General features: G+C 38.8%; 1 protein-coding gene across 2 annotated transcripts; it reads right to left on the bottom strand.

The window, feature by feature from the left end:
• Positions 1 to 6994: 6994 nt before the first annotated feature.
• TMEM33 (transmembrane protein 33) lies at positions 6995 to 30703 on the bottom strand. 2 transcript variants are annotated; one of them, XM_082838730.1, is made up of 8 exons: positions 30589 to 30703; positions 30349 to 30420; positions 27117 to 27211; positions 26404 to 26591; positions 22835 to 22902; positions 21754 to 21887; positions 16848 to 16931; positions 6995 to 12700 (listed from the first exon to the last, which is right to left on the bottom strand). In XM_082838730.1, the coding sequence occupies exons 2-8, from the start codon at positions 30391 to 30393 to the stop codon at positions 12571 to 12573; spliced, it is 744 nt and encodes a 247-aa protein (XP_082694856.1). In that variant the 5' UTR covers positions 30394 to 30420; positions 30589 to 30703; the 3' UTR covers positions 6995 to 12570. The 2 variants fall into 2 exon arrangements, with proteins under 2 accessions (XP_082694856.1, XP_082694855.1); XM_082838729.1 differs by having other exon boundaries at positions 30349 to 30703.
• Positions 30704 to 60948: the final 30245 nt, after the last annotated feature.

Genomic DNA, 60948 nt, shown 5'->3' with positions numbered 1-60948 from the left:
TAAAATACACAAGGCAAAAATTGAGAGGATTACCACGAGAAATTGACAAATCTGTTAACACAGTGAGAGACTCTGACATACCTTTTCGAATAATAGTAAAAGCAGATGAGAAATAAGAAAGAATATACGAGATTGAACAACACTAATAAAAAGTGTAAAGGAAAAATACTGTGCTGTGAAAGAGAAGCTGGGGAGGTATTAGGTATTATCTTAGATTAGAGGTTGAGGTTTTGCCAGGTGGATACAGCAGGACCATGGGGCAAGTGTTGAGGACACTGCCAAAAGAAAGGTTCAAATGATGTCAACGTGCTTGGAGAAAAAGGAAATAAAGACAAGGATAAGGTGAGGAAGAGGGAAAAAGTAGGACTGCCTGTGGAATGATGTTTCGCCCATTGGCCTCCAAGTGTGCTGGTGGGCTTTTCACCTAAGCTGAGCTCTAGGCTTAGAGAGAAGTTCTTTCTTCCTGATTTGTCTTTCTGTACCTCAGAGTATAAAAGGGAAAGGTGTCATGGAGTCACTCAACTAAGCCTTAGGCCACAGGGGCCTGAGGATCTCTCCTTACTTAAGAGGTGCCTACTCTCCTTTCCCTTCCCCTCCTCTCTCTGGTCAAAATTGAGAATTATTGGCAAGACAGTATGAAGAAGATTGAAGCATTATAGAGTTCAAACCTAGGTATTTTCTCTCACAAAAGGCATCTGAGTCGGGACAAGGCCTGTGACAAGGATGGAGCACAAAGGAAAGAGATAGAGAAGATCTTTAAGCCTGTTTTCATCAGCAAAAGGAATGAGTTCTTGGGGTTAACGTAATCCAGCCCAACTCACCAGGACCGGAAGTCAAAAGGGTCTAGTACAGAACCCATTACTATTAACAGTGTGAACTGGCCCAGGAAGAGACCACAAGCTGGTGGCCCATAGCTAAATTGGGTCCACAGTGTGAGACTGGCAGTGTTTAGAACGTTTTCTTAACTTGAATTTGAATGTCGTTACGGGTACTTTCTGTCTCAGTTCAGTCTTCCCACTGCTCCTGACATTCCTGTCACTGGCCAATTCACCTATTCTTGTTAGGAAACTTAAATACATTGGTGTTTGTGGCATTATCCCTTCCGTTTATTTTCCTTGGGTAACAGTAAATACTGAGTTGAAAACCTGGGATCCTGGCCATCTGTTTCTTTTTAAAAGCCTTGATCAACATCAGTAGCAACAATAAAAACCAAACAAAAAATCCTCAAAAGATTCTATGTGACTTTGCATTGGGATTTACAATCAGATTTACTAAGTGGTTAATTACAACCCAAATTAATTTTGCATTTTTCAAAGGGCTTTTTTATATTCCATTGAATGGTAAGAATAAACAATGAAAATATAGGAGATGGGCTACACAGTCTTAACTAAAAGATTATATGGAAATGACACTGAAATAACTAACCAGTGTTAAGTTCTACTGATGTCTGTGAGTGATAATGTATTATTTCAAGGTTAAAAAAATGGGTATTTGGTGTAATTAATATGCAATACTTTTTTCCTGGCATGGTAGTTAGGAGATCCATCTATAAGAGAATCCTATGACAACCAAAAACAGTTCGCTTATAGAAGAAGAGCATCTACCTCCTCTTATCCTTGCTCAAAACTTTGAAGACACGTAAGAGTGTCCAAGATGACCTCCTTAAGGTTGGACAAACAGCCCATGTATGGAGGCATCTCCTAAGTATCGAATCATTTATTCTATAAATTTTTGTTTTATTTAAAGATATATATTTATTTACTTTGGCTGTGCTGGGTTTAGTTGCGGCATGCAGGATCTTTAGTTGCGGCATGCTGACTTCTTAATTGTGGCATGTGGGCTCTTTTTAGTTGTGGCATGCATGCGGGATCTAGTTCCTTGACCAGGGATCGAACCTGGGCCCCCTGCATTGGGAGCGCAGAATCTTACCCACTGGACCACCATGGAAGTCCCTATTCTACAAAATTTTAAAAAAGAAAGAACTAATCTTATGATACCCAAATTATGATGGTATCCCAAAGAACATCCATAAGCTGTCACAAGACTGTTACTTAGACTATAAAAATGCGCACTCACTCAGTGAACGTGGGCTGAATGAGGGCTCTAATGATTTCCTTCACAAATTATCAGTCAGGAATTCCCACTGACCTGTCTGTGGAAATTCGGTTTCTCAGCCATAAAACAGAGATAAAAAGTCTACTTGTTTCATAAATATAATGGAAAAATTCATTAGCTCACTTAGGTACCTTGGAAACTAATAGTGATTATTAACCAATGAAAATGGTCTAAAAACTTTTTTTAACATTAAAAGGTAGAAATCATTAGTAAGAAGGCCTTTATATCCTTGATTGGGTGTTTAATGTAAAAACCACTGGAAATAAAATCAAGAGTCAAGCAATGTTTCTCTCCCTCCACCCCTTGCCCATGGCTTTTTATTACAGGCAAAATGAGAGCCAATAGAATTATTTCTCCAAAAACTTGCCACCAAGGGGCACTTTGCTTGTAGTGTAATTAAAATAAGATTCTAAAGTTTTAAATTTTGAGAATCTGATAACTACCAGTATATAGAAAATAGAGTAGGAATGATTTTATAAACTAACTTCAAAGTTGCTTGTGCATCTTATTATAGAAAGGTTAAAAGATATGGATGTTATCAAAAGCATTTCAGGGACTTCCCTGGTGGTCCAGTGGTTAAGCTTCCGTGCTCCCAACGCAGGGGGCCAGGGTTCGATCCCTGGTCAGGGAACTAGATCCCGCATACCGCAGCTAACAGCCTTTATGCGGCAGCAAAGATCTTGCATGCTGCAACAAAGATCTCGCATGCTGCAACTAAGACCCAGTGCAGCCAAATAAATAAATAAATATTTTTAAAAGCTTATCAGTACTATATAAATATGTATAGTTAATTATAGCTGCACAAAACCACTTTAGAGCAAGTATAATGAACATAAAAGCTCAAATGGAGTTGTAATAAACCTTACAGATTCTTTGATTTTTACCACAGTAAGTTAATATCCTTTCTGTTAAGAAAAAAAAAGAAAGAAAAAAGCCCTCTGGTAGGTTCTAATTATAAGGGTAAACGTTTAATTACTCACTTTGACAGAATATTTTATTCCCAGCAATATATCCATATAACTAAAAATATCAGAGCCCAAATTAAAATATTTTTCTAAAAACTGTTCCAATATTTTTGTAAGAAATGTTCTGCTTTTATTCTGAAATTGAGGATCATCCTCAGGAAAGGAAAATATAAAGTTCATATTAAAAACTTCAGTTCAAACTAAGTCTAATAATACAGTAAGCCCTAAAGGGAAGTTTAGCCTTTCAGACAAAGGTAATTTGTAAATACCTCAAAAGATGAACTATATACTTTGTATATTACTAAATGGAACTGTAAAACATGAACCTGATAATTCACAGTGTCAAGGACCATTATTTCAGATCAGAGAAACCTGCATATACAACTGTATTTTTTATGAGTTAATGACAAAAAAACGATACCCATTTTATTCTGGATCACTGCAAGTTTCATTTCTTTGTCTTGAGGGTTTGTAGTTTGTTACTTAAATGAAATGGCCTATTACTCTTGGAAGTCTAGGAATAAATAATTGTAGAGCTCCAAATTTAAATAATTTAAATGAAAAAAATACTATAAACTACTGTTTTCTTTTTAAAGGCTATCATTTTTTAAAAATTGGGAATAAATTGACCTGAATTCCACTATTTAATTATTTGGAAATATCTATAGTTTTAAAGGTAATTTAATAAGAACAATGGTTCTAATGTTATTTATCTCCATCTTTGGTTAACAGCACTCCCTTCCTTTGAAGCAATGACCTAACCCCTCTCTGTTTCCAGTAAGACTGCCGAAGTCCCACACTCACCATGTTTTCAAGGAAAAAAATCCTTGGACGCACTACCTCCTTTTGGAGGGAGAAAGTGAAGTGGGAAGGCAACATCTTCCCTACCTCTTTCCCTAAAGGGTGGTGGTTTCTGTGTCTTTCTCTGAGGGCAGCAACACAGGGGAAAAAGTCTTCCTTTTACTGAAAAACACTAGAATTTTCCCTTTCCCTTATGTTATGCTTATTGTTATAAAATTGTGTTAAGCCTTTTTCACGTCAGAGCGTTGCTGTTAGTCAATCACTTCTAGACACCCAATCTAAAAGACCTATGTTACTGTTAATTTTTTAATACTGATCTTCAAAAGGATCCTTATCTTTTATTTTTTAAAAATAAATTTATTTATTTTTGGCTGTGTTGGGTCTTCGTTGCTGCGCACAGGCTTTCTCTAGTTGCAGCGAGCGGGGGCTACTCTTCCTTGCAGTGCGCGGGCTTCTCATTGCGGTGGCTTCTCTTGTTGTAAAGCACAGGCTCTAGGCTCGTGGGCTTCAGTAGTTGTGGCACATGGGCTCAGGAGTTGTGGCTCACGGGCTCCAAAGCACAGGCTCAGTAGTTGTGGCACACAGGCTCAGTTGCTCCGTGGCATGTGGGATCTTTCCCGGACCAGGGCTCGAACCCGTGTCCCCTGCATTGGCAGGCAGATTCCCAACCACTGTGCCACCAGGGAAGTCCCAGGATCCTTATCTTTTAGAAACACAATGTAATTTTTACTTAGTGGTATAGAATACTGTGAATTATTTAAACTAGAAGAAAAAGTAAATAGAGGTGAAAGTAAAGTGGGGTAGCCATGGTGGAGGATTTAATGAGGGCTGGGTGATAATAATATGGAACTTCATTATACTATTCTATTTTTATGTATGTTCAAAACTCACCATAAGAAGTTTAAAAAAAACCAAACCTTTGTTGACAAATTGCCTGTTTAGACTGATAACTCTCGGGGATCTTGGCTGACAACTTTTTTTTTTAATGTTTATATTATTTTTATTAAATTTTATTTGCCTATAATGTATACATCAGTAGTATAATGCATGATGGAAAATTCATGATTTATAAAATAGTAATGAAATTACCCTCACCTTAGTCCCCAGGGTAGGCAACAAATCTATACACAGACATACAACTATACATCTGCTTCTCTCTTAATCTTATATCTTAAAGATTTTTCCACATCAGTACATCACAGAGCCGCCTCATTCTTTCGTATTGTACTCTGGATATGTTATTTACCTATGCCATTACTTAACTGTGTCCACTGAAAGGAAAACAAACACTACTTCTTCCTTTACTCACACTCATAATACTTAAGATGCCAGATGTGTGGGGTTTCCTACACCAAGCAATGCTGCGATATTCTGCAGACACCAACTGGGTGTCCTACAGTTCAGTCTGACACCATCCATCTGATCCCACAAGTTACGGGCTCAGGCTCATGGTGCTGTCCCCACTTCAGACGCCAATTGCAAGTCCCAGGTTGTCACCTACTCTTCTGACTGGCTGACTATAATTCAGCATTCCCACAATCACCACCTCAGGTTTGATACTTTGCTAGAACAGCTCACAGAACTCAGGGAAATGTGTTTACGTTTATCATATAATAAAGGATATGGATGAACAGCTAGATGAAGAGACATCATGGAAGTCCAGAAGGGTTCCAAGTGTAGGAGGTTCTGTCCCCATGGATTTGGGTTGCGCCACCCTTCCAGCACGGGTATGTTCACCAGTCTGGCAGCTCTCCAAAGCCCACAGTTCAGGGATTTTCATGGAGGCTTCATTATATAGGCATGATCAATTATTAACTCAATCTCCAGCTTCTTCTCCCAGGAGGAAGGTGGTGTTGTTACCGCACTCAGGTTCTGCTGCTCGCTGCTGGAATGCCAATACTCAAGAGATGAGAGTGCTGGTTGGAAAGGAAAAGTTGCTTTATTCAGGAAGCAATCTGGGGAGAAGACGGACTGGTATCCAGAAATCAACTTTGAAGATTCTGCTTGACTATGAAAGTTTTTTAAGGGAGAATCATTTGGGGAAGAGGGATCTGACTTCCCGTGTGCACTTTCTTCTGATTGGTCTATGGTGAGGTAACAGAGCCGTGTTCAAGGAATCTTGTGCTCGGCCTTAAGTTACCATTCTCCATCCAAGTGGGGGCCATGGTTCCTACAGAACTCAAAGATATTGTTATATTCCTTAAGGAGGAACCAGGACCCTGCCCCACAGCTGCACTATTGTTTCTTGACTGCTCCTCCTTTTTTCTGCTTTCGAAACTCTCCTTCCCCGATAAGCAATGGCTGACCACTTCCTTGAGGAGTCACTCCATTCAACCAGGCTTAGGGAATGACATGACCTTTCCCTCCCCAAAGCTCAGAATTATTTCCTAAACAGCTTCAAATATCCCCATATGCTCAGGGAACGAGCATTATGAATTAACAATATATGTTCCTAAGAGCCTATACCACTGAATCTTTAGGAAATCAATTCTCCTAACACTCAGTTTATTGAGCTATCAAACATTTTTCCCCTTACACGGACAACTCATTTACGAATGCAATATTTATTCACCTCTCAAAATTGCCTTTATACAACTGATTTCCATAATGCCTCTTAGACTACAATCTCTAAGTGGACAAGGATTTAACTCGCTTCTTCAGTGTTTTGCTTAGTACCAGTTATTAAAATTGCCACACAAAATATCTGCCAACTCTAAACATCTGGAAGGGAAATATATTCCTCTATGCTATCCTGTGTTGATTTATGACTCTGAATATACTGTGTATTGTGAATCATTTTAGGGTTACAAATAACTCATCCACTAGGCTGTAAATTTCACTAGACAAACAAGTACAGGAGAGCAAGCAAGTGAACAGCTGAGAGATGCACTACAATTTTTCTTTTCTTTCCAGTTTCACCTTAGCCCACATTTTTTTTTCGTTTCATACCAGATCACAAAATTACACCAGTTCTATTGTTTGCGATGAGCTGAAGACAAAAAAAGAAGTTCAAATTCACCTTATTCTAACAATAAGGCAAGGAAGAGCAATGGAAAGCTAAATTCTAAATGTTTTTTTGCAACATAACATTTTCAAATCAGCTTAAATCCAGAGAAAATTTTTTTTATTATGCAATTTGATTTTTACATCAATAAAATCTTAGATATAACAATACAGATGAGGGAACAACAATTTAATTTGTATTGAAATAAATATTAGATATACAAAGCAAATACAGTGAAAAAGGGTCACAATAAATTACAAGTGGAGACATTATTTTGCTCAATCACCAAAGAAAGCCCTTGACACTTCCAATTTCACACCATCAAATTTATCATTCTTGCTGATTTAAGCAGAACACAAAACAAATATGGATCCCAGGGCTTACTTTCACAGGTACCAGCACAGATAATTTAGTATGGTGATTCAATTTGAGAATCAGTAGGGACCAGTAAATCACTGCATAAAAGAAAGAGTGAATGAGGTCCTTTTTCCTTAGTGTCAGCAGGCTAGGATTATTATGTTTATTAGATTTTCTTGAAAGGAGTTCACATTTTCTCAAATATTCAGGAGCAATATTATGTCCCCTCTGAGCCCTACATTAGCATTTATGTGCTTTGATCTTGAATACAGGGGAATGATGAATTTTTCAATTTATTTTATAAATTTATAGTCTGGATAGTATTGGCCTGAAGAGTATGTAACTCCCCAACCTGTATAATATTAGATATTAAAAATGGATTCAAAAGAAGTTACTAAGAAATGCTGACATACTGTGTATACAGATTTTTTAGTTCAATATATCCCATTACATAGAGCACCAGAAGTAATGCATTTATATATCAAGCAGTTTTTTATGACTCTCTTTCTAATCCTTGTGACCCTTTTACATTTGTTTCAATATATACATATCACAAATGTTATCTGCCCAAGACTTTGCCTATTTGGTCTCAACTTACAGATACACACGCAAGCAAAAATTCATATCAAAAGCATTTGTCTTATTTTAAAGTTACAAAAGAAAATAGTCTAGGTTGGAACTAAACTGTCATGAACCAAGAAAAAAAAATGGTTAGTTTAAAAGTACTGAGCATATCAAAAAAGTAGCTCGGGAAAACTATGATGGAAAAAGTGAAATGATTCTTGGGCCTTTCCTTCCTCTGGAATGTGAGCTAATTTTTAGGTTCCAGCAAAGATACCCAATAATAACTTTTCTCTATCATTTTCTAAGAAAAAGAATCTGTTTTAGACTAAAAAAATACTGTACTTTATCTCTTGTCACATCAACTCAAATTCAGTGCAGGTCAGTTTTCCTATTTGTGCTGCACAACAGGAGAGAGACTACTCTATAGTTAATCCCTCACACAGGGATGTGTTCCTTTCTAAGAACCCTCCCAAATACCACCTCTGAAGATAAACATGTCATAGAGTAATTACTACCAGGAAACCTCCCAAACTTTTAGCAGCTCCTTTCTTATCCTTAGTATCAGATCCAGTCACAACTTTCCACCCAGAATATTACAACAGGCCTGCTCATTACAACAATCTCTGGAAATAACTCCTGGATTTATAAAACGTATATGCCTTTGGTATATTATCTGTTGAGCTACACTATCATATAACCTATGTAGAATTCTCTTAACTCTAGAGAAATTCCAACGAGATGATAAGTGAAACTATCAATAGTTGTCTCTGCAACTCAAACTGAATTTACAAATCTAGGTACCCTTCCTAATATCCAAAAATTTCAATATGCTTTTGTATTATTGTGAAAAGTATAAATTTTAAGAGATGGAACTAGTTACACCTTGTACACCTACAAAATGACCATGAACAAATTTTAAGTACCATTTTTCTACATACCTGAAATGAAGGAGAAAGAGCAATTTTATAATTGATGTGTTTAGGTAATTTAGGCACTTATGAAAACAAAAAAATGCAGAGAGACCATGATCTGAATAACACCAATAATTGTGGCCTATTCTACTATTTACCTAGGAAGCAGATATTAACAGGGTACTTCTTCCAGCTTTTGAACATTTCAATATTTTTAAAATGTACTCATAGTAAATGCTTACTAAATATTTACTGAATATTGAATAATTACATATTAAAGAGTCATGGAATTCAGGTCCTTAGTTTTATGCTGACTCAGGATTTAGTGGCATTTAACCTTCCAACATGGCCCATAAAACAGCTGAGGACTACTTGAGGAAAGAGTGCCACCTACTGCTCATAAACATAACTGTGGTTACTTTCTCCCTTGAGGTTTTCATTACAGAATAAAAATCAGTCTCAGTATGGGTGACAGCATTGAGGGTAGCAGATCAAAAGGGGATTTGGGTAGATGGGTGGATGGGAGCTTCAGAACTATATTAATTAAAACAGATTCCTTAGCATTAGATAAGGATCTTTACCACAATCCCTCAAAATTAATTTTATTCTTATCTCAAACTTAAAAAGAACAAAAACTCTCAGTTCTGCTCGTAGCATTATATACACACTTATTTTCCTTTTTCGGATGAATAATATTCATGTCCTAAACTCACAAACCTAAACTGATTTTTGATCCTGATTTTTGGGAGGAAAAGAAGTATTTTGATAGCTTTACAATTCTTAGTTATACAACAGACCATAAATCCTTCACAACTTCTGGTTTAATGTTAAGCATGCCTTGATTTTCCCCGTAAGGGAGGTTCCTAAATAACTAAATTCATTTTTTTTTAAAAAAAAGGTTAGCTTTTGGGCTTCCCTGGTGATGCAGTGGTTGAGAGGCCGCCTGCCGATGCAGGGAATGTGGGTTCGTGCCCCGGTCCAGGAGGATCCCACATGCCGCGGAGCGGCTGGGTCCAGTGAGCCGTGGCCGCCGGGCCTGCGCATCCGGAGCCTGTGCTCCGCAACGGGAGAGGCCGCAGCAGTGAGGGGCTGGCGTTCCGGGGGAAAAAAAAAGGTTAGCTTTTTTTCTTGCTTACTTCTTCTAGGAGCATCTACCTTCGTGAATTTTACGCCAAGATAATTTAAATACTAATTGTTATTTATGAAATTTCTCTTTAGACTGATGTTAAATAGTTAAAATTCATGAGGAATCAAGTATACAAATGGAATATAGAATCTTTGTTAGAAATAAAGTAGATTTTGTTCCACCTGTCCAAGAAGGTTTAATATCTAAAAGTACTAGAAGAACAGCAGCATTATACCACTTCCTAAAGAATTAGATATTCTGGATGTTAAATCAACTTTTTTTAAAACCTGTAAGTAAAAATAAATTCAGCTATGCAGCTATAACTTCTCCTAGTACATTCATTCTATATACTCTATTTCCTTAATTTTAATTTGATAGATATGCAAGTTACCCTATAATTTCAGATGTCAAATTAGCTAGTTGTATGTATTCATACTGCAAAATTCCTAACTACATGTTCATGCTAACTAAACATCTAGTAATGCTCAAATTGTAAGATTTATTTTTTCATGAGTTTAGTAGTATTTTGTTTATAAATCAAGCCTTCCTTTAAAGAACATGAGCATATCAGAAATATAACTCCATTATGTGATAAAAGCATTGACTTTTGAAGCACAGAGCGTTTTAAATTGTAATAGTATTAATGTTATATTCTTTTTGTTAAACATGAATTATTTCCTTTAGGAAAATCCTTTTGACCAATAGTAATTTTCAACATAAAGAGGAAAAACTAAAAACAGAGGCATACTTATAGATCATTCAAAGAAACATCATGGTAGAAACAGAGCACACAAAAAGAAAATTAATAAATGGAAAAACTGGTGAAATGTGACTAAGTTCTGTACCTTAATAGTTAATAGCATTGCTCCAGGGTTAATTTCTTAGTTTTAATAAATGTTGTATAGTCATGGAAGCTGTTAACACAAGGAGAAGATGAGTAAAGGGTATACAGGAACTCTCTTTACTATTTTTTACAACTCTTCTACAAATCTAAAATTATCTCAAGATTAAAAAAAATTGCAAAAGCAAACAAAAACACCTAGTAACTTAAAAGTATGCCTTCAGCAGCCAAAATTTCTTGATACAATTCAAATTTTTAAAAACGTCATTAGAAATCAATAATGTATTGTTTACTTAACCTTATAATTACTTTATTGCTCTAGAAAGTTTAGTTTTTAAAACCATCAGATAGTGATACATAGTGATAGTGAGACTGCCCCACCCCTACAATCAGCTGTATACTACGAGGCTTCTCTAACTTAGTAGATAAATATTACAAAATTACAAAAATAGCTGGTGACAGTTGAGCTATCAGGTAGGTATCACATTTCTATAGATCAAAAAGTTGAAAAAGAAAACTGATGTTACTGATAAGTCAGAGTATACTGGAGAAATCCAAGTTACATGCACATAGAAGAAAACTGGTCACAAAAAACCGTTACATTACTCTGTATTTACATTTTGCAAGGTTTTAAACATTTCCAATCATGCAACAATAAAGATCAGAATGAATTTTAAAAAGGAGTTAATGGAAGCTCAACGAACACATTTAACATATTATACAACTCAAATCACAGTTGCATAATACATCCAACCCCCCAAATACAGCTGTGCGTTACACCACCGAAACGTGTACTATTTCCCCCACAACTCCTCCCCTGGCTCCATTCCCAGGCAATAACCTTTCCTATAAACCTTTCCATTTAACCTTTTAAGTCAGATTTGATGGGTAAGTATGTATAATCTTCGTTATTATTTCAGAACAGATACAAAGTTTAATCATGCGCTCAATCTTCAGTTACATTCCTTTCAAAAGGCATCTGAATTGCTGCAACTGTCTATGAAAATCAAGCCTAAGAAACCGAGAAAACTCACAGTCAAGAATCTGATCTAAGTAATTGTATAAACTACAGTAATACTAAAACCTATGTATCCACATTTCTAAAAGAAGGATTTCCTATTTGAGAAATGTTACTCAATGGGTCTGTGAAAGGAAAACTGTCCAACTACTGTATTGCTCTCTGATGTAAAACGCTTAGGTGACCACAAATATTTACCCAATTGGTTAACAAGCTTTCAGTTGGGCCTTTTTAAAAAAAAATATTCAAAGCCACAGAAGTAATTATGAAAATAAAATTTTGGAAGGTCATAGTATAAGATACATATAGAATTCCTATTATAATGGTACATCTAAAATAAATCTGTCCTAACAAAGCAGCACAAAATCAATTTAAAAGCAATTTGAAATTAAATATAGTGGGAAGTGTTTTTGTTCAAATCATCAACCAAAATTACTGAATGGCAAAAGAATACTGTCTCAAAATATACTGAATTTACATGTTAATGTTACTATAATGAACTCATGCCAGATATAAATTCAGGTTACCAATTAGATGAAAACACATTTTAGAGCTATTTTTACCAGAGAAATAAATGTACTTCATGATAAAGGCACAGCAGCATCTAAAGAATTTTTGATACATTTATCACAAGATTCAAACTTCCCTAACTATTAACAATACATTACAATAAAGTTGCTCAGAAAGTGTTTAAAAGGCTTGATTTAACATGCCAGGAAAATGATCATTTTTCTTTCGAGATGCATTTATGTAAATTATGTAAATTGCATTGAGGTCAGTTTTACACCTGGAATTAACCATCCATAGCAGAAGTACCAGCAGCTAACAATGCATATTTATATTATATATAACTTAGCTGGATGTTAAACTATGCAACTGTTGGTGCCAGTCTGCTTATAAAGGCAATGCTCTGGAGACAAAGTCTTCTCACAAACAGTGGGCAAGCAGGTTTCATTATTAGATGTTCAACAACAATCCTCAGTTCATTAAACAAGGTCCTGCAACATAAAACAGTTTTCTTTCAGGAACCCAATGAAAAAGCAACGTAATGCAAGAGCAAATGCTAATGAGGGACTTTCCCACAGCCATTAAAGAACGTGAAGTAAAAGTAACCAGGATGCACTGTAGGGAACATACAAAATAAAATTCCCCAAATCACCTGTTTCCTTTTTCGGGGAAAAAAATCATTTAACAAAAGCATTTAATAAATGGCTCTCTCTGAGGGCTGAGATTAGGGATGATCTGTATCTTCTTTACAGTTGAGTCACATAATTTTCATATTTGACTTAGGCAAATTCAACTAGTTCTAAAAAAGAGACCAAGAAAGTGAAAATTATATAATATGAGCAATCCCACCTACTATTTCCTTAAAAGAACATACTGCCTCTTAGAGCTTTCCTCATCTGAAAAATGGGGCTATGTACTTATTGGAGTCACAGTGAAGTTTAAATGAGACAACACGGAAGATGCTCAATAAATGTTACCTCCCAACTGGATCATTCCATTGATCAAATAAGCTCTCGTTTGCCTTCAGACTAAATCCCACCTCCTCAACATCCCGTGCCTTCTGCAATCTTGTCTCAGTTGAATTTTCCTGCTTCATCTCCTACCACTCTCTGCCACGATGCCCATGTTACGCTGCCTGTTTTGAGCCTAGGCTGGCTGTGGATCACGACTTTGCCTTAACTGTGCCACTTGCCTACGAAGTACTCTTTATTACATACTGTAATCACACACACATCACACATATTGTACAGGTTAGCAGACACAAAATCATGTATACTGTACTGTAATTTATAAGTGCTTCAAAGAATCATCAAGGATAATTTTGGCTGTTCATATTTTTATGTGCTGACTCATCCTACATAAAGACACAACTTCTACCTTTTTGTATGCTCTGTGTTATTTTTATGGTTAGGAGAAGGCAATAAACTGTTTTTTAAAAGGATGTAATACACTCTCACACAAAAACAGGAAGGAAATTTGGAAAGATGCACATTTATCTAAAAACCTGACCTTCTTTTTGTATCTCCTACCTTTGTGACAGCCGCATTACTCATGACTCTCCAAGGTTCCCAGGCCAGAAACCTGGAGGTCTTCTTTATATTATTCTTCTTCCCTAAGCCCCAAGTTCCAACTCTCCTAAATAGCTTTCAAATTTATCCCTTTTTTACCACTGAATTAGTTCAGGCTCTGGACTTCTCTAACAGTTTCCAAATTGGTCTTTTTGTCCTTTTGGTGAGCCTGAAATCCATCTTCTGGAATAGTATTTCTAAATCAGACCTTATCGTGTTCTCAACCCCTCCACATTACAAACTTCAAATGCTCTTCCTACCTTAGAATAAAGTCCAAACCCTTCCACATGATCTAGTTCCTGTCTCCCTTTCTGGGCACAGATCTTCACTACTTCCCTATATACCTCCTCAACTCAAGTGACAACTACTGGCATGCCAAGCGCATTCAGGCACCCACATGCCAGAACTCAGACTTCAAAAGGCTTGGCCTTCTATTACCACCTCCTCCGTGAATTCTCATCTGTCTCCCTCTGTACTGTGTGCCTTCACAGCACCTTCATCATCATACTGACTTATGTAGCTATCTAATTCACTCAGCTCTAAGTCCCTAGAAAGCAGGTATTTCAATCCCACATTAAACTTGTTATCGTCAACACACAATCACTGTCTTCAGAATAAATGAGGCTAATGAATCAAGTTAGAGGGCATCCTGAAAACACTCTAGTTAAACCCCTTCAGGTTACCGATGAGGCATGCCTCGTTCTCGTATCCATGGTTCTATCCCTGGCATAAACAACAGCACTTTCAGTGGTGATGAAAATGTCTGTTTGTCCAATGCAGCGGCCATCAGCCACGCATGGCTTCTGAGCACTTAACAATATGGTTAGTGTTGACTCAGGAACTGAGTTTTAAATTTTATGAATTTTAATTAATTTAAATTTTAATGGTCAAATGTGGCTAGTGGCTGTTCTATTAGCACGGCTCTGCACAATCTACACTAGACATGAACAAAGGACTCATACGACTAACTTGAGAATAAATATCGTGATAAGTGAACATGGTACAAACTGGCTATATAGACTGTCTCATAACCCTTAACAAAAAAAAAGTATAGTGTAGAAAATGTAGTTTTATAGCCTGCTTATCAATATTTATAAGCCCAAATATTTTTCATTACCTTTCCACTGTTTTGATTAAAATGTGTACTAATGCGAGATGTTTATTAGCACATATTTGTGTTATCTTATAGCACTGCTATCCTTTCTTTTCTATTCCACTGAATACTTCTACATTTTTATAGGTAATGATATGATTTAAGGATATGTGGAGAAAACAGGAGTAGAGAAGAAGAGGATATAAAGAAGCAGAGAAAAACAAATCTACTGATGAAAACTGGATGCCAGGGTAGGGAACCAGAATATGACGTCTAAAATGAATACAAGAACCAGAAAGAAAAAGGGAAAAACTCATGGAATCAAGTAAAATTAAAGGTTTATTTTTGACTAGGAACTCATTAAGAACCTATGTCTAAAGAAAATAAGCTCTATTTTAGGAAGTACTGTGAAAAAGACATTGTCTGTGAGAACATAAAAACCCCTTCAAAGGAGAATAAGAAGCATAAAAAAAGGAAAATAAACTATTAAGAACCTAATAGAATCTAAGCACTTTTAAAAACACTACTTCATTTCACCTCCAGAAGGAGGTTTTTCTGTCAGTGAAGAAATTAAAATTTAAGTAACTCGCCTGAAGTCATAATGATGGATCTGGCAAATGATGGACCAGCATTCAAATTCAGTTTTTACTTTGCTTGTGAAAATATAATAGAGATCATGCTAACACACTCACTGGATTTCTGGCTGAATTCTACTACATGATGAATTTATTTTAAATGTGAAAACAAAAACTATGTTAACATTAGTATCTGAGTAACATATTTAAGAAGCTATTAAAAACAGCTATTCAGGGACTTCCCTGGTGGCACAGTGGTTAAAGAATCCGCCTGCCAATGCAGGGGACATGGATTTGAGCCCTGGTTCGGGAAGATCCCACATGCTGCAGAGCAACTAAGCCCGTGCGCCACAACTACTGAGCACGCACTCTAGAGCCTGTGAGCCCACGTGCCTAGAGCCCGTGCTCTGCAAGAGAAGCCACCATGATGAAAAGCCCACCAAAATAAATAAATAAATATATTTTTTAAAAAAGAAAAGCTATTCATTTTTGTTTTCTTCTAATTTTTGAGATCAGAAGGCACAATTTATTGTACATTAATTTAAGCCTCCGTTCCTCAATATTATGATAATTTACTAAAATATTTCTCTGCTTCATTTTTCCACTCCAAACAATTCTGCACAGGCTATCAGAAAACTATTGTGATCATGTCAAAACCATCATTCCTATACATCCAAAAAGTAAGTTCCAAACTTCTTACCCTGAAACTCAAGAAGTTTTATGATATGGCTCCAATATACCTTTTAAATCTTTGCTCCAAGCACTCACCATTCAGAATTTCCCTTATAGTCAAATAGGTCTACTCAATGCCCCTTAACCTCTGCTTTTGTCTTCTTGCCTCTGAACTTGTTCTGTTTTCCTACCTAAAATGCTTTTCCTTATTCTGTCTATTCAAAGGCTTTAAACCTTCTAGAACAAATTAAAATCTCTATTTTGTGAAACTTTCCTGGGCTCTTCTCTCTTCTGGCTCAATGATCTCTCCCCTGTTGTGGACTATAGTACTGATATAGTAGAATAAACATGACAATTCATCATAGATTGACATGTGAATACCATATCCTAAACTACTGCTTCCTTTCTTATTATTTGACATGTGTTTTTTGTTTCTTCAACTAGGAAAGTGCCTTGAGAGTGGGACTTATGTCCTACACATTTTAAAACTCCTTAAGCTTTAGCACTGTTTTAGAAGTGGTCAAGAAAAGTCTAGTCTTAGTGTCTGAAAAGAAGTACAACCACCTCCTTATCAATCCTAGGTAGTTCTAAGGCCAAAACTTAAATTCACAAAAACACTGCTTGCTTCTAAATTCTAATATAAAAGTTAAACAACTCTTAAAAGTTACAAATACTGTATTTCACAATACTCTTAATAAATAAAACAGGTTTAAACTAGTCACCAGCTTACCGACAATATGGATTTCTTCGAGAGGAGTATCGAAGAGTAAGGAATCTATAGTATATAAAAGGCTGGAGCAAACTTCCTTGACCACTGAAATAAACAAATACAAGAGCAATAAATACACATCATCAATTTCATATGTATACTCTCAAAATTTAAAGGCAATTTAATTGGAGAATGTGTGTGTCTTCATTCACCAAATGGTCACAGTATTATCTATCATATCTAAATCCAGTTATTCATGTATTTATGTAGGTATTACTTTTTTAAATTTTTAAAAGCTTTTAAATAAACCAGCAAATATTAAATAAATGCTTCAACAATTACCACTAATAACTGATAATAAAGTTTTAAAACTTTATAAAATATTTAAAACGAAAAGTAATTTATTTTATATAAGCAAATAAGAAAACTAATAAAACCACACAGGGTCACTAGTAAATTTACATAGCCTACACTATTTTTCTTCGTTTAAAAAACAATGACAATACCTCAACAGTCATATATATGTTTATGAAATTCTAAGTCTGGAATACTTTCCTAGGAAAAACTATCTTAAGATATTCACTAAAATAACTACAGATAAAATGCAGCAACAAACTAACATGCATAGTTAGGTAGCAGGGCTAAGTAAATCATATGTTTCATGGACTTGGTATGCAACTACTTAAAATCTTGACTATGAAAACTACACAGTAACTCTGAAGAAAGCAGAATATAAAGCTATACATATTACTACAACTATATTTTAAAACTTTTTGGGGGAATAAATGCACTAAGATGCTAAATATGGTTTGTTTTTCAGGTTAATTTTTTTAGTCCCACCCCTCACCCCCCACCCCTTTTTTATTTCTGGCCACACCATGAGGCTTGCGGGATCTTAGTTCCCCAACCAGGGATCAAACCTGGGCCCCTGAAGTGGAAGCGTGGAGTCCCAACCACTGGACCGCCAGGGAATTCCCTTTTTCAGCCTTTTTTTCCCTAAACTATGTGATATTACTGTCATAATAAAAGTTTACATGATTACAAACTTATAACTAAATGTAATATCCACCTTCCCCAATAAATCATATAAAACTTTAACTCTTTAAATTGAGAAATTCACATATTACAGAAAACGTTAAGTAGAAAAGAATATTCAATGAAAAACAAATTTTCCATGAGCCAAGTTAGTTCCTTCCTCAAAGTCATAGCATCCTTCCAGAAATTTACATAAACAAGTGTATATAATGACTAACACACAGTGCTCATTTTGTAATGCACTGAATCCATTTAACTCTAGGAGGGAAGTGGTATTATCATTCTGATTTTAAAGATGAAGAAACTGAGGCAGAAAGAAATATACATGTCTTTAAACACACACACCCCAAAATATAAATGGGGAATACCCTACACAGTTCTCAACCACTTTTAAACTTATTATATCTTGGAGATCATCCCCTATCACAACACATAAATTACCTCATTCTTTTCACAGCTTCAAATATTCCATCTTATGCATGTACTATTATGTAACAAGCTCTCTACTAATGAATAAAACTACAACGATCATCCTTTTACTTGTCTTTGCACATGTGTGTGTGTATATGTAAGATAAACTCATACACTACATGTATAAGAAAACTCATAGAATGTTCACTTTTAAATACAGAGCTTTATGCATTACTGCTACAAGTTTAACTTAATAAAGCCTTCTAATATCAGACTGTGTTTCTACCATGAAAGGTAGCATTTAAGGAATAATGACTTAAAATTGTTTTTAATTTTACAGTTTGCGTTGTAGTCAAGTGACACACTTGAAACATGAATAGCTTTTCTTATTAGGGATTGAATAAAACTTTATTCCTTAATTTTAATTTTTTAGAATAACAAAGTGATTCCCCTATTTAAATATTTTTGGTAAATTCTCATTTCCTTTACAATCTTAAAAATTAAAATCAACTTGTACATAATAAGTGTTTAAATAAAAGATTAAGTAGCACAATTGACTTAATATACCAGTATAGTCAAAACTTGGTGCTCCAACAAAAAATTCACTGCAGTTCCAAAAATGAGGCTTTTTTTTTTTGTGAGGGAGGGCTGTGTTGGGTCTTCACTGCTGCGCACAGGCTTTCTGTTGTTGCAGCGAGCGGGGCTACTCTTCGTTGTGGTGTGTGGGCTTTTAAGTTGTGGCTCACGGGCTCTAGAGTGCAGGCTCAGTAGCTGTGGCGCACGGGCTTAGCTGCTCCACGGCCCGTGGGATCTTCCCACACCAGGGATCGAACCTGTGTCCCCTGCATTGGCAGGCAGAGTCTTAACCACTGCACCACCAGGGAAGTCCCAAAAATGAGGTTTTTGTTTAAGTGTGCCTGGCATCTCAGCATTTCATTGTAATTCTCTTAAGCTTACCTAAAAGGAGAACAAATTATTTTGTTTATTAACCAGAATGTGGCGGTTTCAGATATAGTCACCAATTACCTCCACATGAAGAGTGAGTTTTGGTAGCTACATTTTAACTTTCACCCAGGTACATGAAACAAATCACAGAACCTCATGTGACTCAAGACCAGATGACCCAAGAAAAAGAAAAATGAGCAAGAAAGTAAGAGGGCAAAAGGTTCCTTTTACCAATTAAAATGTTTAAGTGTATGATCAGGATCACAAAAAAGAGATGAACTAACTTCTAGGGTGTAAATTTCAGAGTGGAATCATCGACAAATACAGTTGCATCAAATTCTATACCCAACATTCATGGTACGTTACAACTAGAAGGAATTTTGGCAATTACTTATTTCAACTACTACTAATTTTTTAAGTGTAGAAAATCAAGGCTCAGAAGGCTAAGTTAGTGGTCAAATCAACTAGAATCCAGCTCCCAAACACCCAATAAGAAGTCTTCCCATTGTATCATTCCAGGACCCTATTTAGATTATATTATCTAGTTTTGAACCCCACAACTTAAGCAACATGTGGTGATCCTGGATTTTTCAGAGAAAGATGTTATTTATAAGAATGGTACAGATGCATTTATGAGGAAATCTAGAAAACTCTATTACCAGCTTAAAGAAAGAGTGCTAAAGAAAGGAGTAACTGTCAGGTATTTAAAAACCTTACTAGTTAACCAAGGCAATGAACATTAGAATGAAATATTTCATAGACAAAAACAAGTTTGTTACAAATTAATGAGATTATGGAAAATAGGTAATACAGACCTATTAGAGGACAATTTGGTATGGTCTATTAAATATAAAATGCACCTAGCTTAGACTCAGCAGAAGTACAGACTCGCACAAAAGTATAAGCAGACAGGTAAAAAAAATGTTTACTGCATCAACATTTGGAAAAGTAAAAATCTGGAAACAAATGGCCATCAACAGGGGAATGGGTAATAAAATATAGCATAATAATATGATGGAACACTATACAGCCATTAAGTGAAACAAACCAGAAATATGAATGTCATATAAATAGGTCATGAAAACATACTGTATAAACGAAAAAAGCAAGATGCAGACAACTGATGCCTTTGATATAAAATAAAAACTAAACAAAGGGACTTCCCAGGTGGCGCAGTGCTTAAGAATCCACCTGCCAATGCAGGGGACATGGGTTTGAGCCCTGATCCAGGAAGATCCCACATGCCACGGAGCAACTAAGCCTGTGTGCCACAACTACTGAGCCCACGTGCTGCAACTACTGAAGCCTGCACACCTAGAGCCCGTGCTCTGCAACAAAAGAAGCCACCGCAATGAGAAGCCAGCACACCGCAACAAAGAGTAGCCCCCGCTCGCCTCAACTAGAGGAAGCCTGCGCGCAGCAACGAAGACCCAATGCAGTCAAAAATAAAATAAATTTATTAAAAAAAACCCAAAAGGGCTTCCCTGGTGGTGCAGTGGTTGAGAGTCCGCCTGCCGATGCAGGGGACACGGGTTCGTGCCCCGGTCCGGGAGGATCCCACATGCCACGGAGAGGCTGGGCCTGTGAGCCATGGCCGCTGGACCTGCGCGTCCGGAGCCTGTGCTCCGCAACGGGAGAGCCCACAACAGTGAGAGGCCCGCGTACCGCAAAAAAAAAAAAACCCAAAAAACTAAACAAAGCCCCGTACCCATAAAATAATAATATATATTTTCTATCCATCTGTGTAAGTACTTTAAAAGAACTACATACATGTACCCATATCAAACTCCTTAGCTCTGGGAAGGAGAGGACAGAACCCAACCAGGATTCACAGTCAAATGGTATTTTAGCTTTTATTTGTAACGTCCTATTATTTGAGAAACTGAAAATTGAAAAAGCAATAATCTGGGCAGAAATGTGGTTTTAAAACTTAAATGCAAGAATATAGGTAGGTCAATACTATCCTAAAGTTCTATTTTTAAAAGGAGCCTGCGTGTCCGGAGCCTGTGCTCCGCAACGGGAGAGGCCACAACAGTGAGAGGCCCGCGTACCACAAAAAAAAAAAAAAAGAAAAAAAAAAGGAAGGCTTTCTTTATTCATGCATTCCTTCTATAATTAACATACGAACAAAACATGGAGGTGGTAGTAAGCAACTAATAATACCAGACCTTAATTTTTCAGATTTTTCTCTAGTATGGGAAAAATCATCTCAATAATGTTAGAATGGACTAAACTAGCCTTCCTAAGATTCCTTCAAAAGTAGTTATTCTGAAATTAATTTTCAAAATGTTAAATGATAAATCACAAGGAATAATAAAGAAGACAAATGCCTAGGTTTATCATAGTAAACTACAGGAGTTTACTATACTCTCAGGTTCTCTACTATCATCTGAAAAGATGATTGCTAAAATCCATCTTAAGCTCTGAATCTCAGTATGTACTTCAACAGATGTAAGCAGGATAAAATTTGAGTTGATACATTTATTATGTTCACTTAGACACCAGCCTCCTAAAATAAGTATATTTTTATTCTTACCTAAAAAGCATAAAAACTGTAGCAGGCATCAAGAATATTTCATTACAAGCAATGAATTTCAGAATATTCTGTTGATTAGTGCTTAATTTATCCAAGAGAGATCTCAGCAGAGGTAAACTATTTGAACCCTTTGCCTAAAACATAAGAAAACAAACATTAGAAATAACAAAAGCATTTTCGATCACTCAATTATTTTCTTTCTTTAGATAAATTGCATATCCAATACACAATACAACCAAAAGACAATTATTTGAAAATGATATAAAAATGTACAAATTATTTAGGGACAACAGTTAACGTATTTTCCTGCTTTATTGTATTTTCTATATTTGTAGAGTTAAATAGAGAAACAACTTCAATAAAAGTCCTTTTCATTCATAGACACTTTATCTTCCTTATTTCAAGAAAAGTGGTGGTTATTTCTCTCCAACCATAACAAAACCTGGCTACCCAGAAATACAGTTAAAGTATCTGTGACTCCTTAGTTGATTAAAGGTAGAAATTACAGAGTCCAATTACTGCTGTGATCCAAGAACTATAGGGATAAATAAGGCGGCCAACACAAGGCACAATTCTGGATATTTTAATTCAAATTTCAGTGCACATGCAGTCAATCTGCCTGGCACACTGCAGTTACTAGGCTTAATGATCCAACCCAGTAATAAGAAAAAAATTCTAGGAAAGTAGCAGTTCTGAACGTCAGTGTAAAAGAAATTTGGTACACTCTACACACACGGTATGTTAAAATTACTGACAGAACAAGAGATCTCTGACAACTTATCAAATCAAAAATATATGATTTTTTTTAAATAAAAAGATCTATTTCAAACTTCAGAAATTACTCCAGGAACTGGGGGGTAAACTTGAATACAACCCCTTATCTACAAAATGTACTATTTTATCGAAACTTAAACAGTAAAAAATACCAAAACTTTCAAATCACGAATTTAGAGCAAGTTTGTACGGAATACAGGACCTTTTTGTGACAAATGCCCAAATGTCTTAAAACTCAAATTTGTGTTAACTATCTGTAAATCCAGGAGTCAAAAACAAAAAACAAAGCCAGCACAATTTTACTTACATCAAGGACCTTTTTCGTGTATGTGGCAGCATGAAGTAAAGAAAATAGCAAGACTGGGAAAATACTCACTGAAGAAAATAATTAAGGAAAACATTAAAAATTCATCAAGCACTTTGCAAAACAGGCTATGTATTATGTTCAAATATACAGATCTAAAATGGCATCTGCTAAAATGAGTTCAGTGATGGCTTTTGGTCTACTGATACACTTTATAAAATGAAGGTTTTTTTAATCTGTAAAGAAGAAAGTCAACTTGCATTTTTTAAACCTCATAGTTCTTTTTATGAAGAAAATAGTGAAAAAAGCTTTTTCATCTATTCCTATTGGATAAAATATTGCGAACATTGGCTAAATTAAGTTGAAATCTAGGCCATCTCAAAGCGTTAAGTAATACAGCTTTTAACGCTACAATGGTCATCCTGGACAGAATAACTTAGCCTTCAAATACCAAAATAGTCTTTTGTACTGCTTTCATCAACTCAGTTGCTTAGGAAAGAGTATAGAGTAGTGGTTTAAAGAGTAGTTCTCAAATTTTCCTCAACTAAAGATGTTTAATTCTTTCTTTCCTACAAGGACCCCATTATTTTGAGATACTGTTCCAATCAAGCTTTTACAGTTAATGTGTTCTCAATTTGTACAAATAAAAAAGACAGTGTATATTTGGTTTTGTATATAGTCAATTGAGAGTCTCATCAGTTTAATTACAGATGTGAGCAAAGAATCCTTATATTTGAGTTTCACTGTTTGGCTTTATGTCATAGATAAAATATACAATTTTCATTCAGCTTTCTGAAAAATGGAAATTGCTCAAAAGACTTTACACCAATTTCTGCTAGGCTGATAACAAAAAAACCCCACTTGTCCAAGTTATTTCCATGAAATGATATAGACAGTTAATTATGAAGGGCAAAAATACTTGTCCTAAAAATAGTAGCAATTTCTAAGAAATAAACCATTATATTTTTCTACACCAACTGAAAGCTTGGTGTGAGGGAAATGACCACTACAGCATAACCTGAGTATCAAATTCATTATAACCACAACTCATCATTTAAGACCCAAAGGTTCCTAAGTTCCAGGTGGCTAGTAAACAATGACCTATAGCCAAGTATTGTAAGAATCCTAACTCTCTAATATAAATGTTCTCCGATTAATATCCTCACTAATTCTTCTGTGCCATTCATAAAATTTAAGTAAAATGCCAATCTCCTGAGTAGAGATCATACACACACACACACACACACACACACACACACACAGAGAGTTTTACACTTTTAACAGAATCCTTAATTCAGAGTCAAGATATCTGGGTTTCACTCTTGGCTCTGACACTAACTTCATTTCCCTAGGCCAAGTTCCATCTTCTGTCATATGAATTTGCAGCGATCAAACCTAGGGATTTCTAATGAGTCTTACATCTCTAACATTCTATAGTTCACAAATCCTTGATAAGAGATTCATAACCTTAGCATTCATTGTTACATTTAAACTATTTAGAAAACACAAGGGGTGAAGAGTGTACAATAGAAAAAGGACAATACAACACCTTTCTAAGAGCAAAGATCACAACATGACTTTGGGATCACCTTTATTAACACAATACCCAACTACTTTAGCAATCAGATTAGTATTTCTTGCCAATTAATAGTTTATGTTATTCCCACTGCATACTCCCCGCTCCCCTCCCTGTAAGAATTTAAAGAACATTAAATCCTTAATCTCCAACATTCCCTAGAGATGGCCTAGCAAATAACTAATTGGATAGACAAGGCAGAGAGGTTGTCTTCACTGTCATGAGTCATTTGGCACCGTCTCAGGATTCACTCAATAAAACTGTCCCAGAGGTCAGTATTGATGTATTCAATTTGCTCTACATTAATTATCTAGAAAACACAGCTTCTATCATTTGTTTTTCTTTTCAAAGAAATTTTAAGCTAGTAAGGGCAGAAATATGAACCTCTATATAATTTCCCATTATATCTCAGAAAAGCAAGAATTTTAATATTGGTGATTATAAAGGACCTCAATGAATGTGGCTGACAAAAGCAGGTCAACACGATGATATGCCAAACAAACGTGCTTATCATTTACAGTTGTAGTACAACAATTACCTAGTGAGTTTTACCTACATTACTACTCACTTGCCAATGTGATGCCAGGCAAGTTACTTTAAACTCTTTGAGCTTCAGTAGCCTTATCAATAATATAATGCTCACCATAATTTTTTTCAGAGTGTTGCAAGGATTAAGTATGTCAGGTCTGTATATACTGGCAAAATAGGTGCTCAAAAAAAATGTCACTTTCCTCCTATTCTCTTTTCCTTAAAACTTATAAACAATCTATTTAAAATTTGATACTTCATGAACATAGAAAATATTATCTAAATAGGCAGTATTTAGTGTTAGAGATATATTTTATAGTGCTTTCCATTATGTACAGTTGTATCATAATTATTCAAGAACACTTAAGAACAGTACTTTTGAAAGTACAGAATACTCCCCTGAGGGATGATTCATAGCGGGGCAGGGGTGGGGGGTGGACAACCTATTAAAATGATTAAGTTTAGGGAACACTGATAACTCTTAGGTCTCACAATGCACACTACCATATCAAAGGTCCTACAGTAAAGAAATCTATTTAACAATGTTTAACCTATTGCTTCCCAAACATACCAAACTGCAGAATCCCTTCCCCTCCTTTTTTTTTTTTTTTTTTTTTTTGCGGTATGCGGGCCTCTCACTGTCGTGGCCTCTCCCGTTGCGGAGCACAGGCTCCAGACGGGCAGGTTCAGCGGCCACGGCTCACGGGCCTAGCCGCTCCATGGCATATGGGATCTTTCCAGACCGGGGCACGAACCCATGTCCCCTGCATCAGCAGGCGGACTCTCAACCACTGCGCCACCAGGGAAGCCCCTTCCCCTCCTTTTTAAGAATACCTACTTTTATCCCACAACATATTTTTGAAATGTATAAACATACAAATTCCAAATGAGTTATTTAATTCTCATTGGCTCCAGAGAGTATCCATGTGTCCTTATATTCTACTCTATCCATAGCAAATACTAATTTCTATTTATTTTATTAATTATCCCATTCTCAGCTTAAGTAAGTTATTTCTTGATTAATTTCCATTTGTTTCTAGCTCACTGGGAGTTGAAAGAAAGAGCTGATGACTTCTCTTTTCTTAAGGCAAGGCATCTGGGCATTTTCCCAAAGAATGTGTGAATTAAATGAAAGAAACATATATTAAAATAAGTCCTCCATAGGCTTGTGCTTTGAATCTGAATTTTAAAATACCCATTGCTAATAAAGAAGCTTACAAGAGGCAAGATCAAAGATACAAAGTTTAAAATTCCCAATCAGCTCTTCAAAATTTGGACTTCACATTTCAGAGTCAGAAATTCTTACACTTAATGTATCTTCATTCAAATGAAGCGCCAACAAACCAACCAACCCAGGCTTCACGGAACACCCTCATTGCTGAATCCTTCCTGTAGCAAAAAATAATAAGAAGAGATCTCCTATACACTCAGTAGGCAATTTCACTGTCAAAAAGGTACAAAAGGATACTTGTAACAGGGTAGGAATTGACAAAGATGAGTGAATACAACAGGTAGTGGCAGCTGTCCTCTAACAAAGCCTGGGCCAGGAATGCTCTGCTTAACTGGAAGTGTGGTAATCTTTGGTGCAGCCTCAGAGCACTAGTCAGAGCATTTGCCAGCAAAGCACGTTGGTAAAAGCTTGCTGCTTCATGCAACCTGCAAATTACCAGGGGAGAGGTTATCATGAGATGTAAACAACTACTGTGTCTCTTCCTCCTTTGTGAATTGCATCATAATTGCACAATACCTAAATTTATTACTTCTCAATAGAAAAAAAAATTGCTTGACCCTACTATACCTTTTTAGAAGCATCACTTTATATATATACCCAACTGAATTTTTATTTATTTCTATTGAAGCATAGTTGATGTACAATACCCAACTGAATTTTATAAAGCAGTCATTCTTCCTTTTAACAATCAAAAATGCAAAAAAACCATGAACTTATCTCATCCCCACATCCATTTTCTCTCAATTTTCAATGTGATGTTACTTTTCACAAAGCACATGATATAAAATATACCTCCAGTTGGTATTACTATAATATTAGTGCCTTAAGGATGAGACCTGTGTCTTAGTTGTCCCTGAACCCCTTGCAGTTTAACAAGTATGACACCTAAAAGGTATTCCAGAAAAAGTGAACAAGTGAATACCAAAGGCAGAAACATGCATAATACATACCCAAGAAGAGGCAGAACAAACAAAGCAGAGCAGTAAACTGTGAACAAGCGAGAAAGCCACATTGCCGTGTCCAGTTTATTGGCCATCAAGAATTGCTGAATGTAAAAAGAAAAATACTGTAGTAAATTAAGCCTGCAAATTATGTTTTTAAGGATGAATATAACGTAGTTTTATTCCTATTCAAAATGTCTCAATGCCCCTGTAGCAATTGTTTTTTTAAGATCATTAAGTGTAAACTCTTAGGGCAACTGTTTCATGTATATGCTCAGTAACAAAGCCAAACTCCCTATAGTTTTTTTTTTTTAATAAGTTTGTCTGTTTGTGGTGGCTTCGTTGCTGTGAAGCATGGGCTCTAGGTGCACAGGCTTCAGTAGTTGTGGCACGTGGGCTCAGTAGTTGTGGCTCGTGGGCTCTAGAGCGCAGGCTCAGTAGTTGTGGCGCACAGGCTTAGTTGCTCCGCGGCATGTGGGATCTTCCAGTGCCAGAGCTCGAACCTGTGTCCCCTGCGCTGGCAGGCAGATTCTGAACCACTGCGCCACCAGGGAAGTCCCCTCCTTATAGTTTTGATAATGGAAAGCATAGGAAGTACTTAAATAGAAAAATACCAGTTGACATTAAAAAAAAAAAAGACTAATTAGGCAAGAAAAATTTAACTACAATTGTCTGTATTCCTTCAACACTTGTAATACTGGCTTCACCTATTTTAAAAGAACATTAAATAAGAATTAATTGCTCTCAAGAGAACCATAATGCCTATTCTTAGAAAAAAATCTCAAATTCAAACAGGCAAGTCTCAGGTCTGAGTAAAAAGGCATCACACAAAGCCAATTTGGACTATATCAACCTTACAAAGGAGAAATGTAAAACCATGATAATAGTCACTTAGCCTCTGGATTATTCGCCAACGTACACACAAAAGCCTGGCATACTGTAGGGGCTCAAAATATGGCTGTCAGGTGTTAATGGCACGTGACATTGTGCCATTATTCTCACCTCCGATTTTATGACTTTCTTCATCCTCTTGAAGCTCCCTGACAAGTCTTAGCCTGGTTTCTGCGGCCCTGGATTAAACTTCCATATATCACTTTCTTCTCCATTTTTTCCTCATTCTATCTTTTCTTTTGCTTCATTTTGCCAACAGATGTGTCCATCATCACGAATGCAATAACTTAAAATCAGTTTTCTCATTCAAACTGTATTGTGTATTCAAATTCTAAAGTGGCTTTTACATTTTTTGATAGAACCACAAACAATTTTTACATCAAGACCCAATACAGACATATGTGAGTATATAAAATAAACAAAAATCTCACAAAAACAATATTTATCTTTACTATGCGTGATAAATTTTGGTATTTTGTATTCTATTTAATGTTTTATAAACAGTGTTTCCATGAAAAGGATTTCAAATCTCACTAATTGGTCTTAACCTGGAGTCTTAAACACTGCTCAAAGCAATCTAACTTATTTATCATTTGAAAGAAGATATAAAAAAAGTTTTGGGGAAAAATGCAAGTATCTTTTAAAATTCAAGGATGCTTTTTATTTAATTTTATTGCATGCTTTCTAACAGTATGCAGGTAATTTCAGATATATGCCTCCACTTTATTCTACCCAATCCTACTACTGTTACTCTTCTAAAGTTAAATGATCACCAGTAGTCAAGTGGAAGGATGAATCCAGCTTACAGTGCTCAGTTTCTCTACAAATATTCAGATTCTACGTGATAGTTTGAAATTTAATTTTAGAACATTTTCTTTAAAACCTATTTGTTTACGGTGTTCATTTGATGATAAATCACTAAACTGTGCATTTCATCTTGTACACTTTTATGCATGTGCATTTTACTACACAATTTAAAAAAGGTTTAAAAAAGCGTATTGGTTTACATTTTAAGAGTGAACTGACTGACCATGTTACAAATAATTCAGGCAAAAAATATAATGCATCTTTGGGTGAAAAAACTATTGAGGTGAAAAATTATTCACACAATCTTAAAGTATCATGACATAGAACACTTTTTATTTATAAAGGGAAACAAGTTATCTTTACAACAGAAACTCTGGTGGACACCACCTTAACCAAACGATCAAACTTATCTCCAATGATGAGATAAATCAACATAAAATGTTTCCTGATATATATAATGCCCTGAGAAGAACGGAATATCACTTATTTAATATTCCTACCAAAATGTTTAACCTGAATCTAGTCATCTGTAGGGGGAGGGGGGGTGGGAATCAGACAACTCCAATTTGAGAAGCGTTCTGCAAAACAACAGGTCTCAACTCTCGAAAGACAAAAATGGGAGGAGGACAAGGAAACTGTTCCAGACTAAAAGGGACCAAAGGCCAGGAAACGCAATGCACACTTCCTGATTGAGTCTGGATAAGGAGGAAGAAGCTTTAAAGGACAACTGAGGAAATCTGAATATAAATTGTGTATTAGGTTGATAACACGTATCAACGTTAAATTTCCCAAATTTAACTGCAAAAATTGCTGTGATAACTGCACTGTGGTCACGTAGAAGAATACTTAAGTACTTATGGGTTAATGATCATGATGTAAGCAACTCTCAAATGGTTCAGCAAAATTAAGGGAAGAAAAAAAGAAAAAGTGTGCATATAAACAGACATTGCAAATGTCTGAAAAGAAAAAAGTCACTCGGCTCAGTTCACATACTTAGCGTTTAAAATCAGAGGACAATTATGCTTCTGGTACAAGAAACTAGTAAGCAGCAGGCCTGCATCTTAAAAATAAAAAAGTTACAAAAGCATAGTAACATTTCTCTTCGTAAAACGACGAAAGTAAAAGAGAACGACCGCTCCCCTCTTTCTGCTTAAAAACGGGCACAACGGTTCTGGGCCAACACGCGTGTGCGGAACAAGGCGTGTGTCACGCCTCGACCTCAGGTGGCATCTTCCACCTTAGGACACAGGACAGGGACCGAGGGGTGGGAAGAAGCAAGAAGGCCCAATCTCCGCGGCATACAGGTGGGCATGCAGGTGAGCGCCACCTGCTCCAGGCTGGCCTGGTGTCGCTTCAGAAACAGAAACCTGTAGCTCCCTCTAACGTCTTCGCTCACGATCGGCCCTCTCCCCACCCCCACCCACACCAGTAGTCCCAGTCCTGAAAGCAAGGAGCCTCTGCAACGCCTCGGACCCGACTTCCAACACTTCCTGCTCCTTCCTAACTTGCAAATCAAGCCACACGGCCCTGCCCGGTCACTTACCACTGCGCCCGCCCCTCGGGGGCCGTTCGGGGCCGTATCCGCCATGGGGGTCTCACACACGCGTCTGGGACGCTGCAATCGGAAAGGGAAAAGAGCGAAGGAAGGTCAGCGCCGGGTCCGCGACTCCGGGAACTGGCTTTCCTGCTCCCGGCGGGAGCTTCCGAGCCTCCTCAGAGCAAAGGACTCGCCGCCTCAGTGCAACGGACTGTCCCACGGGTACCCGCAACGGCCAGGAAATACCTGTCCGGCACCGCCAAGAGCAAAGCTGGGTTTCTAGAAAGAGCGGAGAGAAGGCGGAGCTTCGGAACAAGGCCCTACAGGGCCGAGGTAAGGCCGCCGGCTCCAGGTTATTGCCGAACCCGGAAGTGCTCCTTTCACTTCCGTGGGGAAGAGGCGGTGACGCAGAGGGGAAACCCGCAGCGGTGCCCTGAGGCATGACGGGAAGTGTCGTTTTTCTGGCTTCGGCTTTCCGTGTCGTGCACGCCAGTTGCTCTGTAAGCTAAGAAGCGGGGATAGCCAAGCAGCTTTTGTCTCATCGTTACAGCTCAAAGATGGTCCTCCCTGCCCATGGCAAACCACGAAGGCTCTCTACTCCCTGATATAGAAGCCTCAGAAATGTCTTCTTTGCTGTTTTGTTCCAGGGGCTCGCAAGGCCCTGTGGTGCTACTTCTAACATTAGTTCTTTCAGCAAGCACTTCCTGAGGCCTGCTGTGTGACAGGCTCCATACTTGGCAAAGAGGATAAAAAGATGGTTGTGACACAGACTGCGGGAGAGATAGGCAAGATGAAATCACGGCACACTGTGTCCTATGCAGAGAGGCCGAGTTAATCACAGGAGGCCCTAATCAGAGGGGTCTGGGAAGGGTTCCTGGAAAATCTAATTCTGGCCCTAGGTTCTAAGGTAGTTCAAGCAGAAGGTAGCTACATGGGGGAGGGTATTGCAGACGGCAACAGAAAGCGCGTGAAGCAACAGGACAGAGAACTTGTTCAGTATAACCACAATGAACATGCCAGTGGAGGCGGGGATGGGCGCGGGAGGCGTGTGTGTGTGTGTGTGTGTGTGTGTGTGTGTGTGTGTGTGTGTGTGTGTGTGTTCCGGGGAGGATGTGCATTGTGCAAGATCTGGGTTAGAGAGACCAGCAGGTGTGCTAAAGAGAGAATCTGAACTTGACCCGAAATCCAGAGAACCATGGTACAATTTTAAGAAGTGTAACATTATGAGACATAAAAAGATCACTGGAAGCAGAATAAGAGGATGATCAGAGAGGCAAATCAAAAGCCTGGTGCTTAATAGGGAGGCCATTGCATATATATAGCAGAGAAGTGATGGGATTCTGAACCAGGCAGTGTTATGGGGGAAGAGAAGAGGAAAGATGACTTGGAGAGGCCATCCAAGATTTGATGACTGACTAGATATGGGTGTGCTGGAGAAGGAAGGTCATCTTTTTTTTTTTTTTTTTTTTTGTGGTACGCGGGCCTCTCACTCTTGTGGACTCTCCCGTTGTGGAGCACAGGCTCCAGACGCGCAGGCTCAGCGGCCATGGCTCACGGGCCCAGCCCCTCCGTGGCGTGTGGGATCTTCCCGGACTGGGGCACGAACCTGTGTCCCCTGCATCGGCAGGCGGACTCTCAACGACTGCGCCACCAGGGAAGCCCGGAAGGTCATCTTTTGAGACCTAGAGAAGAGCTGTAGAGAAGGAAGACTTAGAAGAGCAGGACATTGAGAATAAAATCTGAGGGGTTTGGGGGCAGGAACCTGACTAGAGATATACAGGCAGCTGGTACCCCACTTGAAAACCATGACTCTGTAATACTCTGACTTCTCTTAGATGTGTAGATTTCCACCAGTAGCCATGAGTAGTTTAGGAGCTAGTCTGCTGTAGCTGACAAGTCAAATGGTGCCATCTTGAAATCAAAGTAGGGGCTTCCCAGGTGGCGCAGTGGTTAAGAATCCACCTGCCAATGCAGGGCACATGGGTTCGAGCCCGGGTCCGGGAAGGTCCCACATGCCATGGAGCTACTAAGCCCGTGCGCCACAATTACTGAGCCTGCGCTCTAGGGCCCACGAGCCACAACTACTGAGCCTGCATGCCACAACTACTGAAGCCCGTGCGCCTAGAGCCCGTGCTCAGCAACAAGAGAAGCCACCGCAATGAGAAACCCACAGACCGCAACGAAGAGTAGCCCCTGCTCACCGCAACTAGAGAAAGCCCATGCACAGCAGCAAAGACCCAACGCAGCCAAAGATAAATAAATAAATATATATATAAATATATATTTAAAAAAGAAACTACAGTAAACTTCTGTTTTTCTAAGGCCACTGCCCAAGTTCAAGTCCTCAGGATCTTCAGCCTGGATTACCCATCTAAGGTAAAATGCCACATCTTCTGCACTCCTCACATATCATTTACTCCATATTTTTATAGCACTTATTGAAACCGTTCACCTCTGATTGGGACTTGAACCCATGTGCCGGGACTCGAACCCAGCCTAAACCCAGAATGGGACTTGAACCCACAGACTTTTAATTAGAATCAGTCAACTCATGTCTGGACTTACTGAGGCTCAGGTTCTTTGTGTCTCAGCACAGAAAGAATTCATCGAGAGGCAAAGTGATAGGCAAGAAGTAGCTTTATTAATATAGGACGTTTGTGAGAGATGCAAGCAGGTAGGCGAGGGAGCTTTGCCCCAAGGATTAAGTGGGCTACATTTTTATAATCAAAGGAAAGTGGAGGAGGGAGAAACGACCCCCTTCTTCCTCATTCTTCGAGTAGCCATCAGGTTTACATCAGCAGTTCCTCCTTCTTATGGAGCAGGAGAGTGTCTGACCCTATGAGGTCAAACTAGGACTATCATAAGCGTTTATTCAAATCAGCAGAAGGGTGGTAACATTTTTATTTTACATAATGACCTGGGGCATATCTCCTGCTTTATAGTTAAGCAAGCCTGCTTCATTCCATGATGTTTCTTTCTCTTCTTTTTTTAAAAATTTATTTATTTTTGTCAGCATTGGGTCTTCGTTGCTGCGCACGGGCTTTCTCTAGCTGTGGTGAGCGGGGGCCACTCTTCATTGTGGTGCGCAGGCTTCTCATTGCAGTGGTCTCTCCTGTTGTGGAGCACGAGCTCTAGGCCCATGGGCTTCAGTAGTTGTGGCACACGGGCTCAGTAGTTGTGGCTCGCGGGCTCTAGAGCGCAGGCTCAGTAGTTGTGGTGCACAGGCTTAGTTGCTCCACGGCATGTGGGATCTTCCCAGACCAGGGCTCGAACCCATGTCCCCTGCATTGGCAGGTGGATTCTTTTTTTTTTTTTAACATCTTTATTCGAGTAATATTGCTTTACAATGGTGTGTTAGTTTCTGCTTTATAACAAAGCGAATCAGTTATACATATACATATGTTCCCATATCTCTTCCCTCTTGCGTCTCCCTCCCTCCCACCCTCCCTATCCCACCCCTCTAGGTGGTCACAAACCACCTAGCTGATCTCCCTGTGCTATGCGGCTACTTCCCACTAGCTATCTATTTTACGTTTGGTAGTGTATATATGTCCATGCCACTCTCTCACTTTGTCACAGCTTACCCTTCCCCCTCCCCATATCCTCAAGTCCATTCTCTACTAGGTCTGTCTTTATTCCCGTCTTACCCCTAGGTTCTTCATGACTTTTTCTTTTCTTAGATTCCATATATATGTGTTAGCATACGGTATTTGTTTTTCTCTTTCTGACTTACTTCACTCTGTATGACAGACTCTAGGTCCATCCACCTCACTACAAATAACTCAGTTTCGTTTCTTTTTATGGCTGAGTAATATTCCATTGTATATATGTGCCACATCTTCTTTATCCATTCATCTGTTGATGGGCACTTAGGTTGCTTCCATGTCCTGGCTATTGCAAATAGAGCTGCAATGAACATTTTGGTACATAACTCTTTTTTTTTTTTTTTTTTTTTTTGTGGTATGCGGGTCTCTCACTGCTGTGGCCTCTCCCGTTGCGGAGCACAGGCTCCGGACGCACAGGCTCAGCGGCCATGGCTCACGGGCCCAGCCGCTCTGTGGCATGTGGGATTTTCCCAGACCGGGGCACGAACCCGTGTCTCCTGCATCGGCAGGCGGACTCTCAACCACTGCGCCACCAGGGAAGCCCGGTACATGACTCTTTTTGAATTATGGTTTTCTCAGGGTATATGCCCAGTAGTGGGATTGCTGGGTTGTATGGTAGTTCTATTTGTAGATTTTTAAGGAACCTCCATACTGTTCTCCATAGTGGCTGTATCAATTTACATTCCCACCAACAGTGCAAGAGGGTTCCCTTTTCTCCACACCCTCTCCAGCATTTATTGTTTCTAGATTTTTTGATGATGGCCATTCTGACCGGTGTGAGATGATATCTCATTGTAGTTTTGATTTGCATTTCTCTAATGATTAGTGATGTTGAGTACCCTTTCATGTGTTTGTTGGCAATCTGTATATCTTCTTTGGAGAAATGTCTATTTAGGTCTTCTGCCTAATTTTGGATTGGGTTGTTTGTTTTTTTGTTATTTATTTTTTTTTAATTTAATTTTTAAAATTTATTTTTGGCTGCGTTGGGTATTTGTTGCTGCACGTGGGCTTTCCCTAGTTGTGGTGAGTGGGGGCTACCCTTTGTTGTGGTGCACGGGCTTCTCATTGCAGTGGCTTCTCTTGTTGTGGAGGACAGGTTTAGGCACACAGGCTTCAGTAGTTGTGGCACATGGGCTCAGTAGTTGTGGCTCGTGGGCTCTAGAGCACAGGTTCAGTAGTTATGGCACACAGGCTTAGTTGCCCCGCGGCAGGTGGAATCTTCCCGGACCAGGGCTCGAACCCATGTCCCCTGCATTGGCAGGTGGATTCTTAACCACTGCGCCACCAGGGAAGCCCCTGGATTTTTTGTTACTGAGCTGCATGAGCTTCTTGTAAATTTTGGAGATTAATCCTTTGTCAGTTGCTTCATTTGCAAATATTTTCTCCCATTCTGAGGGTTGTCCTTTGGTCTTGTTTATGATTTCCTTTGCTGTGCAAAAGCTTTGAAGTTTCATTAGGTCCCACTTGTTTATTTTTGTTTTTATTTCCATTTCTCTAGGAAGTGGGTCAAAAAGGATCTTGCCTTGATTTATGTCACGGCAGGCGGATTCTTAACCACTGTGCCACCAGGGAAGTCCCCACAATGTTTCTTGAACGATTATTAACTTACAGTGGTCTCCCAAAGTTCCCTGGGTTTCCCTATCTGTAATCCCCTAGTGGGACTTCTACAACTACCTGTATAACTATCCTATTCCATCCCTATTGTTATCACTCTCTAACATTTCTTATAATTATTTGTGTACCTACCAGGAGTGCATGTGTATGTGTGTGTGTGTGTATATATGTGTGTGTCTCTAAGCTTGATCTGCCCTAACAAAACATCAGGCTGGGTGGCTTAAACAACAGAAATTTATTTCTCACAGTTCTGGAAGCTGATAAATCTGAGATCAAGGTGCTGGCAGGTAGGATTCATTCTGAGGCCTCTTCTCTTAACTCGTAAGTGGCTGCCCTTTCACTATGTGCTCACATGACCTTCCAGGTGGGTGCATGTGTAAGGAGAGGGAGAGAGGGAGGGAAAGAGAGATGGAGAGAGAGGGAGATCTCTTCCTTTTTTAATAAGGCCACCCTGTCCCATCAAACTAGGGGTCCACCCTTATTACTTCACTTACCCTTAATTACCTCCTAAAAATCCTATCTCCAAATATAGTCACATTATGGGTTAGGGCTTCAACATATGAATTTTGGAGGGACACAGTTCAGTCCATATATATGTTTTACTGATTTAAAGGATCCTCTTATTATAAAAATACTAAAATATAAGTGTGTTCTATTGTAAATTCCTTACAGCCAATTGATTCTCACAGAATACTGTTGATTTTTGCTGAACTCTTGTAGACATAGCAACATATGGTTGCAATTGATGAACCAGTGTAGTTCCATGAACGTTGCTTGATATTTTTTTAAGCAGTAAGATGAAAGTGACATATATTGAAACTTTACTCTTTCAAAAATAATGTGATCAGCTTCTTTGCTGACTTGAATAATAGTTTCTGAATATTGGAAGACTGCTTACTCAGTTTTTTAATGCTATTCACAATGTAACAGCTACAGACATAACACATTTTTAAGTTTAATCTATATTATTAACATTCTCTTCATCACTTTTAAGTCTAGACTATCAACAAAACAATAAATCAACCCCTGATTTATGGTGTTTGCTGATATTTCCATGATGTAAATGCTCCCACCATGATCAATTTCAAACTGTCAACATAATGTCACTGAACATGTAGTTGGGAAGAGACGAACATTACACCCCATTATATAATATTTCCATTGTGTAGATACTATAGAAATAAATAAAATATCTAACATTGATAATGGTATACAATATAGTGCTGTAGTAAAAATAATTAGGAACTGAGTTTTGAATAGTATCTATTTTTAATATAACTTATTGTAAATGTATACAGTTAAAAATTTTAATAGCAGCTGCGCATAGAAGCCAGCTCACCAGTTCTTAAGAACTTGACAGTCAGCTTTTGCAAGCCAGTATGAGCTGGGTCCCACATACCACTATGTATCTTTGTTTATGACATTCCCTCAGCCCTTTCCTCCCATTTCCTTTAGGTATTAGAATTTTCCTTAGTTAAAAAAAAAAATTGAATCTTTTTCATGGAGCAACATGGCAGTTAAACCTTAATCAAGAGATTAAATTTAGCACCATGAATGTAGTGGGTTATCTTGACACTGTCTCCTGATGTGACATAATATTCACAACATTGTCTAAAGAAATTCTTGACAGATTATCTACTCCAAATCAAATACAGCCCATCTAGACCTAACTTTTAGTTTACAGAAAATGTAAAGAGTAACAAGTTAAACAACACCATGAGATAAAAATCAAAATGAAGTACCTTCTACAGAATAACTGGCCTGAACCCTTCAAAAAGTTAAGTATCAGGAAGCAACCTAAATGTCCATCAACAGAGGAATGGATAAAGAAGATGTGGTACATATGTACAATGGAATATTACTCAGCCATGAAAAAGAACAAAATAATGCCATTTGCAGCAACATGGATAGACCTAGAGATTGTCATACTGAGTGAAGTAAGTCAGACAGAGAAAGACAAATATCATATGATATTGCTTATATGTGGAATCTAAAAAAATGGTACAAATGAACTTATTTACAAAACAGAAATAGAGTCACAGATGTAGAAAACAAAGTTATGGTTACCAGAGGGGAAAGGGTGGGAGGGATAAATTGGGATTGACATATACAGACTACTATAAATAAAATAGATAACTGTAAGGACCTACTGTATAGCACAGGGAAGTCTACTCAATACTCTGTAATGGCCTATGTGGGAAAAGAATCTAAAAAAGAGTACATATTTGTATAATGTGTAACTGATTCACTTTGCTGTACAGCAGAAACTAACACAACATTTATACTCCAATAAAACTTTTTTAAAAAGTAAGTATCATTATAAAAGGTGGGAGAGTTATTCCAAATTAAAAGCATGTACAAAGTCATAATAGCCAAGTGCGTGGTTTGATTGTCTAGATTCTAGATTGGGAACTAGCAATAAAAGAAATTTGGGGACAGTTATATACATTTGATTATGGAATGGATATTAGATGACATTATGTGATTATTGTTAATTATTTTTGAGGGGTGTGTGATTTACAGGTAAAGTTTCTGGATGTCTGCAACTTGTATTCAAAAGTTTCAGAAAAAAAAAAAACTAGGTAGATGGATGGACAGATAGAACAAAAGCAAATGTAGCAAAATGTTAACAATTGTTCAATCAAGGTGGAAGATATGAGTATTCATTCTTATTCTCTGATTTCATCTCTGTGTTCAGATTTTCCATATTAAAAAGTTTAGAAGGGACTTTCCTGGTTGCACAGTGGTTAAGAGTCCACCTGCCAATGCAGGGGACATGGGTTTGAGTCCTGGTCCCTGAAGATCCCACATGCTGCAGAACAACTGAGCCGGTGCACCATGACTGCTGAGCCTACACGCCACAACTACTGAGGCCCGTGCGACTAGAGCCCATGCTCTGCAACGGAAGGGGCCACCACAATGGGAGGCCCGTGCACTGCAGCGAAGAGTGGCCCCGCTCGCAGCAACTGGAGAAGGTGTGCGCAAGGACGAGGACCAAAAAAAAAAAAAAAGTTTAGAAGAGAACAGAAGGTATTTTGTTATAGCAATATAATGACTTCTGAGTTTTAATATGCCAAAAATCATACAGTAATTTATTATCAGGTATTGTATATAACGATCAATCAACTGACAACTCAATTTGGTCCTCCACTGGTATTGAAAACAAGTAATCGAAAGTGAACAGCAGCAGAATATGCCACTTTGCTATAAGGGTTATTTTAAGCTGAAGGAAATTGAGAAGCAGCAGGTACAAGCTCTCTGCCCTCTCCTCCATTTGCCTAAAAACAGAACATAAATTTGTCAAGTTCTTCCCCCTCCTCTCTCTACCAGGAAGGACAAAAGTTACCCTTACCAGCCCAGACACGGCACCAAAGCAATCTATTGTACATAACAAACTTTACTAACTAACCCTTATTTTCCATTAGTTCCCATATATATTTGCCTTCCCACAATTTGTCACCCTAGAAACTCAAAAGTCCTTTTCCTTTATTTTGTCACTTCTCTTGTTGAGATGCTATATAAGCCCAAGTTCTAACCACCCCTTTGAGTTACTCCCATGTGTATGAATCATGTTAAGAAACTTCAGTTTGTTTTTCTTGTTACTCTTTTTTGTCAGTCTAATTTATAGGACCCCAGCCAATGAAACTAGGAAGGGTAGAGGGAAAAGATTTTTTCCTCCCATGCAAAAGTCACCCAGATTGCAAAAGGATTTGTTTACATGGTTACTGAGTCAAATTTTTTCTCAGTATCTAACCTGATATTTTAAATTGTCCCTTTGTTCAGTGCTCTAGAAAATTTGACAGCTACTGAGACTCAGAAGATTCGGTAAGATGCCTTTCAAAATGTGAAAAGGAGGTCAGAAAGAACCAGTGTGACAAGTTCTTAGAAAGATAACTTTTAGGAAAACAAGTACATGGAAGTTATGGTTTGGTCCATTCCATTAAAACTATCAGTGCCAGTATATCTTTTAGAAAACCTTTTTGTACTCTCAGGGGTACATGTGTCACAGAAGTTAATCATTTGCCATATTTACTTTATATTGTTTCTTTTTTTATAAAACAATACATATACAGTTGAAACCCATCCCCATTCCATTATCCTAACTATCCAGAGCTGCATCTTCACTGAACTTTCTGTTCATGTTTTTATAGTTGTCTTGCATATGTATTTATTACCTAGGTACATGGAGAATAAAATACAGTACAGTTTTGTATCTTTCTACAATTTTTTTTTTTTTTTTGGCGGTACGTGAGCCTCTCACTGTTGTGGCCTCTCCCGTTGCGGAGCACAGGCTCCGGACGCGCAGGCTCAGCGGCCATGGCTCACAGACCCAGCCGCTCCGTGGCATGTGGGATCTTCCCGGACTGGGGCATGAACCTGTCTCCCCTGCATCGGCAGGCGGTCTCTCAACCACTGCGCCACCAGGGAAGCCCTAGAGTAAATATTTGAAGTGGAATGGGTAAGCCATAGGGTATCTTCAACCTTGCATATAAAAATAATTGCAAATTTACTCCTCTGAGTGGTTGTACTTAGTGTATGAGAATATCCCTAATCCCTGCCAACACTTGTTATTTTTCGTTCTCACCAATCTTATGTGTATGAAATGGCATATCATTGTTTTAATTTGCATCTTCCTAAGTAGCAATGAGGTTGAGCATCTTTTCACAACTTTATTGGCCATTTAGGTTTTCTCTTCTTTTTCCCTTCTTTTTTCTCTTCTTTTTTCTCTTCTTTTCTATTGTGTTGTTTGTCTTTTATTATTATTATCCATTATTATTTGTTGGAGTTTTAAAAATTTATGTTTAAATGTTAAAATTATGTTTTGATACTAGTCCTTTGTTATGAGTTGAAAAATTTCCTTTCCCTTTCAAAGCTGAATCAAAATACTAAGTGAATACATGGGGGATGGATAGAGGAACAATCTGTCCCACAACCTTAGACCCCAAGCTGAACTAGAAACCGCCAGGCCTGGCTCCATGAAGCTGCTAAATTAAGATAAATGAAAAGGGGGCACAAACAAGGTTGCTTTCCAAATCTTGCTGATTTGTGAAAGATGATATTCCCCATCAAAACTCTTTTTAATAGTTTGACTTTGTTTTCCTGACTGAATCAACTTAATCATATTATTCTAACAATTGAGTTATTTTGATTTCATTCTCTTTGCCTCTTCTGCATTCTCAGATGTGCTGAAAATACACTAAAAAGGACCACAGATCTACATCTACATGTACAGCCTACAATGGAGGTTCTAGAAAGATTTCAAAGAAGAAATAATTTCTTTTGAATGGATAAAAATAAGGGGATAACTACCATTCTTACAAATGGTGCTCACTTTTAGTGACAGATTTTCTTTTTCTATCGTCTTTCCCTGGAGCTTAAGGCTCTCAAAGTCAGACTGTATTTTCTCCATTTCTGCGTCATTCCCCCGGACTTCAAACAAAACTATAGATGCTGATATGGATCCCAGGACAGTGTTTCAGGAAATTTAGGGACAGCATAAAATATACTGAGGTCATAGTGGGAGAAGTTGAAACCACTTTGCCAAGACATTGGGTTCTGTAAGAGCTTTCGCTGTTAATGTTGACTATTGAATGCCATGACATCTATCATTTCTCTTCTGTGGGAAGTATTGTGAATAGTTTTGTGATTTGTGTTATGTTTAATGTATGAATGATATTTAACCCCCTTCTTTGTTTTTGTTTTTTAACACTTGGAATTTGTCTTTTTTTTCCCTAGTGTATTTCTTTACTTTCTTCTTCGATCCATCTGTTTGGTAGTGTTAATTAAATAAGGAGACCATTAGACCAAGGTGGTTCTAATACCTTATCAGCCTACTAAGCAAACCAAAACCTAAGCCTGTTCATACCTCAAGGTTAAGAAATCAAAACCTAAGGACAACCAATTGCAAACAGCCAACTAAGCTTTCCAAACAAGGCAAACATTTAAGCTGTTTCCTTGCTTTGCTTCTGCCCTTCTTCTATAAAAGTCTTTCCCCTAGTTCCTGTCAGTGGAGCTTCTAAGTACTTCTGGTTTGGCAGTGCTGGATTAGAATTGATTTTTGCTGAAATAAACTCTTAACATTTTTAATATACCTCAGTTTATCTTTTAACAGTACTGAGATAACTTCCCAAATCTACATGGTCATCTTAGTCAGGACTCTCTTGATTGCAAGTTACAGAAATTAGGCCCAAGTGGACTTAAGCGGGAAAAGGTACAAAATATTGATAATTGGCTACTTTGAAGAGACCAGAGTTAAACGATCTTGTAACAGGCATGACTGGGCCTAAGAGTACAAATGATATCAAAGGAATCTGTGTCCTGGTTTCTGCTTACTTCTGAGTTGACTTCATTGTCCAGCTGATCCTCCCTTAACTCCAATTCATATTCCACCAGGTTAGCAAGACCAGCCCATAGAAAGTGCTTCTTGCCTGGTACTTTCAAATAATGGCCCAAGCTTGATTCTCAGTGGGTCAAGTCTGGTCCTATAAATTCTTAAACCAATCGGTGAGACAGAAGGGCCAGGCTTGGGTCATTCACCCACCCTTGTTTAAATGGAGTAGTAAGAGGAATACGTGTGGCATCAGCCTCCTCTGAAACTCTGAGTGTGTTGCTATGAAAAGAATGAGGTATGAATGCCACGAAAGCAAAAAGAATATAATTCCACTTCAATCATCATTTTTTTAGCTCATGCTTTTTATATTTTTGCTTTTTTTTTCAGTGCCTGTCAGTCAGTTTCTACTTGATAAGAGTTTCCATAGGATGAGAGTCAAGTTCTAAGTTTTACCCAGCTTATTTTAATTGAAAGAAAGAAAATTCTGCTGTAACACAAACCCTGTAGCTGAAGCAGTTGGCTACCAAGAGGCCATTACTCCATTTGGCTAGAAATTGGCTGATGGAGCAAGAACTGATTCCAGAGTTATTGATGATTTGGCTCTTCCCAGTTTTCAAGGGGAATTCTACTGAACCATCAAGTCATCAATTTGCTCATTTCTGCTTCCATCAGTGATTAATGATCCTGTGGTTAGATAGAGCATTTTCGCAATTGCTAAGTGCTGAGTCACTCATCTCATTAGGAATACATTCCTACTTTTATTTGCTGCCCCAAAGTAAGCTGCATAAGCTCTGCAGTTATAGTGTGAGGTCTTAATTTGTGTGTGTGTGTGTGTGTGTGTGTGTGTGTGTGTGTGTGTGTTGGGCTTGCCTGGATAATCCAGGATACTCTCTCTGTACTAAGGTCAGCTGATTAGCCATCTTAATTCTATCTGCAAACTTAATTCCCCTTCGCCATGTAACCTAACATATTTACAGGTTCTAAGGATGAGAATGTGGACATCTTGGAGGTAGGGGGAGGCAAGGACTATTTTGCCTTTAACATCCTCAGACATGTAAAAAATTCTGCCTGGATGGAGGTGGGATTGACTTCCCTACCCACCCACTCCTGTAGAAAAATCCAGTTTTGCTTCCATTTGTAAATTCATTCAACATTTCTTTACTCCATATAAATTTGACTTCTCCTTTGAACCACTTTTAAGAAATTTCCCAGTTCTCTCATCACTTAATGAGCTACAGAAAATCTTTGACATATGTTTGACATAAAATCTTTGACATAATTTCTTATTTTATAAATATTATACATTTATAATATGTCATAGTTTTACCTTGTTTTGAAAATATATCAGACACTTAGCTACTAGAGATAGAAATTTTATATATATATGTTGGGCTACACCCCGCAGGCTCGGAAGCCCTGCACTTGCCCAGCTTTAAGACAGAAGAAAGAGCATGGAGTCAGCAACAGAGACTTCAGTGGTTTAATGGACAGGGGGATTTACATGTCTGAAGCAAGGTCCTGGAGTGACACCCCTACCGTGGATAATGGGCAGGACGTGGCAGTAGTGTTCCGGGTGGTGGGGGGGTTAGAGGTGGGGACCGTGGAGGGGATTGGGGGTTACCAGTTATGGGGGAGCTGACATCAGGTTGGCTCATCGTTTACCAGGGAAACTAGCAGAGGGGTACGCCCCTCACCACCCCTTTGATATGCTACCTTGGTGGCTAAAGTTAGAACAATCTTTAGCTGGGGCCTGGGGCAAGTACGTAGGAAGGTCGGTCAGGTGAGTAGGGTGAAGCAGGCACTGGTCGAGCAGGGGATGGACAGAGAGCAAGAGAACAGCCATCTTGGGTGGCCTGATCATATATATACACACTAGAGATGTCTTCTAGGGCTTCAGAAAATGAGGATATCCACCACCTCTTCTATCTTCTTATAATTTCAACATGGGCAGGAGATGGACCTGGCTGGGACTGTACTGCCTACTGGTTGAAAGTCAAAGATCAGGTTACTTCCCCCGACATGTGAAACGTTCTTTTGTTTTTTTTGAGGCACAAAATAAGATCATATTTAATTTAATGCTGAAAGAAACTCACGTTTGTATAACAATCAATTCAAGGGAATTGTTTCAAATCACCTGTTCGTTACTCTACCTGGATCCCAAAAGTTTTAAAATCTACATCTTAAGCTGACAATTAGCTTTCACCCTACCTCTAGTCATTGACTGACAAATAGTGTTTCGGCAAGATTAAATAAAAAATTTAAATGTTTCTGGGTAAAAATTTAAACTGGTAAAGTCCAGTTACTCTTCACAAGGATGTTGGAGAGTTCTCTGTTCTGATGAGTAGCAATTACCCTAACTCTATTTTCTTTCATCTCAGGCACCTAAACTCACCCTGACAGAGTAACTTACTTTACCCTACCTATTGAAACACAACATCACAGTAGATCAAAATTTCCAGTAGTCTAGAAGAAACAAGGAAAATACGAGACAATAAACTCGACGTAACCTTATTAGTGTGAAAATTAATAAAGGGAAAGCTCACTAAAATGGAGTCAGGAGGCCAGAAGGGGGAGCTCTCATGCACACACCACCCAACATCAATACTGATCCCAATAGGAAGAGATGTACTTCGCATCTCCGCAGAAAGTGACACTACTTTACCACCATCAGCCAGAGGAAGAAAGATATTCTCCTTGCCTGGCAAGAGCTCATCCAGTGACGGACTGTCACAACTCAGCCAGTGAAAGCCCACTGTACCTCGAACTCCCAAATTCCTGTAATGTACTTTTCGTTTATAACAGCTTATCCTAACTTCCCCTTCTCTTCTATGAGTTTCCCCTCCTTTGTTTTAAAGGGCTTGCATGTAGTTCACCATACTTGCATGTCCCAAATAACAATTTTTTCCTGCTCCTGCATAAACCTGTTTTGCTGGTCAAATAACTGGCTGTTTTATTGTTTTAGGCTAACATTACCAATGCAAATCCTTTTCATTTGCTACGTTGACACAGAGGAACTGGACAGTAGCTCTATAGATTAAGATTGTCCTACCCAACTGTGCTTTAATTATAACAAAATTTCAGTAAAATAAAAATGAGTAATAAATTATGATGATAATAATAATAGTAAAATGAGTATCACATAATGGAATTTGCAGGCTTGTTAGAAACCTGAAAAAGTCAGTTTGTGTTCTAAATGGTATTTAAGTGTATATATCCTTTTCATCAGAGTCGAAAGGAATAATTTTTATTTCTTTTTAATTTGTATATCTTCTCTCCATTAGTAACGAAAATAATTTGTATTTTAGATGATAGACTTACTATGCTTTCATATTTTTTCACTATGAAAATAATATATGCTTATATTAGAAAATTTGGAAAAAAAATTTTAAAGTAAGAGGAAAAGTTATTTACAGTACAACCATCCAGACAACCGTTAGCTTTTATTAATGCCTAAGTGTTTGTTGGACTTTTCTCTTACATTGTAATATTCATCCATATAAAAATTTTTTTATATTACTCTTTTCACATAATACAATAAGCAATCCTATGTCATTGTTACTTAAGTTTTATTGGCTACCTAGTATTTCACCAGCTAGGTATTCCATAGTTTAAGTAATATTGTTATATTTGTTATCTTTATGGCTATAATAGGAATTTGACTGTTATGGTGGCTTAAAAGATATTTATTCATTTTTTATTACTGCTTGATAATTAAATAATTCATATAAGAAGAACAAAATTCTGTAGTTAACATTTTCAAAATATAAAATTCAGATTTTTTTATTGAAAAAATTCTGCAATAGAACCTTAAAAACAAAACAAACAAACAGGGACTTCCCTGGTGGTGCAGTGGTTAAGAATCTGCCTGCCAATGCAGGGGACACGGGATTGAGCCCTGGTCGGGAAGATCCCACATGCCGCGGAGCAACTAAGCCCGGGCGCCACAACTACTGAGCTTGCGCTCTAGAGGCTTTGAGCCACAACTACTAAGCCTGTGTGCCACAACTACTGAAGCCCGAGCACCTAGAGCCCGTGCTCCGCAACAAGAGAAGCCACCACAATGAGAATCCCGCACACTGCAATGAAGAGTAGCCCCTGCTCGCCGCAACTAGAGAAAGCCCGTGCACAGCAACAAAGACCCAATGCAGCCAAAAAATAAAAAAAAACCTTTAAAACTCAATGCAAATCACTAGACTATTTGTCCATGAATTCAACTACAGTTTTAAAGACAATAAGAAATTCTCCTTTTCCTTGACATCAGTATCATTGTTACCCATATTGTATAACAATAGACATATATTGATCACTGACCATAAGCTTAGTAAGAGCAGCTTGTAAAAGTAGGCACTGAGCATATAATACAAACATAAAATGGAAGTCAGTTTTAAGCACTAGTTCCTTCCATTTTATTCAGAGCTGTTTTTTCAATATTCATTCATTTATTCATTAAATATTGAACGATCACTAACTAGGTACTAGGCACTGGAGAGAGGATAGTTAATAAAAGAGATGAGGGCCGCGTCCTCTTACAGCTTTCATTCTAGGGCTGGCTGGGTCGTCTTCAAACTATTTATTATGACATATTCAATGCCCTCTGGGATCTGGCTGCTAATGATGAAGAACCAGAACACTGTGCTGAGTTACTCAAAAGGCACTGCCCCTCTCTTGGCACTCATGTTCTCTGTGGTAGCTAGTTAATATGAACATGACCACTCCTACTAGACTTGACGTTGTAAAGGGAGGGAATGTTTATGGAAGCTCAGGAAAAGAAAGCCATGTGGAGAGGGCTGTCTTGGTCAAAGCTGTAACCTTTGGTCTAAGAGGCAGCCATTCTGCAGCAACCCCACAGGGAGAAAGCCAGGGATTAAAAACAAAACAAAACAAAACAAAACAACTCTGTTCCTACCTCCCTCTGATCTCCTACCAGGGATCCGCATTGCCCAAATCCAAATTGCAGCTAAAGAGCAAGGGTGACCATTGATGCAGCTCATGTAATCAGCTTCCCAGGGCTAAGAACTGAGCAGAGAAAGGTAGAGAGTGGATCTGGAGGGACAAACAGAAGATATTCAACACAAACCCTATGAAATGGGTAGTATTATTGTGCCCATTTTACAGATGTGGGAACTGAGGTACCCACAGTAATGTGCCCATTAGATAATGGGGGAGGCAAAACTGGCATTTAAATCCAGAGTCTGTGTATTTACTATCTATACTCCCATTCTTTCTCCATATCTCCCAAATAGTGTGATACACAGGAGAGGTCCTCAGTAAATACCTTTTGAAAGGAAGGAAAAGGAAAGAGGAAATAACCGAAACTATTTGTGAAGAATTCAAGTTAGCTCTCTAGAAGAATATCCTGGGTTAACAAAGGCAACAAATGCTCATCTGGCAAATTTTCATGAACCAGATAAATCCTGGTTTTTAAGGATTGCTCAAGTTTACTCCCCCTGAAGGTGAGGGGTGTGAATCAGAGAGGCTCTATCCAAGGCCCTGTCTTCATGATTCTCTCTAATCAAAAAAAATTTTTTTACTGTGGTAAACTATACATGACATAAAATTTACCGTTTTTTAAAAATAAATTTATTTATCTATGTTTTTTGGCTGCGTTTGGTCTTCGTTGCTGCGTGCGGGCTTTCTCTAGTTGCGGCAAGTGGTGGCTACTCTTTGTTGTGGTGCGCGACCTTCTTGTTGCAGTGGCTTCTCTTGCTGAGGAGCACAGGCTCTAGGCGTGTGGGCTTCAGTAGTTGTGGCATGTGGACTCAGTAGTTGTGGCTCACAGCCTCTAGAGCTCAGGCTCAGTAGTTGTGGCACACGGGCTTAGTTGCTCCGTGGCATGTGGAATCTTCCCGGACCAGGGCTTGAACCCATGTCCCCTGCATTGGCAGGCAGATTCTTAACCACTGCACCACCAGGGAAGTCCCAAATTTACCATTTTTAAGTGTACATTTCAGTGGCATTAAATACATTCACATTGTTGTGTAACCATTACCACCATCCATCTCCAGAAATTCTTCACCTTCCCAAATTGAAACTCTGTACCCACTAAACAATAACTCCCTATTCCTCCTCTTCAGCCACTGGCAACCATCATTCTTCTTTCTGTCTCTATGAATTTGACTATTCTATGTACCTTATATAAAAGGAATCCTATTGGTACAGCCACTACGGAGAACAGTATGGAGGTTCCTTACAAAACTAAAAGTAGAGCTACCATATAATCCAGCAATCCCGCTCCAGGGCATATATCCAGAGAAAACCATAATTTGAAAAGATGCATGCACCCCAATGTCCATTGCAGCTCTATTTACAATAGCCAGGACATGGAAGCAACCTAAATGTCCATTGATAGAGGAATGGATAAAGAAGATGTGGTACATATTTACAGTGGAATATTACTCAGCCATAAAAAGGAACGAAATAATGCCATTTGCAGGGACACAGATGGACCTAGAGATTGTCACACAGAGTGATTAAGTCAGAAGGAGAAAGATAAATATCATATAACATCGCTTATATGTGGAATCTTGAAAAATGGTACAGATAAACTTATTTGCAAAACAGAAATAGAGTCACAGATGTAGAAAACAAACTTATAGTTACCAAGGGGGAGGAGGGTGGGATGAATTGGGAGATTGGGACTGACATATATACACTACTATATATAAAATAGGTAACTAATGAGAACCTACTGTATAGCACAGGGAACTCTACTCAATGCTCTGTGGTGACCTAAATGGGAAAGGAATCTAAAAAAGAGTGGATATATTTATATGTGTAACTGATTCACTTTGCTGTACAGCAGAAACTAACACAACATTGTAAAACAACAACAAAAAAATACGGATCCCTAAAATATTAATAAAAAAATAAAAGGAATAATATACTATTTGTCCTTTTGTATCTGGTATGTTTCATTTAGCATAATGCTTCAAGGTTCATCCATGTTGTAGCACGTATCAGAATTTCATTCCTTTTTAAGGCTATATATTGCATTGTATATATATACCCCATTTTATCTATTCACCCATCAATGGACATTTGGGCTGTGTCAATCTTTTGGCTATGGTGAATGACACCACCATGAACAGTGGTGTACAAATATCTGTTTGAGTCCCTGCTTTTAATTCTTTCAGATATATACCCGGAAATGAAATTGTAGGATTACACAGTAATTCTATGTTTAATTTTTTGAGGAAATGTCATACTATTTTACATAGTGGCTGCACCATTTTTCATTCCCACCAGCAGTGCATATGGGTTCCAATTTCCCCCTATCCTTTCCAACACTTGTTGTTTTCTGTTTTGTTTTGTTTTTAATAGCAAACATCCTAACGGATGTGAAGTGGTATCTCATTTTGGCTTTGATTTACATTTTCTTAATGATTAGTGGTGTCAAGCATCTTTTCATGTGCTTATTGGCCATTTATATATCTTCTTTGGAAAAACGTCTAGTCAAGTCTGTTATGGCCTGAAGTGTGTCCCCACCACCAAAAAAAAAAAAAGTTCATATGTCGAAACCCTAACCCTCACCTCCTAAGAATGTGACTGTATTTGTAAATAGAGTCTTTAAAAAGGTAACTAAGTTAAAACGAAGCCATTAGAGTGGGCCCTAATCCAATCTGACTGATTATAAGAAGCGGAGGTTTGAAGACACCAGGTAGATATCAGGGACGTTTGTGCACAGAGAAAAGAACACAGGGAGGAGTTGCCATCTGCAAACCAAAGAGAGAGGCCTTGGGAGAAACCAACCCTGCAGACACCTTGATCCTGGACTTCCAGCCTCCAGCACTGTGAGAAAATAAATTTCTGTTGTTTAAGCTACCTAGCCTGTGGTATTTGTTATGGCAGCTCTGGCAAATTAATATATAAGTCCTTTGTCCATTTTTAAAATTGGGTTGTTTGATTATTTGTTTTTGAGTTGTCAGAGTTTTTTTATGTATCCTACATATTAATCTCTTATTAGATACATGATTTGCAAACATTTTTCTCCCATTCAGTGGGTTGCCTTTTCACTCTGTTGATAGTATCCTTTGATGCACAAAAGTTTTTAATTTTAATGAAGTCCAATTTATCTATTTTTTCTTTTGTTCCGTGTGCTTTTGATGTCATATCTAAGAAATCATTACCAAATCCAATGTCATGAAGCTTTCCCCCTATGTTTTCTTCTAAGAGTTTTTCTTCTAAGAATTTTAGCTCTTACACTTAGGTCTTTGAGCCTTAAAAGTTATTTGTTGAGCACCTAATCTATTTACAGAATTAGGTATTTAACAAAAAGTGCTAAACTTTGTTTTTAGTAGGCAATGTGTGATACAGAAACTAATGCAAATAAGAAAGGAACATGTGCTATAAAAAATTACCAATCGAGTGCTTTTGGAAGTTTCATAGGAATGACAGCTCAGGGAGGATTTCATGGATGACATTTGAGCAAGCACTTGAGAGATATTTAGATTTGAACTTACAGAGATTGGGTAGGTGGGCATTCCAGGCTGAGGGCATATTGTGAGCATGCGCGGGAACTAGTGGTAGTTCATTGGCTAATGTGTGGAATATGTGTAAAAGAACAGCAAGAATTAAAGCGCAAAAGACAGGGCTTCCCTGGTGGCTCAGTGGTTAAGAATCCGCCTGCCAATGCAGGGGACACAGGTTCGAGCCCCGGTCTGGGAAGATCCTACATGCCGTGGAGCAACGAAGGCCGTGTGCCACAACTACTGAGCCTGTGCTCTAGAGCCCGTGTGCAACAACTACCGAGCCCACGTGCCACAACTACTGAAGCCCACGCACCTAGAGCCTGTGCTCCGCAACAAGAGAAGCCACTGCAATGAAAAGCCCACTCACCGCAATGAAGAGTAGCTCCTGCTCACCATAGCCAGAGAAAGCTCACATGCAGCAACAAAGACCCAACGCAGTCAAAAATAAATTAAAAAAACAAAAAGCCCAAAGACAAGCCAAAGGCATGCATGGGAGAGAGAACAAACCAGAAAATGGTTAATTAAATCCAAGACATCCCTACTGCAAGGGTTCCAGGTTACCTTTCTGGGCTGTTAACCAAACCTGGGAAATCTATTTTTCTGCACAGCTTGTAGACTAATAAGGAAACCTATAAGTATTAGGTGTTATGCCACGGATAAATTCCTGTTATCCATAGTCTCACCTTGTCCCACAGTAAGCTAGGGAAGGGTCAATCATATTGGCTTACTCTGGCCCCAAGCTGGTTTAGCAGCACGTCCTGAGTCCAATAATGCTCCTGTATTCTAGTTGAGCTGCCACAGGAGGCTGAAACCTGACAGCATTGCCTTAACAAGGCGTAAATGGTTTTCCACTTCTGTAAATGAGGGGCAGATTCTAGGTCTTTGATATTCTAGGTCTTTGATACACTGATATTTCTGGGTACATCTCCCAGTTCAGCTTTCCACAGGCACTACCTAATATTTTGGGAGAAACCCATGCATTTCTTTTTAGATGTACAACAATTAGCATGTTTCTGAAAGTAATCTACAAAAGAGATACATTTTGTTTGCAAAATATTTCGGCATAATAGATAAGCAATAATAATTATTAAAAGCTACCATAGGGAGTTCCCTGGTGGCCCAGTGGTTAGGATTCTGGGCTTTCAATGCCGTGGCCCGGGTTCAGTCCCTGGTTGGGGAACTGACATCTTGCAAGCCACACGGAGTGACCAAAAAAAAAAAAAAAAAAGAGGTACCATAACCTATCTAGAGATAGTCCCAGAATTTTATTCTATGCACAGGTATCACATGTATACTAAAACTCTTGTTTTTAATATGTTCACCAGTTCTGCCTGGAAGTCCTCCAAGGACACCTCACTTATACTTGAAAAAACCTTTTATCCATTTTATTTATTTATTTATTTATTTTGGTCACAGTGCACATCTTGTGAGATCTTAGTTCCCCTGGCAGTGACAGGGCCGAGTCCTAACCACTGGACTGCCAGGGAATTCCCTTTTTAAAAAATATTTATTTACTTATTTATTTGGTTGCACCAGGTCTTGGTTGTGGCAGGCAGGGTCCTTAGTTATGGCATGTGAACTCTTAGTTGCGGCATGCATGTGGGATCTAGTTCCCTGACCAGGGAACAAACCCGGGCCCCCTGCGTTGGGAGCACAGAGTCTTAACCACTGCACCACCAGGGAAGTCCCAGTAATTCCCTTTTTAGAACTGAGTTTCCTTGTTTGCCAAGTTGGGGAAAGTAAAAACAAACACTATCTATCTATTATCATTAGCATTCTTATCAAACCAGTCTATCAGCTTCAGTCATCACATGGCTGAATTTCTGCCTTACAGCAGCTGCCGTAATCCTAATCCTCTGTCTGAAAGCCTCTTTGGCAAAGCTCTGCCTTGGGCACTGTACCTAGTGCAGACTTCAACGTCCATGCCAAAGGGCATAGTCCAGCTAAGCCTCCAGTCCTTCCCAGCCTTCCAGTGCTCACATGCCAGTACTCTGTCGTGAACAGCGATGGGGAAAAGGGCCTGCTTTGGAGTACATGTGGTCATTGAGTTTTGCAAAGCAGCTCTGTCTTCATCAGAAGTGGATTTATTGTGAAGTTAAAGAAGCTTACGCTTCAGTTTCCTTTACTTGTGTGGGCTCTTTCCAAGACCCTGCATTGTGTTTACAGTTAAGACTACTATCTCTTTCTATTCTAGCTTCTTACCTCCCTTGTGTCAAAGGGCCCTAGTGGCTGCAGGAATTTTGAGAATCTAGCAAAAGGAAATTTGACTTGCAAACACACTTAGTTTAGGTTTAGTGGGATACAGTTAGGTGGTCCCTAGTCACCTTGATGTATAGGTATTTAGTTATGTTAAGACATTCAGGCTTAGGAATGGCTTCCAAGAATATTCGTACCACTGCGTGGACTTACTAGTGCTGTGATATGAAGGTGCAAGAGTAGAGGTGATCTGAACATGACTTACAGCATCTTGCAGTAAAAGAAAGGCTAAAATATGTGGAACTGAAACCGTGCACCTCAGATTGGGACTTGAACCCATGTGGCTGGGTCTTGAACCCAGCCAAAACCCACCGTCTTCCGAGATCACACACCTGGTTTCAGGACTTAATGAAGCTCAGGTTCTTGATGTCTTATTGTAGAAAGAATTCAGTGAGAGACAAAGTGATAGGTAAGAAGTGGATTTATTTAGAGAGAAAAACACTCCACAGACAGAGTGTGAGCCATCTCAGAAGAGGAGAAAGGCACCAGGGTATGGGGTTGTCAGTTTTAATAGGGGTGGGTAATTTCATAGGCTGATGAGTGGAAGGAGTATTCCAGCTATTTCAGGAAGTGGAAGGATTTCCAGAAATTGGGCCACCAACGACTTTTTGACATTTATGGTTGGTCTTGGAACTGTCACCGGCGCCTGTGGGTGTGTCATTTAGCTTGCTGATGTGTTACAGTGAGCATATACTGAGGCTCATAGTTTCAGAACTATTCTCTGTTGTTCCGTGGAAAATTCTTCCAATCATCTGACATGCAAAATTGTAAGTGAATGATCGGGTTTTCATCAAGACTTAGTTGAAATGGAATTTCTCTCCTGTCAGCAGCACACTTGATAATGCAGCTAATACAATTAAAAATGTGCCACCACAGATTACTTAATAAGCTAATTAATGAAGAGGAGTAAATCATATGGATACTTTGGAAAAATATTTAAATTTAAATTTCTTGCTATTTGGACGTGCAATACTGCTGTCAATGAAGATAACACAAAACTCATAATGGAACAGGAGGGAAGGGGGCAGGGCACAACCTTTAAAAGAATGACATGGCCATAGGACATGACAAAAACTGGTTACAATCAACTAGGTTCAAGATGGCAGACGAGTCAACTTCCAGTAGACCTTGAGCCTCATTATACACTCATTGGAATCCATTAGCATGCTAAACGACACACCCACCAGCGCCAGGACAGTTCCAAGGCCAACCATCAAAGATCAAAAAGTGGGCAGTAGCCCAGTTCCTGGAAATCTCCACCCCTTCCCCAAAATAGTTGGAATAATCCTCCCACTCATTAGCTTATGAAATTACCCAGTCCATGAAAACTAACCACCCCATATGTTGGGGCCTCTTGCCTTCTGAGATGGCCTATACTCTGTCTGTGGAGTGTGTTTCTCTCTAAATAATTCCACTTCTTACCTATCACTTTGTCTCTCACTGAATTCTTCCTGTGATGAGACATCAAGAACCTGAGCTTCATTAAGTCCTGAGACCAGGTGTGTGATCTCAATTAAAAGACCGAGGGTTCAAGTCCCAATCTGAGTCGCACGGTTTCAATAATGTCCAACTACCTTGAGTTTCCTCGATTCAAGGATCATGGACTCACTACATAAGAACACTTATTTCAAAGGCATTCATATATTCTTATAGTTCATACATGAAAGAAACTTGATTGCAGTTTTCTCAGATTTGACCATAATTCTAAAAATTTAATTACCAGGAATGTAATATGAATCTGAAAGGAAATTTCCTAAATTATCAGTAACAATTTTTTTCAATCAATCATGCTAAAGGAAAGATCTTTCTGATCTCGCTGCAGAAAATAAGATTGCAAAACTGCTTTCTTGGGGCTTCCCTGGTGGCACAGTGGTTGGGAGTCCGCCTGCCAATGCAGGGGACACTGGTTTGTGCCCCGGTCCGGGAAGATCCCACATGCCGCGGAGCGGCTGGGCCCGTGAGCCATGGCTGCTGGGCCTGCGCGTCCGGAGCCTGTGCTCCGCAACGGGAGAGGCCACAGCAGTGAGAGGCCCACGTACCGCAAAAAAAAACAAAATAAACGCTGCTTTCTTGTGAAGGGGAGATCAGAGGTTTTACAGTCAAAACATGTATGGAAAAAATTATTAGAAAGGTGTATGAGGTAATTAATTAAAAAGCATACTATGTTATTTCCCTAGATTTTTTATGATACTTGTGGTATTTGTTAGTCCTAAAGTCTTGTAATATTTTGAGGTTTTTTTTCACATTCTAAATAAATTTTCATTTGCGTAACCTAACTTTATTATTTTGTTAATATTTATTTATTTATTTGGTTGTGTCAGGTCTCAGTTGTGGCAAGTGGGATCTTCATTGCAACATGCAGATGTGGGATCTTTCATTGTGGCGTGCGGGATTCTCTAGTTGCGGCACTTGGGCTTTCTAATTGTGGTGCGTGGGCCCAGCTGCCCTGCAGCAGGTGGGATCCCAGTTCCCCAATGAGGGATCGAACTCGCATCCCCTGCATTGGAAGGCAGACTCCCAACCACTGGACCACCAGGGAAGTCCCTGTGTAACTTAACTTTGTATTAGTAATGTGGGGTTTTTTCCTTAGAGAATGTCCCTAAATATGTATATGCTTCAGGTCCCTCAAAACCTGGTCTTCATTCATTTATGCAACAAATATTTGTAGAATACCTACTATGTGTCAGATGCTGTTTGTTGCTGAGAACACAAGCAGTGAGAAAATCAGACACAGGTTGCCACATAGAATTTCTACCTAGAGTTTCACAGCATCTCTCCTGAAGAGCTGCATCAACTTCTGGCCCTCACCTGCCAAATTGGAGGAGATTAAACTCGGTTCTGGGGCAGGAGGGAAATCTATCCCTAGTTTTTGGCCACCTTCTGGGGGACAATTTTCTTCTCATTCAGGTTACATGTCCCTCAAGGGAGCACTGTGGCTCTGTTCTGTGTTGTCATCATTCTGGCACTCAGGCTGCAGGAGCATGTGATCTTGTAGCACAGGGAAAAGAGAATTGATAGATCATGAGATGGCTTTTAAAGCACCTGCTCAGAGTGGTATATGTCATTGCCACTCACATTTTATTGGTTGAGGCAAGTCACATGACCAAGCCTGAAGCCAATCGGGTGGGAGCTAGAGTTCTCCAATAGTGAAGGACTCCAAACATGGTTGTACATATTTGACACAATAATACAGTCTACCTCATAAGCCCTCAGGGGTTGATTAGAGATAAAGATATTTGAAATGTTTGTAAGATACATCTCCAGAATGTTGGCTTTCAAATATCCATTTGTAGGGTGTCATTAAAACTAATAAACACACGTATAATCATGTTGTCTTTACTGAAGTACTTTAAAGTAGGTTATAGATCAGAACGGTCCAACAGAACTATAACGCAAGCCATGTATATAATTTAAAATATTCTGCTAGGGCCTCCCTGGTGGCACAGTGGTTAAGAATCTGCCTGCCAATGCAGGGTACATGGGATCGAGCCCTGGTCCGGGAAGATCCCACATGCCGCGGAGCAACTAAGCCCGGGCACCACAACTACTGAGCCTGCACTATAGAGCCCGTGAGCTGCAATTACTGAGCCCACGTGCCACAACTACTGAAGCCCACGTGCCACAACTACTGAAGCCCACGCTCCTACAGCCCATGCTCCGTGACAAGAGAAGTCACCGCAATGAGAAGCCCGCGCACCACAAGGAAGAGTAGCCCCTGCTCGCCACAGCTAGAGAAAGCCCCTGCACAGCAACAAAGACCCAACACAGCCAAAAATAAATAAATAAATAAAATTTAAAAAAAAATTCTGCTGAAGTAAAAAGTGACACGTGAAATTAGTTTTAATATATTTTATTTAACCACTATATCCAAAATGTTATCATTTTATCATGTAATCAGTATAACAAGATATTAATGAGATATTTCACATTCTCTTTCTCACATAAGTCTTCAAAATCTGGTGTGTGTTAGAGCACACGTAGAGCACATCTTAGTTTGGACTAGCCACATTTCAAGTGCTCAGTAGCCACATAAAACTAGTGACTACCATAGAGATAGCGCAGGTCTAGACAATACAATCTCTGTGTGCTCTCATAGAAAGAGACTGATTAGTGACTAGATAGACCCTGGGAGCTAGAGGTCAACATCCTTCTTTGTAAAATGCAGGGGATTTTTTTGCTTTTGTTTCTGTCATGCCATGCTGCTTGCGGGATCTTATTTCCCCTACCAGGGATTGAACCTGGCCGGGCAGTGAAAGTGCCAAGTTCTAACCACTGGACCGCCAGGAAATTCCCCTAAAATGCAGGTTTAATACCTTTCAGAAAAAGCAAGCAGATTTTAGATATAATTATTTTACTCTTTAGTACTTAGCTATATCCTCTTTCACTTCATGAAGAAATATATCAAAACAAATTAAAACTTTTTCCCAACTTTTATTGACCTTTCATCAGCCTTTGATTTGGTGACCAGGAGTCAGCTGGCCCAAGAATGTGTGAACTTGACATGGATTTCTTAATTAATATTCCTGCCAAATCTACCTTTTAATATCATCTACAGAATTAGGGTGGATAGGAATGGCATCTTGGCAGAACAAGTTATTTAAAATATATATATATATATATTTTTTTTTTGTGTGTGGTACACGGGCCTCTCACTGTTGTGGCCTCTCCCGTTGCGGAGCACAGGCTCCGGACGCGCAGGCTCAGCGGCCATGGCTCACGGGCTCAGCCGCTCCACGGCATGTGGGATCTTCCCGGACCGGGGCACGAACCCGTGTCCCCTGCATCGGCAGGCAGACTCTCAACCACTGCGCCACCAGGGAAGCCCTAAAAATATATTTTTTTGAAGTATGGTTGACTTGCAATGTTTCAGATGTCAGCAAACTAATTCAGTTATGCATATATACACACAGACACACGTATATATATATACTTTTTCATATTCTTTTCCACTATAAGTTATTACAAGATATTGAATATCATTCTCTGTACTATAGTTAGTCATTGTTGTTTATCTATTTTATATATAGCAGTGTGTATCTGTTAATCCCAAATTCCTAATTCCTAATTTATTCTTCTACCCCTCCCCCCCTTTTTCTCTTTGGTAACCATAAGTTTGTTTTCTATGTCTGTGAGTCTATTTCTGTTTTGTAAATAAGTTCATTTGTATCTTCTTTTAGATTCCACATATAAATGATATCATATATTTGTCTTTCTCTGTCTGACTTACTTCACTCTATTATCACTGAAAATCTCTAGATCCATTCGTGATGTTGCGAATGGCATTATTTCATTCTTTTTCATAGCTGAGTAATATTCCATTATATATATACACCACATCTTCTTTATCCATTCCTCTGCTGATGGCCATTTAGGTGGTTTCCATGGCTTGGATATTGTACATAATGCTGCTATGAACATTACAGTGAATATATCTTTTCAAATTATGGTTTTCTCTGGGTATATGCCCAGTAGTGGGATTGCTGGGTCATATGGTGACTCTATTTTTGATTTTTAGGACCCTCCATACTGTTCTCCATAGTGGCTGCACCAATTTACATTCCCACCAACAGTGTAGGAAGGTTGCCTTTTCTCTACACCCTCTCCAGCATTTATTATTTGTAGACTTTTTGATGATGGCCATTCTGACCAGTGTGAGGTGATATCTCATCATAGCTTTGATTTGCATTTCTCTAATAATTAGTGACGTTGAGCATCTTTTCACGTACCTGTTGGCCATCTGTATCCGACCACGTTATTTTTTTTTAATGTATTTATTGGAGTATTGGAGTATAAAACAATTGTTTTACATTGTTATGTTAGTTTCTGCTGTATAACAAAGTGAATCAGCTATACGTATAAATGTATCCCCATATCCCCTCCCTCTTGCATCTCCCTCCCACCCTCCCTATCCCACACCTCTAGGTGGTCACAAAGCACTGAGCTAATCTCCCTGTGCTATGTGGTTGCTTCCCACTAGCTATCTGTTTTACATTTGGTAGTGTATATATGTCCATGCCACTCTCTCACTTCGTCCCAGCTTACCCTTCCCCCCTCCCATGTCCTTAAGTCCATTCCCTACGTCTGCGTCTTTATTCCTGTCCTGACCCAATTGTGGTTATAAACAGTGTGTCTTAGCACCACTTCTTTTCTTTTCTTTTTATTTTTTTAATAAATTTACTTATTTTATTTATTTATTTTAGGCTGCATTGTGTCTTCGTTGCTAGGTGTGGGCTTTCTCTAGTGGCAGAGAGCAGGGGCTACTCTTCGTTGAGGCGCGTGGGCTTCTCATTGTGGTGGCTTCTCTTGTTGCAGAGCATAGGCTCTAGGTGCAGGCTTCAGTAGTTGTGGCTAGCAGGCTCAGTAGTTGTGGCTCCCGGGATCTAGAGCTCAGGCTCAGTAGTGTGGCACACGGGATTAGTTGCTCCACGGCATGTGGGATCTTCCCTGACCAGGGCTTGAACCTGTGTCCCCTGCATTGGCAGGCGGATTCTTAACCACTGTGCCACCAGGGAAGCCCAGCACCACTTCTTTTAATGTATATGTTGATAGTTTGGTATCACTTTTGGATGAAAGAAAAGAACCATTTACTTTCTCTCTTGAAATAGTAAATAGGGGTGGCCTTGTAGACATTGGTGAAATTATTTCGGTGTCATGAATCAGTATCAGCCAGATGAAGGGATCATCATTAACTGTGAAAAAAAGACTTAAAAAAATATCGAAACTAGTGGTTCTCTAATTTTTAAGTGTTCGGTATTAAAAGAAGCTACGCAGCAGATCAACGTGTTCACTTAACCGAGAAGAGTGCTTTGTGGTTAATTCATGTTGGTAGGACCGTATTTCAGATACGTTTATATCCCTAATACCTACCACGGAGCAGGGCATACAGTGTGCAGTCCACAAATACTTGGTACACTGTACTAAAATTAACCATCTGGAAGCCTGTGGTGTGTGTCTCAGAAGGAGAAGGCAGAGGAATTCTTAACCGAATGGCAGGAATCCTGGAGACATTTCACACCGACAGAAGAGATGGCTTTAAGGATCTCTTGGGAGCCCTAAACTTCAATATAGACACACCTGATAATAATAAAACAATTCATAGCCATTATAGTGAGTTTAAAAATCTTAAATATTAAAATACTGTGTGTCTCATTTTGTAGATTCAAAGGAAATTTCTCTTGGTCTGGTCATTAACTAGGTTTTACTACCATCTCTTTCAGATGCCTAATGTCTTCAGAAGCAGCCCCACGATGTGAAAGAGTTTATGTAAGTCCCCAAGAGTGACACAAATTACTCCACCAGTAATTTACTCCACTGCATTCCTCTGTGTTAGGAAAAAGAGAGTCCGATATATTCCAATATATTTCTTGTCTAATAAAAAAATCGCAGAAGGTTGAAACACACTAACACAGAAAAGAGAATGCAATAGGATTCAACCACTTGCTTTCATGAAAAGTGTCAATAATTAATCATGTTTAAAGTTCACAGGACAGGGCTTTCCCTGGTGGTGCAGTTGTTAAGAATCCGTCTGACAGTGCAGGGGACACGGGTTCAAGCCCTGGTCCAGGAAGATCCCACATGCTATGGAGCAACTAAGCCCGTGTGTCACAACTACTGAGCCTGGGCTCTAGAGCCCACAAGCCACAACTGCTGAGCCAACGTGCCACAACTACTGAAGCCCATGCACCTAGAACCCATGCTCTGCAACAACAGAAGCCACCACAAGGAGAAGCCCATGCACCGCAACGAAGAGTAGCCCCCGCTCGCCGCAACTAGAGAAAGCCTGCGTGCAGCAACAAAGACCCAACGCAACCAAAAATAAATAAATAAAATAAATAAATTTATAAAAGCAATAAAGTTCACAGAACGTTAGAGATAAAAGAGTCTTCAAATATCATCTGGCCCAATCTCTCTCCTTTTCCAAATGGGAAAACTATGGCCAAGAGAAGCACGGTGAGTCAAGCCTTCAGTCTCATGATGTTACCTGACAGTGATCATACAGCTCACTGTTAAGAAAGCTCTGCCAGGGCTTCCCTGGTGGCGCAGTGGTTGAGAGTCCACCTGCCGATACAGGGGACACGGGTTCGTGCCCCGGTCTGGGAAGATCCCACATGACGCGGAGCGGCTGGGCCCATGAGCCATGGCCGCTGAACCTGCGCGTCCGGAGCCTGTGCTCCGCGGCGGGAGAGGCCGCAGCGGTGAGAGGCCCGCGTACCGCAAAAAAAAAAACAAAAAAAGAAAGCCCTGCCAACCAAGAGTGCTCTCTGACTGCATGAGGGGGATACCATCTTAAACCATAACTGCAATATCAAGGTATTACCAAGTGCTCTTCTTC

This window comes from Leucopleurus acutus, assembly GCF_964270905.1.
Source record: "Leucopleurus acutus genome assembly, chromosome: 4".
In the NCBI taxonomy this organism is placed as follows: domain Eukaryota; kingdom Metazoa; phylum Chordata; class Mammalia; order Artiodactyla; family Delphinidae; genus Leucopleurus; species Leucopleurus acutus.
The sequence above is the reverse complement of the archived record's forward strand: the minus strand, read 5'-3'. Positions and strand labels throughout refer to the sequence as shown.

Bases quoted from the DNA above. Each gene is read 5' to 3' on its own strand.
- TMEM33 (XM_082838729.1), bottom strand. From the start codon at position 30,393: ATGGCGGATACGGCCCCGAACGGCCCCCGAGGGGCGGGCGCAGTG. The intron at 27,212-30,348 runs GTAAGTGACCGG...TTTTACATTCAG, and splicing joins CCCGAGGGGCGGGCGCAGTG to CAATTCTTGATGGCCAATAA. The intron at 22,903-26,403 runs GTATCCTTTTGT...TATTTTCTTCAG, and splicing joins CAATTCCTACCCTGTTACAA to TGAGTATTTTCCCAGTCTTG.